Source organism: Suncus etruscus, chromosome 5 (genome assembly GCF_024139225.1).
Source record: "Suncus etruscus isolate mSunEtr1 chromosome 5, mSunEtr1.pri.cur, whole genome shotgun sequence".
In the NCBI taxonomy this organism is placed as follows: domain Eukaryota; kingdom Metazoa; phylum Chordata; class Mammalia; order Eulipotyphla; family Soricidae; genus Suncus; species Suncus etruscus.
The window spans coordinates 1,290,132-1,362,220 of record NC_064852.1 but is presented as its reverse complement, the minus strand read 5'-3'; the positions used below and the strand labels follow the sequence as shown (position 1 = coordinate 1,362,220).

At 45.5% G+C, this 72,089-nt stretch overlaps 1 protein-coding gene across 1 annotated transcript; it reads right to left on the bottom strand.

Moving 5' to 3' along the window:
- Positions 1-27,299: 27,299 nt before the first annotated feature.
- GGTA1 (glycoprotein alpha-galactosyltransferase 1 (inactive)) lies at positions 27,300-66,949 on the bottom strand. The gene is made up of 7 exons (XM_049773088.1): positions 66,887-66,949; positions 51,812-51,900; positions 46,475-46,510; positions 43,521-43,586; positions 42,959-43,045; positions 33,273-33,410; positions 27,300-28,414 (listed from the first exon to the last, which is right to left on the bottom strand). The coding sequence occupies exons 2-7, from the start codon at positions 51,889-51,891 to the stop codon at positions 27,721-27,723; spliced, it is 1,101 nt and encodes a 366-aa protein (XP_049629045.1). The 5' UTR covers positions 51,892-51,900; positions 66,887-66,949; the 3' UTR covers positions 27,300-27,720.
- Positions 66,950-72,089: the final 5,140 nt, after the last annotated feature.

The following is a 72,089-nucleotide window of genomic DNA, read 5'->3' as shown; positions in this document are numbered from 1 at the left end:
TGCTTAGTCGGTCTAGAGATGCTACTAGTGAATTGGAAAACAAAGCGTTCTTATTTCCTGTCTCTCAAGCTAGGAAAAGATTCCAGAATAATAAATGACCTCCAGTAAATTTTTTTTGGGGGGTCACACCCGGCTGCGCTCAGGGGTTACTCCTGGCAGGCTCGGGAAACCATATGGGATGCCAGGATTTGAACCACCGACCTTCTGCACGCAAGGCAAATGCCTTACCTCCATGCTATCTCTCTGGCCCCATCCTCCAGTAAATTTTAAAAAAAGAAAGGGCAAGCCTATGGAGTTCAGCTTCAAATAAGGTCACTAGAAGTCTAAAAATAATGGCTGCACTTTGGTTTCCATTTGGAGAAGCACAACAGATGGGACCAAGAGAAAACCTCCTCGTCTAGAATAGCTCAAATTACTAGGTCAAGTATGAAAACTGGCACTTAGAACATTCTTACAGAGCAGGAAGCAAGCAGCCCTAGACCCAAGAAGTCCAAATGGGTTTTGTTTCCTGTATGGTTAGTGCCTCCAGGTTATGTCTCAGAAGACTGCCTCAATGCAGGACAGCAACATTCTATGTTGTCTTCTAGGAGATGAATTATTTGGTTTTTCCATTTCCAGCCTCTTCCACCGCTTTATTGCATTACTGCGTAGTATCACCCCCATAATCTAATAAAAGTCTTGTCAAAATGCTCACTGAGAAGCCTTTCCTCAGCACAGATGGCTGGCCAAGATTTTGGATAGTGAAGGTGATATTTCTCATGCCTAGTAACATTTATTTGGCCTAAACATGAATCTCCCTTCTGCTGTATAGATTTGAGCTTTTTACTTCCAAATAGAAGGACTTATACTGGCAAATATAGCCTTGATTAAATTTCTCTTTACCTGGAAAACTGAGCACCAAAAAATACTTTAAAACAACTTTATTTCCTTTTTGTCTTTAAAATGTCCCATCTGGGCCGAGAGATAGCACAGAGGTGGAGCATCTGTCTTGCAAGTGACCAACCTGGTAGGGATTCCCGGCATCCCATAGGGTCCCCCAGCCTGCCAGGGGCGATTTCTGAGCAGAGACCCAGGAGGAACCTCTGAGCACCACTGGGTGTGGCCCAAAAACCAATCAATCAATCAATAAAGTTTAAAAAATATGCCCTGCAGAGCCAAAGAAATAGCAGAATGGTAGGACATTTGCCTTACAAGCAGCTGACCCAGGACCAAAGGTGGTTCAAATCCCAGCGTCCCATATGGTCCCTAGTGCCTGCCAGGAATGACTTCTGAGCTCAGAGCCAGGAGTAACCCCTGAGCACCACTAGGTGTGACCCAAAAAACAACAGCAACAAAAATGTCCTAAAATTTTAAACAGAAGAGAATGTTTTGCTTTGGGACTTTGAGTACTTGCTTATCTAATTCTTGCCTCAGAATCAGCATCCAAAGTTTGGCAATAAAATAGCATTGGGCTGTTTAGAAAAACTTTACCAGGTATAGATTCGCATCTCTTTTATATAAGTTTGTCTTTTTTATTGCCCCTTCCCAAAATCAGACCTTGGGATGTTAGTTATTTGTAATAAGCCTTAGATCAAAAGACCTATTCCCTCAGGAAAAGTAAATTTCATAGGAAAAGTTGGCATCTCACTAAATCCCTTAGTCACCATCAGTATTGAAAGCTAGGGCCTGGCCAGAGAGGAAATGCTTTAACATGTTAAAATTTACCTTCTCTTTTTTCCTCTGGACTCTTACTTAAAATGTATCTACTGTCATGATTGCATACCTCTTAGACCCACATGAATTGTTTTGTAGATGAAACTATATATACTGAGAAAATTTCTGTTTACAAGAGAGATATGTTGTACTTGCATAGAAACAAATGTGAGCATTCTTTTCATACCTGTGACTGGCAAAATCCCCCATATTCTTCACATTAAAATCAGGACATTTTTGTTCTCCCACATAACTGTGTGTGGTCCCTCATTTCTCCATATTTCGCCATTTGGACTCTCACTTTCCTAGAGGGAATTCAAAGAAATTCTCTAATGTAATCAGACAAAGCTAGCCGCAGCAGTGTAGGGTATGATGTAAGGCTGGCCTGTGTTGCTCTCAGCCTATTGATAGTGATGTTATTCAACTAGGAATGTCTGGGGACACTTTCCAGGTCTCCTACCACTTAGAGCAGGACCCCCATCTCATGCTTCACCCCAGACATTTCCCCTCCAGGGCCCAGTATTGCAGAGAAAGGTGTTGTGTTCTTTCTTGTGATTGGAAGGTGCATCTCAGCAACACCGTTCAAGGACTTTTGAGGTTTATTAATCACTTTTCTGTTACTTTCTGTGCAGCAAATCTAGGGGCACACAGTGAGGGGGGTATGGGTGAGAGGAAGAGGAAACTTGGGTTCTGCATTTATTGAGCTCAAGAGTTGCATTTCTAGAGTTCACAAGTTCAGTTTTTATTGGGAAATTCAAGAAGTAGGGGTTAACACAGGAGAAAAATGGCGTCCCTCAGGTGGTTGGTTCTGTAAGTCACCCAGGGATTTCCAAAAGAGACATATCAACGGTGGGCAGCCTAAGTCTTTAGAAATGACTCACACAGGGTACAAATTTTGATTCTAGACAGATTGGGTAGCAACACCTGGCTGTGCTCAGGACTTATACCTGGTTCTGTGCTTAAAGATCCCTCTTGGCAGGCCTTGGGAAACCCTATGGAATGCCAAGGATTGAACCCGGCCGGCTGCATGCAAGACAAGTACCTTACCTGCTTTGCTATCTCTCCAGTGCCTTGAGAGTGAAATCTTTAAAATGATTGCCTTGACAATCAAAGTTTAGTGTCAGACTTTTAAAAAGTAAAAAAGATTCCACTATAGTGGCCAGCTTCATTTTTCTCAACTTTTTTTTTTTTTTTGGTTTTTGGGCCACACCCGGCGGTGCTCAGGGGTTACTCCTGGTTGTCTGCTCAGAAATAGCTCCTGGCAGGCACAGGGGACCATATGGGACACCGGGATTCTAACTAACCACCTTTGGTCCTGGATCGGCTGCTTGCAAGGCAAACACCGCTGTGCTATCTCTCCGGGCCCCATTTTTCTCAACTTCTAAAAGACTTTCTATTTTGGAATAATATTAGATTCACAGGAAAGTTGCTGGGGGGGAGTTGCCAGGTTCTACCTACCTTTCCCTAATGTTAATATTTCATATATTTTGTTGTCTAGGTCTATTTGTTGACACTAAAAAGTATTCAGCGAGTGAGACCATGAACAAAACTACAACTATTCTCTGGGTATTCCCCAGAGATTGTCCTACAGGCATCTCCAGGTTGGGGATCTAGTGCAGGAAATGTTTTGCATAGGAACATTGTGTCCCCTTAGTCACTCCAATCTGTGTTAGATTCTCTCCCTGTTCCTCAGGATCCTGAACCATTTAAACAGCCCCAATCAGATATTCTGTAGGGGCTGGAGTGGCGGTGCAAGTGGTAGGGCATTTGCCTTGCCTGCGCTAACCTGGGACGGACCGCGATTCTATCCCCAGCACCCCATATGGTCCCCAAGCCAGGAGCAATTTCTAAGCGCATAGCCAGGAGTAACCCCTGAGGCGTCACCAGGTGTGCCCTCCCCTGAAAAAAAAGATATTCTTCAGAATAACCCTCAATGCAGGTTTGTCTGATAGTCTCACTTACTTACCTGCCTTTTCTTTCAGGATGAATATTTTCTGCTTCCCAAGTATGTTCTTGAGTTCATAGAGATGTGCTGTCGGTTTTCCATTAGCCTTTGGTGTTTAAACAGACATGATTTTGGCAAATGCTGGCAGGTCTGTGCTAGAAGAGAGACAGTCTCTGTGGCCGTGACCTTCCCCAGCATGGTGCATGGACAACCTTTCCCACAGGTCCACACCTTCACAGCTGGAAAATGCATCTAGTGTTTTGCCTAGTGCTTCCATTTTATATTTTGGCTTATTTGTTCTTCTCCAAGCCAGTTATTATAGTGCTTTATACTCCCCCTCCTCTATTTCCAACCTATCTGGATAACGCTTGTAGGGGGACTTGAAGCCATAGATTCCCGAGATTTTTCAGGAATTCTATCACACACAGGCTGAGGTGTGTGTGTGTGTGGATGGGGAGGGTCACAGAGTTTGGTATCAATGCTTCTTCACTGCAGGACCCTCCCTGGCACAGTGTGCTCTGAGGAGGACTGCTGTCTCCAATCCTGTCCCTACAATGGGATCACTCACTGATCCCCCGTTCTGGGGGATTAAATGGGCTTAAAGAAAAGGACAGATGTAGGAAAGATCTTTCACAAGGATTCTTTCTTTTTTTTTCTCTCCATTTCCTTTATCTCTTCCCCCTTGTTTTTCCCCATTCCTCTTTTTATGTTTTTTTATTTTTAGGCCTATACTATGGGGCCACGACTATGGCTCAGCGATAGAACACTTACTTACCTTGCATGTGTGAGCTGCTGGGTTTGACCCCTGGCATCACACACATATACAAAAAGAAATTATGGGGCCAGAGAGATAGCACAGTGGTAGGGCATTTGCCTTGTATGTGGCCAACCCTGATGGACCTGGGTTTGATTCCTGGCCTCCCGTAGGGTCCCCCGAGCCTGCCAGGAGTGATTGCTGAGCACAGAGCCAAGAGAAACCCCCGGGGCACCACTGGGTGTGGCCCAAAAGCAAAAAGCAAAAATTACTATTAATATCTAGAACATATTACTATAAAGCTGATCAATTTTAAAACTTTACTCTTGGAGGCCGGAGAGATAGCATGGAGGTAGGACTTTTGCCTTGCATGCAGAAGGACGATGGTTTGAATCCCAGCATCCCATATGGTCCCCCGAGCCTGCCAGGAGTGATTTCTGAGTGTGGAGCCAGGAGTAGCCCCTGAGCACACAAAAAACAAACAAACAAACAAAAAAACTTTACTCTTAAAGTTTTAAAGATCCTATTGTTCCACATGACTTATGACTTCTGTTTTGTACTTTCTTTTTTTTTTTTTTTTTTTTGGTTTTTCAGGCCACACCCGTTTGACGCTCAGGGGTTACTCCTGGCTAAGCACTCAGAAATTGGGACCATATGGGACGCCGGGGGATCGAACCTCGGTCCTTCCTTGGCTGGCGCTTGCAAGGCAGACACCTTACCTCTAGCGCCACCTCGCCGACCCCTGTTTTGTACTTTCTTTTTTTTTTTTTTTTTTTTTTTTTTTTTTTTTTTTTGGGCCACACCCGGTGACGCTCAGGGGTTACTCCTGGCTATGCGCTCAGAAGTCGCTCCTGGCTTGGGGGACCATATGGGGCGCCGGGGGATCGAACCGCGGTCCGTCTCCTAGGCTAGCGCAGGTAAGGCAGGCACCTTACCTCGAGCGCCACCGCCCGGCCCCTGTTTTGTACTTTCTTGATGTGATTTTTTTTTTTTGGTTTTTGGGCCACACCCGGTAACACTCAGGGGTTACTCCTGGTTATGTGCTCAGAAGTTGCTCCTGGCTCGGGGGACCATATGGGACACCGGGGGATCGAACCGCGGTCCATCCAAGGCTAGCGCAGGCAAGGCAGGCACCTTACCTTTAGCGCCACCGCCCGGCCCCCTTGATGTGATTTTTGTATCAGGAAAGCACTAAACTTATAAAGTGAATTAGGAAGCATTTTCTTTTTTTCTTTTTTCTTTTTTCCAATGCAGGCCCACAGCAAAAGCATTTATTTCAGCAAGTAACAGTCATGACAAATGTGCCACCCTGACATCATTGCTTCTGGTCCCTGGAAATGCTGGCTGAGCATCAACCCAGAGCCCGATTCCCACAGGTCTCTTGCCAAATTATTTGAATAAGTCCAGGCAAGTTTATAATTTTTGCTTTGGCTGAAAAATCTCCATTTCCCTTGACAGCCTAAATACACTTCAGACCTTGCAAGGGTGAGCTCTCACTTCCTATGCCTAAAATGTACCTTTGAGTCTTAAAAAGAATATCTTTATTGAAATAAAAGTCTCAGATCACACAATTCTTTAGCATATTCGGTATGAAGTCCATTTCAGAGCCTCTGAGGAGGCATTTTCTATACATCCTTTTTTCTGGAATAGATTGAATAGAATCGGTGTTCATTTAGAAGTAGAGTGTTTTGCAGGGGTCAGAGAGAGAGTAGAGGAGGTAGGATACTAACCTTCTTGCATCTAGTCCTGTGTCAAATCACCGCACGAGCCTTTACTCCAATCCCAAGTGAACCAATCTGAATCAGAATCACACATGCAATCATCCAAACCAGGCTGAGGGTGAAACATGTATATTCCGGCCGTCTTCTACCTAATGTGGAGTGCAAGCTGCCTGCCAACACTGCTGGGTTTTTGTTGTTAGTGTTTTGGTTTTGGTTTTTGGGTCCCACCCGGCAGCACTCAGGCGTTCCTCCTGGCTCTACACTCGGAAATCGCTCCTGGCAGGCTCGGGGGACCCTATGGATTGCCGGGATTCGAACCACTATCCTTCTGCATGCAAGGCAAACGCCTTACCTTCATGCTGTCTCTCCGGCCCCCAGAACTGCTGTTTTTAATTGAGTCAGAGACCACCCTTGGATGGAGCAGTAAGGACAGATAGCTCAGGCCATCCTGAGTCAGTCCCTCCCACCCAGGTGGACAAGTAAGGCCATCTCTGTTTTGGGGTAAATCCAAATTGTGAACAAACATGCAAAGGAACCAGGGCCGACCTTCGTTTTAGGTAAAATAAGGCATAACCTAACAGTCCTGTCTACTGGGATCCTGGTTCATTGTGCTTTTTCCTTATTTTTCTTCAGAGAACCAAATACTTTTATTGCCTTTCCTCTATTGATTTTCTGTTGTCAACTTCATGAAGTTCTCTATTATTTCCTTCCTTCTGCTTGTCTCGGCTTTAATGTACTCTACACTTTTGGGGTCTGAGAGTTGAATATCAATACCCACCCATTTTCTACCACAGAAACCCTGAATCTAAAGTAGATTTGGCGTTACCTACCTTCTCACCACAAACACAGTCAACCTCACAGTTACTTTATGATTTGCATAATAATTTTCTAATACATCTTTATTATCATCAATCATTCCACACACCAGCACTGACCTATTGTTCATCCAGTTTAAGACTGTTTTATAGGGCCCGGAGAGATAGCACAGCGGTGTTTGCCTTGCAAGCAGCTGATCCAGAACCTAAGGTGGTTGGTTCGAATCCCGGTGTCCCATATGGTCCCCCGTGCCTGCCAGGAGCTATTTCTGAGCAGACAGCCAGGAGTAACCCCTGAGCACCACCAGGTGTGACCCAAAAACTAAAAAAAAAAAAAAAAAAAAAGACTTTTATAGCAGGATGAATGGGACTAGAGCGAGAAATAGGACAGCCTGTAGGGTGGTTGGCTACAACCTGGGTTTGATTCTTAGCACTATGTATGGTCCCTGGGCCAGTGTGATTCCATGAGCACTGCCAAGTACAGTTCAAGAACCCCCCAAAATATTAATAGAGGCCAGAGAGACCATTGAGAGTTAAGATGCTTGCTGGTTGGATTTCCCCAAATCACACATGGGATCACCTGCCCGGGATCACATCTTAACACAGAACCAGCGAGAGCAGCTGAGCATCACGGAGCATGCCCCATCCCAAGAGAAAAGAGAAAAAAGAAAACGCCTTCTAAGAAAAACTGTGGTGGGTATTACTATTGTATCTGAGTGTGGCATTTCCTTATGTGTCTCTCCATGCTGATAATTTAAAGAAAGATCTTATAAAATATATAATAAAAAATGTATCAGAAGTGTACAAAATGATGGCTTCATTATATTGGGACCCCAAGACCTCTGAGCACACAGAGTTGAAACACAGGCCCAAGTGAAAAGCAATATGTTTTTCTTATATTTGGACAAAATACCTTGCTAGTGGATTTTTTTTTTACAGTGATTTTCCTCAGAGGCCTTCTTTTGGAAAAATAACTTGCCCAGATTTCATATCTGAAATGCTGCCAGTGCCAGTATTACTGTGCCCTGTTTGAATTAATTGTGCCAGGACTCTGGAGAAGAGCCACAGGTTTAAAACAACCAAGCCAAGGCTAAACTGAGCAAAACATGGCTCCGCTTTGAAGGAGCCAAAAAGCTCCTTGGTGTTCTGACTTAACCATGGACCAACTCCCTCCCAAGGGGGACAGCGTGCTCTGTTCTCCAAGGGGTACCCACTTCTAGGAGAAAAGGAGGTCTATCCCCCAAAGAACCACAGTATTCTGTTTGGGCTTGAGTTCCCCAAAGGACACAGTCCTGTGCTTTTTTGTGTGTTTTACTGACATCAGAAAGAGAAAATAGCTAAGTACTCCTTAAAAGCACTTTATTACTTTTATTTACTTAACTTTGGGCCCTCTGCTTTCTCCTTGAAAAAAAATATTTTTGTTTTTATTTTTTGTTGTTGTTTTGTGTGTGTATGTGTTGCACACCTGGCAGTGCTCAGGGTTTACTCCTGACTCTGTGCTAAGGATCACTCTTAGTGGAACAAAAGGGACCTCATGGAGTGCTGGGCATTGAACCCAGGCCAGACACATTGAAGGCAAATGCCCTGTGTGCTGTATTGTCTCTCCTACCCCTTGAAAACACTGGAAAGCAGAATAAGTCTTTGCTTTATCACTTTTTTTGTTCTTGCAAAATATGGAAGTTTAAGTCGCAAAAGATAAAGTCAGAGAGGAAACTCCTGGAAGAAAATCCTTTGGACAATCAGGGCTTGACCAGGATCCTGTGTATAATGAGAATTTGAGGGGACCCATGCCCATGTTCAGGGTCAGCTGCAAGCTGAGGAAAGAGCAGTGAAGGAAGAGCCTAGAGTCCTAGACTTTTAACTCTGACTGACAGTTCGCCCCAGCTCAAGCAGAAAGTGGAGACCAAGACAGAGTTGTGAATGCTTGAGCTATGCCGAAGGCGCAGCCTCCCCCCACCACACACACAGTCATCCGTCAATAATTGAAAGTTTCTTTTTCACTTATAACTCTGGTGGGGCACATCTAGCAGTGCTTGGGAGCTACCCAGGATTGGTGGTCAGGGATTCACTTCTGGAACACAGCTGTCTGGTTAAGTGCTTGGAAAAATTGTGGTACCAGGATTCAAACTTAGCAAAGCAGGTGCTCTGCCACTGGGCCATATTGCTGGTTCCTTCGAGAATTTCTTTTCTTTCCTTTCTTCTCCTTTTGTTTTTCTTTGGGGGTGGAGGGAATTGTGGGGCATATATATATATCTATATATCTATATATCTATATATATCTATATATATATATATATATATATATATATATATGCTCAGGCATTACTCCTGGCTCTGTGTCCAAGGATTACTCCTGGCAGTGTTTGAAGACCATATACAATGCCATATATCAAACCCCAGCTGGCCTTATGCAAGCTCTGTACTATCTCTCTGACCCCACATCCTTTAACTTCTCTTCTTTTTCTCTCTCCTCCCTTCCTTTCACTTTACTCCCCTTTCCTCCCCTTCCTGCTTTTCCCTTCCCACCATTTCCCCTCTTTTTTTGGTATTCTTTCTACTCTCCCTGCCTCCCTCACTCCAGCTATTTAAGGCAATCTCTGTCAAAACACTAGCTGACCACAAGCTAAAGGAATGAGACCAAACAGGACAAAAAATGCAATCTTTAAAAGTGGCATAGAAGGGGCTGGAGAGATAGCATGGAGGTAAGGCGTTTGCCTTTCATGCAGGAGGTCATCGGTTTGAATCCCAGCGTCCCATATGGTCCCCCGTGCCTGCCAGGAGCAATTTCTGAGCCTGGAGCCAGGAATAACCCCTGAGCACTGCCGGGTGTGACCCAAAAACCACAAAAAAAAAAAAAAAAAGCGGCATAGAAAAGTTACTTAACAAACCACTAAGCCTATAGAAGGCAAGAAAAAAGTTCAAAGAAACCAGAGAAGATGATTTCTAGAGTGACCTAGTTAAGAAATTCAAAATATCTAGTTTTTAAGAATCAGGAAGAAGGACTGACATATGTGAGACCCTGAATCCCATCTCCAGCCCCGAAAGACATTAGCATAATATTTCTCAAAATATTCCAAGGAATCAAAGAGGAGGGAACACTTTCTAGGTCATTCTATGATGTCAGTATTACTCTACTCCCAAAGCCAGACAAAAGCATTTCAAGAAAACAGTAGACCACTGTCCATTATGTACATAGATACAGAAAAACTCAACAAAATATCAACCAGTTCAGTCCATCAGCAGATTGACATCCCGCCATGACCAAGTGGGATATATTCCAGAAATACGAGGCCGGCTCCAGATATCAATATCAATGTAAAATAACATATTGGCAAAAAACAAAAGGAAAAGCTCAGTTTTTTCAAATGCAGAAGAGGCATTTGATGATATGCCACACTTATTTCGTGATCAAAATACCCAACAAACTGGGAATGAAAGAGAACTTTCTTGTTATGATAGAGTGTCTACGTAAAACCCATGATTAGTATCATACTTACTATCAAGAGACTAGAAACTTCCCCTCACCTGAAATCAAGAAATAAGATGTCGATTCTATTTGCTTTCATCCAGTGTTGGGCAGAAGTTTAGTCTAAGAAAAGAGGCAACTTGCGAAGAGCAAAGTCAAAGCATTCTATTCAAAGTATTCTAATATTAGCTGAGAAAAAATACTAACAAATATAGAAATAAGTCTATTTGAGCTAAGATTTACAACTTGGGCCGGAGAGATAGCACAGCGGCGTTTGCCTTGCAAGCAGCAGACCCAGGACCTAAGGTGGTTGGTTCGAATCCCGGCATCCCATGTGGTCCCCTGTGCCTGCCAGGAGCTATTTCTGAGCAGATAGCCAGGAGTAATCCCTGAGTACTGTCGTGTGTGGCCCCAAAAAACAAAAACAACAACAACAACAAAAAGATTTACAACTTGCAGAATACAAGAAATGAACAACTGAAAAATGAAAACTTTATTTATAACCAAAGTTAGTAAAATAGGGCCGGAGCAATAGCATAACAGTAGGGTGTTTGCCTTGCATGCGGCCAACCAAGGACAAACATAGGTTCGATCCCCAGCACCCCAAATGGTTCTCTGAACCTGGCAGGAGCGATTTCTGAGTACAGAGTCAGGAGTAACCAATGAGCGCCAACAGGTGTGGCCCCAAAACCAAAATAATAATAATAATGATGGACTGAAAGACAACAGTTACAATGGCAAACACCCCCATTCATTACCTACAAGGTCAATGAGAGGCTCCGCCTATCTCGGACTGAACAGTGTCCTGCCCAATCCACATCCACCTGCAACTCCAGCAGGTTTCCTTCAATGTTTTTTTTTTTGGTTATTTTTTTTTTTTTTTTGTGGTTTTTGGGTCACACCCGGCAGTGCTCAGGGGTTATTCCTGGCTCCAGGCTCAGAAATTGCTCCTGGCAGGCACAGGGGACCATATGGGGTGCCGGGATTTGAATCGATGACCTCCTGCATGAAAGGCAAACGCCCTACCTCCATGCTATCTCTCCGGCCTTTTTTTTTTTTTTTTTTTTTTTTTACAGTTTTTTAATATCAAACCCCGAAATCTCAGGCAAGCAAGGCAAGTGTTCTTCTGCATCAGCTCCATCCCCGACTTGAGTTTTACTCTGTTTGGAAGTCTCATCTTGGCAGACATACTGTATTTTTCCTACCATAAGATGCACTTTTTCTCCCCCAAAAGACGGAGGGAAATGTCTGTGTGTCTTATGGAGCGAATGCCTCCTAGAGCTGAAAACTGAGTGCAGGAGACTTTTCTTTTTTTTATATTAACAAAAAAAGTATTTAATTTTTAATTTTCTGATATAAAAGAAAGGTTAGGTAAATGTGTTTAACCAGCTGTGGACCTGCATATTGTAAATCTAATTTGCCCTCCCAGGCTGGTTGCTCTCAGCTGCCGTCTTCTGAGGTCTCTAGTTTTCCTCATCTAAAACCTATGTGTATCTGGAGCCGGAGAGATAGTACAGGGGTAGGGTGTTTGCCTTGCACGTGGTGGAACCAAAACGAACCTGGCTTTGATTTCCACCATCAAGTATGGTCCCTGAGCCTGTCAGGAGCGATTTCTGAGTGCAGAATCAGGAGTAATCCCTGAGTGCCAACGGGCATGGCCCAAAAGTAAAATAAAATAAAACAAAAACTATGTGCCTCTTATGGTCAGATGCGTCTTATGGAACAAAAAAATACTGTAATTGATTACGTGGAGGTCACTGGGAATGAGATTACACCCACAATGCAATACCAGGTTTCCTCTAGCTGAAAGGCTAGCATGCTAACAAATCATTGATGTCTGCATAGGGGCCAGGGCTCCCAACCCACAAACGCCACAGGGCTGGACTTCTTTCAGTGCCTGTTTGGAATCTTTTTAAGTAAACATGTGGCTTTTGCCTTTGCTCAGTCGTTGGGATGACTCATCCCCTAGAGGACCAGGGTGTGCCCACTCGGATTGTTAGTGGGATGTGGTGGCCGTGTGTGGGCTATTTTCACCTGACCAAACCCTCCAAACGGCCCTGTTTCCTTACCCTGGGCTGGACCTCTGTAAATCTGCACTTATTCTTGGCTCTGCTCTGTTGTTAAGAGAGCTCAGGACCAAAGTTGCCAGGTGATGGGAAGGAAGAGCTTGCAGATTCCTCTTTCCGGTGAACTCCTTGCTCACTCCTTTATTTTTATTTTTATTTTTTACTGTCTTGAATTATTTATTTATTTATTTATTTATTTATTTATTTATTTTGGTTTTTGGGCCACACCCGTTTGATGCTCAGGGGTTACTCCTGGCTAAGCGCTCAGAAATCGCCCCTGGCTTGGGGGGACCATATTGGACGCTGGGGGATCGAACCGTGGTCCTTCCTTGGCTAGCGCTATCTCTCCGGACCCTTTTTTATTTAAAGGAAATGCATCACATAGTTGACATAACTGATCATAATACATTTGCTTCAAGATAAGGGAAAGCAAAGTTATTGAAAAAAATAGAAAGAAAAACTAAAATGAAAGAGAAGAAAAAGTTCAGTAGCAAGTATATTTGTGAAATTATTTTATCTCCAATAAAATCATTAAGACAAAAGCAGAAGGTTTAGTTTTTTTTTAAGATAAGAGATTTAAAAAATACAAAAAAAGTGTGTGTGTGTGTGTGTGTGTCTGTGTGTGTGTGTGGCAGTTGTTGTTTGCATAGGCACGGCAAAGTATGAGGGAAATAAAAAGGAAAAACCGTTGTCCCAAAAACAAGGAGGCCTTTCCCATGAAGCATTCTGCCATAAGACTAACTCCAGGCTCCAGGCACGCTGAGTTGTCCAACCCCAAAGTCTTTCTCTGTGGTCCCAGCAACAGCTCCTCACCATCACGGTTGTTGCTCACTTCTTCTTTCTACCATCTGACAGTGCAGCAGGAATTCCTGGCCAGAGCTGCTGATAAATGCGACCTTCTGCCCCAACACTTCCCAGACCAGGCACGATGAGCTCCTGCTCAGAGACCAACCTGACTCTCGGTCCCAAGCTGGTGTCAGGGAGTCTGGCACTCTCAGTGGCCCTGGGGCTTATGCTCTGTGAGCTGCAAGAATTCTTTCCTTCTAAAGCTTAGTTGTTCCAGCCTCTCTCTCTCCGTTTTTTGGCCCTACAAGATAATTCCTTCTGGGAACCTGGAACACAAGCACAGATGGATCTAAAGCCCAGAGAGGGGCCGGAGCAATAGCACTGCGGTAGGGCGTTTGCCTTGCACATAGCCTACCCAGGACGAACCTGGATTCAATTCCCGGCATCCCAGATGGTCTCCCAGCCTGCCAGGGGCAATTCCTGAGCACAGAGTCGGGAGTTACCCCTGAGTGCCGCTAGGTGTGGCCCCAAAACCAATAAATAAATGAATAAATTAATAAAATATGCAATAAAATATCTATCAGCTCTTCAATATTTGGTTTGCTCACAGAACCCAGTATTGCCATTTCTTAGCTTCTGAGGAGGAAGCTGCAGACTTCTCAGTTTGCACTCAGAAGGGTGTGGCCTTCTCAGTTTGGTCTCTACCAGCTTGACAGTTGTAATTCTTCCAGAGTTTTATTCACAGACCTTTGAGGAAAATCATGCAAGGAATAAAATTCTTCTAGATTAGAAATTATCAAGTGTCTATCAAATCACAGACTAGCACAGACTATGTTTTATAATAAGACAAAAAGTGACAAATAAGTGTGAAGAAAAACAGTGGTTCACTTTGGCGGTAGCATGAAAAAAGATGGTTCCCAACTGGAACGCTAGGGGTCACCCCGAAACCTTTATTAGTTCCATAGTTCTGCTTCCAGAATTCTAACTCACAGAAAAGAGCAGAGCTTGGAGGAACACACTCCAACTTTGGCCCCCTTACCATAGCACTGGATCATTTCTCTACCTTGAGCACAATAGATCACAAATAGATTCCTGACTTTTGGGGAGAAGGTTTGCTTTTTTAGGGCATTCCCAGTGGTCCTCAGTGCTGACTTCTTGGCTCTGTGCTGAGAAATCACTCTTGGTAGGATCTAGGGGACTGCCTGAGTGACCAGAGTCAGTCTTGTGCAAAGCAAATTCCCTCCCAGCTCTACTATCTCTGTCCGTAGGCCCCTTACTTCGTGTCTAGCCTCAAATATTCTCTCTGCCCAGTAGCCTTCATTGGATCCTCATTCCCAGGGGAATTCTCTTGAGTTTTCTAACACTGGCTACTCCTGTGACGTCAATTCCTCTATGCAACTTAGTACCTCAACCATGCACGCATGACTCATGTATGGCCATGTATGGCCACCGGTGTTCAGATATCTAACACTGACATTTTCCTGTGACATCAATTCCTCTATGCAACTTAGTACCTCAACCATGCACGCATGACTCATGCATGGCCACCGGTGTTCAGATATCTTCTCCACTAGAAGTCTGACGTCCTACCCTGAGTAATGTTAAATGTTAAACTCAGATGCTTATCTCCAAAGTTTTCTTCTCCTATTGCCTTGATGTCATTGATTCACTTGGGTGGCCCATGCAGTAATAGTCATTTAGATTGGAGCATCCTTAAAATACAGCATCCTACCTACTTTTAAACTCTGAAATGCCTCCCCCCACTCTCGTTTCCCTGCCAGCACAGATCAGCAGATACATCATGTCTCCTGCAAGCTACTGCAGTGTCTTCAAATTGAAATCACTGCTTGTTTGCCTTTTTTTTTTTTTTTTGCTTGTTTTGTTTTGTTTTTGAGTCACACCTGGCAACACTCAGGAATTACTCCTGGCTCTACGCTCAGAAATCGTTCCTGGCAGGCTGGGGGACCATATGGGATTCTAGGATTTGAACCACCGTCCTTCTGCATGCAAGACAAACGTCTTACCTCCATGCTATCTCTCTGACCTCGAAATCACTGCTTGTAATTTTTACATAAAAGACTTTATCAAGTGAACTCATTCTAAGGTCAACAGACTTCCCTGCTATCTAGACATAATATTCTGTAGGCTCTATCTCTGGTCTTCCTAGCTGTAGTTCTGCCTGGCTCCAAACACAGAGGACCCTTGGTAGTACTATAGACAAAATATTTGCCTTGCACAGAAATGACCCGAGTTTGATCCCAGGCAACCCATGCCCCTCCCCTAAGCGCTGCTAGGAGTGAGCGTTGAGGCAGGAGGAAGCCCTGACACTGCTGGGTATGTCCCTAAACCCAACCAAAAATGAAAGAACAAATTAAATCTAAGTCTTTTAGATCTGATCTTTCCCCCCTGTATATGATGTAAGATAATCATCAGGTTTCATCTCATAGGAAACAAACCAAAGGATTGGTTCTTTGGTTTTAAGACAACATTCTCTCTGTGGTTGGTTTCCATTGGTTCAATCTGCTCTTGACATTCATTTCAATCAGCTTCCTTTTCCTGCCCTTTGAATTTCTTTACATTTCTTAGCAAAATCTTCCACCCCTTTTCAGGTAGTCTGAGTTCTCTTAGCCAGATCCACTTAACAGTTCTCTACTACTTTCCAGCAATGGTTTATTCCTGTAAGAAAAAAATCAGTGTGTTTTGTTGCATATTTACCTGCACTGATATAGCTGCTGTAGCTTCTTTGGGCTTAGGATAAATGAAAAGCACACGATCACTTTGAAGCTGAAGCGAGGAGTCCCAGATTTAAGATGACTCATCATACTCCATCAATTTGTCCATTTATTACCTACTATTACCAGGTATCTCATGAACACATAATGCTATTTTTGTCCCTCTCAAATTCATATGCTCCCAGATTACAGTTGTATAAGAGGTAGGGCCTTTGGGTGACTAGATCATGAGGGGGATAAGCTCCCTATAATATTGATCTTCCCAGGGCTGGAGTGATAGTACAGTAGGTAGGATATTTGCCTGGCATGTGACCAACCTGGGTTCTGTGTCCGGCATCCCATATGGCCTCCCTGAGCACAACCAGGAGTGATTCCTGAGTGCAGAGCCAGGAGTAACCCCTGAGCATAGCCGGGTGTGGTCCCCAAACAAAATGAAACAAAAAGAGTAATTTTTCCAAGGAAGCTCCTGGCTCTCTTTCCACGATGTGCCAAACTCTATGAAACAGACTATACTTCATTAGACACCAAAATTTCCCTATCCTGCTCTCAGCTCCAAGTTTACTTTCATCCCATCTGAAACAAAGATTTTGACGCTACAGGTTGTGATTGTACTGCTATCATTTAGATATATTTGTGTGCTGATCCACTAAAGGAGGGACCTATCATCTTTCCGCCATACCAGATACTTATCAAACACCAAAATAACATACCGTTTTCATTGTTAATTATTTAAGTTACCTAAAATATACTTTTATGCAAGGTCCATAGAAGTAGTACCAATAAAATGTTCTTTTGCGTTTCATCCTTCTCTGAGAGGAGAAATAAATAGATGAGTAGATTGAAGCATGCTGTGTAGACGGAGGGGGCAGCACTGAGTCCTGCTTCTTGATGACTAATCCTGATGGGTTGAGAGATTTGACAAGAGGTTTCTCAATATGAAAATGGAATTGTGTCAGTGGAGACTATTCCACTAATTTCTCCAAATCTTAGGATATTAACTAGTCTTGTCTTTTGTAAAGTACACATGATTTTTCCTACACAGAAGAAAAACATGAATGTTTTTCCAAACCAAGTCAGGGTAGAGAGAAGAGGAAGAGGAGGAAATGATGGTGAAAGGAGGAAGAAAGGGAAAGAAAGAGAAAGACACAGAGAGAGAGAGGAAGAGAGAGGGAGAGAGAAAGGGAAGGAGAGGGAGGGAGAGAGAATGAATTGAGAAAAGTGTCTTGAATTCTAAAAAGATATATCTCTATGAAGGAATGTGTTATTTTTAAGTTATATAATATGCTAATCATTTTTAAGAAAAGTGATGGGATCAATAGCAGCACAAATGAATTGCCCCTTCTTAAAGTTACTTGAATGAATTCAGAGAACTGGCTAGAGGCTAAACTGTCCATTGTAAATTATTTGTACATTTACATTGGGATTTTAGCTGAGAAGTTTAATAAAATACCTTTGTGATTCTTCTTCTAGGCCTTAGGTAATTGTGCAAAAAAGGAGCTTGGTGTGGGCCAATTTTGTTGACATAGGAATTTTACCGTGTCTTTCTTGGGGATGTGATATTCATAGCATGGTGACTTTGGAGGCCAGGGGAAGAATTTCAAGGGGATATAGGACTTTCAAGAGTGGCATGCAGGGACTTTGAAACTTGGGAGTCTGATATCAGGTACTCCTCCTGTGGCACTCCCCCATTTGTATGTTTATGGTTTTAGTCCTCTGGATTGCTGATGCCAGCAGATTCTCTTTTGATAATGACAGAGCTCCATCTTTGCAATCATAACAATTCAGTGGCTTGGCTGGCATTACCAGGAGACCAGATTCTGTTTGATTCTGAGCACCACCAGGAGTGCTCCTTGAGTGAAAGCCTGGAGTAAGTGTTGAGCAGTACCAGGTGTGCTCTTCCCTTAAAAAGAATTCTAGGGGCCGGAGAAGTAGCATGGAGGTGGGACATTTGTCTTGCATGCAGAAGGATGATGGTTCGAATTCCAGTGTCCCATATGGTCCCCCAAGCCTATCGGGAGTGATTTCTGAGCATAGAGCCAGGAGTAATCCCTGAGCACTGCCGGATGTAACAAAAAACCTGCCAAGAAAGAAAGAAAGAAAGAAAGAAAGAAAGAAAGAAAGAAGAAAGAAAGAAAGAAAGAAAGAAAGAAAGAAAGAAAGAAAGAAAGAAAGAGAAAGAAAGAAAGAAAGAAAGAAAGAAAGAAAGAAAGAAAGAAGAAAGAAAGAAAGAAAAGAAAGAAAGAAAGAAAGAAAGAAGAAAGAATAGAAAGAAAGAAGAAAAGAAAGAAAGAAAGAAAGAAAGAAAGAAAGAAGAAAGAGAAAGAAAGAAAGAGAGAGAAAGAAAAGAAAGAGAGAAAGAAAGAAAGAAGAAAGAAAGAAAGAAGAATTCTAGACACAAAGGTAACTAAAGCTTCCATATTTTGGTCTTTATAATGTGGGTCTTATGGATAACAAAAGCAAAAGTTTTAAAATTATGAGTTTTCAAAATAAGGAGGAAAGAAAAGGAAAGGAGAGGAGAGGGGTGGGGGAGGGAGGAAGGAAGGAAAAAGGAAGGAATGAGGAAAGAAGAAGAAAGAAAGGGATTGGGGATTGGGAATTGGGGCAGGAGCATAGCCAGTAGGGCAAGACCAATTTGAGTTCAATCCCCTACATCCATATAGTCCCCAAGCCTGCCAGAAGTGATTTCTGAGTACAGAGCTGGGAATAACCCCTGAGTGCTATCAGGTAGGACCCCAAAACAGAAAAAAATTAAATAAAATAAAAAGAAGAAATAATTGAATAGGTGAGTGATTACTATACACCAGTTTATGGTTGCCTCAAAATCTATTGTAGCAGCCATGCAGTAGAGGGGAATCTTATTCATGTTGGGAGCCCAGGATAACTCAGTGGTAGAGGGCCTGCTTTCCATGCAAAGGCCCTGAATTTGATCCTCAGCTCCACCCCGCAGAAACGAATGCCGTTCTTGGCACTGTCAATGTGATCCCTCTTGCCACAGAAGCATGATCTCCAGTGAATTCCAACCAAACGTATGTGAGCACCACCACCAAGAGCGAAACTCCCAGTGTGTACCAATCACAGGTGACCCATGGACATTCCAACAGCAAGAAAGGGAAGGGGAATTTTATATTCTGTTCATTTTTATTATTCCTAGAAGAAAAGAAGGTGATGAGGAAGAGAACTAAATCAGTGATAGCACACTAATGCTGAATGACAATCATGAATACTCATGAAATTTCTTTGAAAAAGTTAAATAAGTATCTAGAGTGATACCTGGAGTTAATGCTTTGCATGTAGAAGATTCAGGTTTGTTCCCCTAAACGTCACATATGTTGAGGAACACTAGAGGGAATAGAGAGTGAGCATTGACTTGTCTTAGCCCCTGAACACTGCTAAGTGTGGTCCTTTAACAAACATATGATTATAATAATAATGTTAAATAAAGCTATTTGAAGGTGAAGGAGAAGGACCAGCTAATCCTTGGAAGGAGGAAAGAATACCAGGTAAAAATTCTAATTTGGGGGCCGGAAAGATAGCATGGAGGCATGGCGTTTGCCGTGCATGCAGAAGGTCAGTGGTTCAAATCCCGGCATCCCAAATGGTCCCCCGAGCTTGCCAGGAGCAATTTCTGAGCATAGAGCCAGGAGGAACTCCTGAACGCTGCCAGGTGTGACCCAAAAACCAAAAACCAAAAAAAGTTCTAATTTTGCTGATAATTTTGTACTGCTTTTCACATCCTAATCTACACAGTACAAGGTTGCTCAGACTCTCAGAGAAAAACTTGAGAAGCCAGAAGACAGAGCTGGTAGATATAAAAAAACATTGCCAAGTATAGAGAAAATCCCAGAAAGAGAGATATAGAATGGAGTTCCCCCAGATCTGCAGAGGAATAAAACTTTCTCTGACCCATTCATTAGATAATAATCTTACCTGTGGTTGCATAGAAAAACTGAAGTTTCTCTGAGAATAGCAATATTATTTGGAGGGGGGGTGTTTGGCCACACCGGTGATGCTCAGGGGTTACTCCTGGCTATGCAGTCAGAAATCGCTCTTGGCTTGGAGGATCATATGGGACTCCGGGGGATCGAACTGCAGTCTGTCCTAAGTCAGCGGCATGCAAGGCAAATGCCCTACGGCTGTGCCATTGCTCCAGCCCCAGAATAACAATATTTGAAAGGAAAATTCCTCTATAATAGATGTACCTTCAGGAGAATTGAGATTTGCAATTTTAGTCAACTCCACTTTTGCTCAAACAGCACCCAATCCCATAGGAACAGCATGTATGTTATCCACATTGCCACGTGTGTATTTTTTAAGTAATTATACATGTATTAAAGCAGAAATATGTGACCCACAGTGAAGAAAAAGGGGCCCCCAATATAACTCAGACGCCGGAAATGGTAAGTGAGGGCTCGAAACTCACCACTATAAAAAACTTTGATGATGTAATGGAAAATTTGGACAAAATAAACAGATAGGAATCCTTAGCAAAGAAATGGAATCAACCTTAAAAATTACACGTTGAGGGGGCCGGAGAGATAGCATGGAGGTAAGGCGTTTGCCTTACATGCAGGAGGTCATCAGTTCAAATCCCGGTGCCCCATATGGTCCCCCGTGCTTGCCAGGAGCAATTTCTGAGCCTGGAGCCAGGAATAACCCCTGAGCACTGCTGGGTGTGACCCAAAAACCACAAAAAAAAAAAAAAAAAATTACACGTTGGAAACAGAGATAAATAAATTTTCATTTATTTGAAATGAAAATGCTAATATAGATAGAATATTGGAGAAGGAAAGGTCAGTGAAATAAAAGCAATATCAGCGGTAATCATTCTGTGTGAGAAAAAGAAATGAAAAATTTATTGACATTTAAACTCCTAGAAATAACTATGCAAAAGTTTTCATATTCTAATTATGATAGTGTCTTCAAGTTTGGGGGGGGGCAAGACACAAAATGACAAGATGCAACACCCTTTGGACAAATAAAGTATGAAGGCAGGAGCAGGGACACTAATATTAAAAAAGAAACTACTTTCAATAGTGTTCAAGACAACTTACAACTTAAAACGTGTGGTTACTATAAACAGAAAAGCAAGAGAGTTTTTTGGTTTTATTTTCCCCTGGGGTCCCACTTAGCAACTCTCGGGGCTTGCTCCTGGCTTTGAGCTCAAGGATCAGTCCTGGAGGTGTTCATGGCACCCTATGGGGTTCCAGGGACAGAACTTGGGACTTGCCTGCCCTGTGTAAGGCAAATGGTCCACCCGCTGTATTGCTGCTCACGATTTTTGTATTTTATTTTTGATTGATTGATTGAGTTTTGTATTTTTGAAGGAAACAGAAAGAGGAATATTTGGTTAGTCATTCAGGTAAAGCCTTTTTTCTCGCAACCTTGGTCATCCGTCCACTTAGTGAGAAATTTTTGCCTTCATTTTCATTTCCATCAAGTATGATGACTGAGAATTTACTGTTATTTTCTATATAACTTAGAGGGGGTTTTAGAGGGTTTTTTTTTGGGGGGGGGATGTTGCCTTATTTCCTGTACTACTATCTTTCTGCTTAGTTGAATTTTTGGTTTTGAACTCATGATGTCATGTTCTCATTTCTTTTTTAATAAATTTTTATAGCTATTTTGTGTGTGTGGTAACCATGGGGGGAATATTTATCATCCTGACGTTTTAACACTCAAAACAGAATATCTGAAGCCAGTTTGGGAGGAGTAATAGCAGTGCTCAGGGGAACACTCCTGCCTTAGTGCCCCAGGTCTCTCGTGGTAGTGAATGGGGAATCATGCTGTGCTGGGGATTGAACTCAGGCCTTCCCTCCTGTATGTAGCTCATGTACTCCAGTTCCTTGAACTCTCTATCAGGATCCTCAGAAATTGACCAGCAAAACTTGGTTCTTTTTTATCGCACCATCGCCACCCCATTTAATTTTCATTCTTGATGTCAAAAATTACATTTTTATACACTATTTGCCCCCAGACATAAGCTAACTGTCCTTTACATTTTATTAGCTCCTAGATGACAAAATCTCAGCCTTCACATTAGTAATTTAAAAATGTATTTATTTTGGGGCCGGAGAGGTAGCATGGAAGTAAGGCATTTGCCTTTCATGCAAAAGGTCATCGGTTTGAATCCCAGTGTCCCATAGGGTCCCCCGTGCCTGCCAGGAGCAATTTCTGAGCCTGGAGCCAGGAATAACTCCTGAGCACTGCCGGGTGTGACCCAAAAACCAAAAAAAAAAAAAAAAAAATGTATTTATTTTGAGAAATAATACAGTGGGCCTTTGGCTTGCACACAACTGGCACCCCATATGGCCCCCCCAAACCTATCAGGAGTGATCCCTTAGCCCAGAGCCAAGAGAAGCCCTGAGCACCACTGGGTGGATGGGGCCCCAAATAAATAAAAATGTGTTTGTCTCTTAAATAATGTGGGAAAACAAAAGTGGAGTACAAACTATTGTTACATGACTAGCTCCCCCCACCCCATTTCCTTTCCTTCCCTTTGTCATTGTTGTTTTGGTGTCAGGAAGTTGTCGATTTACTCGTAGTAGGCCAGGAGTCATATACTCCCAGTTGCGTCTTTGCACACTAACAGTGTACCAGGGTTCGCGCACTTGGCTATGGCACTCATGTACTGGACTGCGGTGCTTGCACACCATTGTGATGTGCCTGCGATTGTTGCACATATACTGGAGACCACACCTGCTCTGCTAGAGATGGCACTTGGTGACATGGGCGCGAGCCAGGGATTGAGTTTGCAGCCTTGTTCATGTGAGGTGTTCATACTTCCATTAGGCACATACTTGGGCCCAAGTGCATACTTAAAGATACCAATATATTTCATTTTGGGAGTTATTTCTTATTCTATTGAACTTCAAATTACTGGCCAGCAGCCTCATTGCTTCCTTCAGTCCTCTGTAGCTTTTGATGAGAAATCCGCCTATGAGTAGCGCCAGAGATCAAACCTGGGCCAGCCAGGCTGACCTATGCATATGTTATTTCTCCAGTTCCCAATATTTATAATTTTTTAAATATTAATTCTGGCACAAATGTTCTTTCGTAAATTTCTGCTAGCGTTGCAATTATCTGGATAGAAACCAGGACTCTTCATATATTTATGGTGTCACAGCTTATTAGCGGAATTGTTTAAATTTCAGAACTTCTACCCATCTCTAAAATCAAAATATTGAGAAAAATGGCCCAGCTCCTCCACCTAGCTGCCGACTCTTCCCAGGGAGTCAAGTTAAGGCTAAGCCGTCAGTTGCATTCTCAGAATGAATAGGACAGATTTTTCCTTTCTGCATGAAGTCACAGAGCCCACGACCACACCCTTCACCCTCCATCAGAAACAGTTAAGATCCACAACTTAACTATGAACTGCCCAGCCACCAAATTTGTTTCTGCTCTGTAGATCCTGAATCTTACACTGACGTCTCGAAATTTCATAGCACATTAATCACGTCCCAAGCCCCATGATCCTACACAGTAACATAGAAGGCTCCATTAGCACCATGATCCTACACAGTAACATAGAAGGCTCCATTAGCACCAACCATAGCCCAGTAAATCCTTAGACACTGACTTTAGCAACTCCATGCAGATTAAACCATTATCTTAAATTGATCCTTGTTGATCTAAGTTTTGATAACACCATTGGCTTTTGTGTTGCAATAAACAGTACGAAGTAAATTTGTTTGTGACAGCAAGTGGGCAGGCCAGGGTGGTGAGTGGGGGAAATTAGGGAACTAGAAAAGGGAAGGGCTACGGCCTCAAATACTATATTTCCATCCAGGGAAAGTAGGTCTGGGTGAGATTAATCAGATCACATCCCACTCAGTGCATGCCTTGTTACTCATCGGTTGGAAATATCTTTGAATGTAGCGCCTTGGATTGGTGTTTAGACCACCTAATCCCACCTCTGGGCGTGGTCTGTTCCTTCTTAAGAAATATTTGGATTTTTAGGAAAATGCTCTCTTGCATTTCTGGACTTGCTCAGGCTTTCGTCTTGGAATTCCTGAATTCGTTTCTCCCTCCGTGTGTGTGTGTGTGTGTGTGTGTGTGTGTGTGTGTGTGTGTGTGTGTGTGTGTGTGTGTGTGTGTATTCTTTCCCAGATCAACCTTTGCTTCCAGACCCACATCTCTCCAATGTACCGGCTTTAGACCCTGAGGCCTAATTCTGGAATTTGGAGCAATGGTTGACACAGGAAATAATCCAAACAAAACTGAGTGAAATACATGTGGCTAAGTAGCAATCCTTCGCCTCAAGCCACGAGAGAGAGCTGCCTACCAGAACTGCAGTTTTTATTGAGTAGAGACCACCACTGGGCTAGAAGTAAGGACAGAGTAAGGACAGATAACTCAGGCTATCCTGAGCCAGTCCCTCCCAGGTTTTTTTGAGACATGTAAAATATGATAATGAGGAAAATCTGTTTTGGGTAAAACCAACTTGTAAACAAACAGATTCAAAAAAATGAGGAATTATCTTTGTTTTGGGTGAAACCAAGTTGTGAACAAACAGATACAAAAAAAAAAAAAAAAACCCTAGGTATTATCTATTTTTTTCTTTGTTGGTTTTTGGATCACACCTGGCAGCACTCAGGGGTTACAGAAATCAATCGCTCCTGGCAGGTTCGGGGGACCACATGGGATGCCAGGATTTGAACCACCGTCCTTCTGCATGTAAGGCAAATGCCTTACCACCATGCTATCTCTCTGGCCCCCCTATCTTTGTTTTGATCAAAACCAAGATGTAAACTGTAAGCAACAGGGAAGGTCAGATTAGTAATGGGATTTGAATATTTTATTTATTAATTTAATTTTGTTTCCGGGCCACACCCAGTGATGCTCAGGGGTTACTCCTGACTATGTACTCAGAAATCACTCCTGGCCTGGGGGATCATATGGGACGCTGGGGGATCAAACTGAGGCCCGTCCTGGATCAGCCACAAGAAAGGCAAACACCTTACCACTGCGCTATCGCTCCAGCCCTGAGTATTTGAATATTTAATGTCTGAAACTATTAAGAACTAGGCAAATCACACTGTTATAATAAAAATTGTAAAACTAAATAAAAAGAGAATGCTGGACAAGGCGATAGTATAATGGGTGTTCCCTTAGCATGCAGCTGGCCCAGGTTCGATCAATCCCCTAATACTCTATGGTCCTCCCAGCTCCTTGAGGAGTGATCCCTGAGCCCAGAGCCAGTAATAAGCCTTGAGCACAGCCCAATATTGCCCAAAAGTCAAAAGAAAAGTCAATAAAATGAGAATGCCTCTTTACTACAAAGAACTTGTGTCCTATTGTATTCGCAGTGCTCCTCAGCCTACTTACCTTTAATCACTGCTTATGACATACCTACTCTGACTTGCTGAAGATACAGGCTTTACCCAGCTCCCGGCCCCAATCCCCCGGGACAGATCTACGCATGGGAGGGTAGCATCAATAACCCTCAAATAAGGAAATGGCCTTGCATTGTGTCCTGGACCCACCCTGGCTTCGGGAACAAGCCTTTCCCTATTGGTTTTTTCCACCAGCAGTTAATTACTTGGACATAACACTGTGCAAAGCCCTGTGCAAGCAGAGATTGCCCGACAAGTTGGGAATCTCCATTACATTCTTTTTTTCTAACAGCAGAGACAACGTTCATAAGAGCATGCTGAATTTTTGTAGCTTAGGTATTTCAAGATCTATCACTGACCGTTAGGGGCATCTTGAGAGAACTTGTACATCCATGACAAGACCAGAGTATACTGAGAAAATAATTTATTTGATTGTAAATTAAGATTTATTTGAATGTCGAAGAATAATTATGAATGATGCCTTGAATTTTCTGAATTTGGAATTTAAATGTAAATGATTTTTATTTTTTTTTAAAAAGCAAGATTCCCCTAATCTTTGAGGATTGATCCTTTGGTTCTGGAATAGTCTCTCTAGTCATAAATGGACTCTAGACAAGTTGGATTTTAGAGAAGCAAGACTCCTACCGTGTGGTTGGTTTCCTGGTTCTTTTCCAAAGCTCACTCTTTCAGGATGTGTGTTGGTTGTGTTTTGTTGGCCAATAGGGTGGGTTCCCTCAGCCCTTTTTCTATGGCCATGACTATGACTGGTGCTTGCACACACTTGGTGGTGGTGCTCACACACATTGGTTGTGTTGTCCAAAGACTGCATACTTTGGTTGTGGTGCCAGGGTTCCAAATGGCAATGCTGCAGGGATCCCACTTGGCACGAGATCCCAATTGCACCCCACCGCTGAATTATCCTTGGGCCCTGGAGCTGGGAAATTGGGGGAGGGGGGCAAGGAGTGAAAAATTGAAGGCACAGGCACTAGGAAGGGAAACATAGGTCTCATTTGATCAAAGTCCATGGTGTTGAACACCGAGCCAGCACAATGCTTATTCTAATAAATTAGTTGGAAAGAAAAACCTGGAACGCACTGTGCACATGGAAGTGTCGCCTCCCAATTGCCTTTACACTGAGTGGATGAACTTTAAATGTTATTTAAAGCTTTTCTTAAAGAAGGGACTGAGTATTAAGCTATTCTATCATCAAGACTTGAGCCTCTGCCACCTTCTCTGCTTTTGTAATGAAATTAATGAACCATTTCATAAAAGGTTTCTGATCAGAACACGTCAGCAGTGCAGATGGGGTGATGAAAAACAAGACAAGAGGGCTTCTCTAGTCCATTTCTTGATGCCGATCCTACAGCTGATCGGTTAGAGCAGCTGCTGGTAAGTCCCACTCATGACTGGCCATGAAATCCAGTCCTAATAATTGACTTCTGGAGACCATGCCAGAGAAATGCCACTCTGAGCAAGCTTCTTCTGTTCACTGTAGGCACTTGTCTTCTCCAGTGCCCTCTGGTCAAAGACCTGAAGACACAAGTTACAGAGTCTGACGTACTGATTACAACTCGGGCCAAGAAATCTCTTTCATCCAGATTTCTCCAATATTCTCTGAGCATTTTGGGGGTCAGGAAAGCTAAAGATCACCGTCTCTGTTTCTCATTGAGGATAGGGGTGGCTTTAAACACAAACCCCACATCCCATGCCTCTCCAACCTGGCATTTTCCCACAGTTATGAGCCCTTCTCTCTCCACTCTTCTTTGCCATTTTAAGGCAAACTTGCTCTTTTTCCACTTTGTCCTGAAGACCCACCACCCATTCAGAGTCTCTGTGACCCCAAACATGTACCACCACGACAGCTGTTGGGAATCTCAACTCCACTTTTCTTATAGAAGCCAAACAACACCCTGATAAGAAAAAAACAATGTGGACTCCATGAGGTCTGAAGCCATATGCTACAGACACCGTCCAGGATTGCCATTGTGTCCTCATTGACAGTTCTTCTGCTGCAGAGCAACTCTATGTTGCCTGAGATTCAGCAAAGACAGGAAGATGGTGAGAGCAGTGAGAGCAGAACCCACAATCAAACTTTCTTGTGAAACATCTGTGGTAGCATCCATTTGCCTGGTGGCATCTGTCGCATATTTCCGGTGTTCATTGGTCTTTAGTTCAGCTGATTGCATTTCCCCCTGCAAGCCCAGAATCGCCACAAAAATCACTGGAAATTAATCTCCGATCACTGCAAATTCACTGTCCCATATTATAGTACTCAAGGAAGAAATAGGTTGCACTTGCCCTGTTGGTACTTTGGAGTTAAGACGATGTGACTTTTCTGATTCAGTAGCCAGAATACTCTCGACTTCAGAGTATTGAAATCAAATTGAATTGAACTGCGGCACAATTTCAAGTCAGATGTTATTTCTAACCAAATTATATTCTTTGGTCTGCCAAGATATCTTGACCAGTTTAATATCAGGAGTCAGGCCTATATGATAATCCCAGCAATATTCCGGGGATAAGATCTTAGTGGGTTTGTGGAGGAGGAAATACTTGTTTAAGTGGCTCTCGTCATGCCACGTGGCTTCAATGTCATTTCTCTTGTCCTGGAGGATTCCCTGGTAGCACGCTTGGGTGATGTTGAGGACCTGCAGAGGTGTCCCCCCAAAGATGGCTGCGTGGTAATAAAAATCTCCCTGGTCGTAGGGGATATAGGCCGCGGACTCCTTCCTCCTTTCGTATGTGAAATTGATCGGGTCGGCCTTGTACCACCAGGCCTGCAGCTGGGCCACCGACTGGCCCAGGGTCTCCAGCCCAAAATTGTCTTGGAAGACCTGGTCAACATCCATGCAGAAGAGGAAGTCCACCTCGTGCTGGATGTGGGCAATGATGTGATCGCTGATGGTCTTCATGCGCATCATGCTAATATCCTGCCACCGTTTCTCGGACTTGACTTGGAAGATTTTGAAGGAGCGCAGGGGACTCAGCTCGATCAAAGGCATTTGGGAGACGTCGTCCATCATGATGTAGAAGATGACTCTGTGGCCCACCATGAAGTACTGGTTGGCAGATATCAAGAATTCCTCCAAGTAATGCTCGATGTACCTGAAACAAAGCATAGGATGTTGGTGAGTGCCCGGAATCTGGGCAAGGAGACCAGGGGCAGAGATTATAACACCTCTTCACCAGAGTTTGACAGCAGAGGACAAATGAGGGCTCCCCCCCCCCACACACACACACAGGTAGCTTTCACCTGCAAGGGCCTCAGCTAGGTCTATTATTCCTACCAGTTGCTCAACCCCAAGGGGGCTGACCATGAGCCCGAGTGAACTGAAAGGAAGATGCAATTCACTGCTCACTTCACTTTCATGCTCTGGCATATCAGTTGGTTCAAATGCTAAGTACAGAGAGTAGAATTCTCTGCCCAAAGTTTTATTGAGGAAGAACTGACACTTAACATGGGTTATGTTGAAGTGTATGACCTATTGATTTGATGTTCAATGACTAATCATAATATTGCAAAAACACTTAGCACAATGCCAGCCAACACAACCACCCTATCAGATCATTTTGTTGTGGGAATGAGACATTCACGAGCTACTAACCTAATAACTGTGGGCACTCATAGACTCCTGTTAATGGAATCACAACTCTACACTTCAGAGCCTGAGAGAGAGAGAGAGAGAGAGAGAGAGAGAGAGAGAGAGAGAGAGAGAGAGAGAGAGAGAGAGAGAGAGAGAATAGCAAGTAGGGTACAGTCAGACTGGGTTTAAGCCTGGGCATCTCATGTTCCCCCAAGCACTGCTGAGTAAGTCCTGTGTACAGAGCCATGAGTAACCCTAAGCATCTAAGCATTGCTGAATGTAGCACCCTAGTAAAAAACAAACAAACAAAATAACTTATTTAGTCTTAAAAGTTGAATCTTGTGGGGCAGGAACGGTGGTGTAAGCAGTAGGGTGTTTGCCTTGCACACGCGCTAACCTAGGACAGACCATGGTTCAATCCCCAGGCATCCCATATGGTCCCCCAAGCCAGGAGCAATTTCTGAGTGCATAACCAGGAGTGACCCCTGAGTGTCATTGGGTGTGGCCCAAAAATAAACAAAAAAGTAGAAGCTTGTATCCTTGGACCTTCACTTGGAGGTTCCTCTTAAGCTTCTCTCCAAAAACCCAACCTCCACCCCATGTTGCCAAAGGTCCTCTGACCTTCTCAGATGCACTTGGACCAATTATTGCACTTGACTCTCTCCTTCTATGGGAATGGTAAGGGGTACGAAAGTCCTTCCATAGTATACAGTCAGGTAGAGTTAGTATCTGGCTGGTCACCCAAAGCACTAACCCACAGCCAGATACCATCCTTAAAAACCTCTCTAAATGCCAGAGAAAGTGTCCTCTGATTTTATCTGAGTATCGCGGATTTTTTCCCCTATTTTTCAAAAACATTAACTTATTTTTAGAGTACTTTTAGGTTCACACAAAAGTGAGACAGAAGCAGAGTTTTTCCCCTACCCTCCCCTTCTTTTCCATATATCCTTCACTATCAACATCTTATAATGAAGCCGTATATGTCTCACAATGGACAAGCTCTGGCACATTCTTGCACCATAAAATCATAGAAGACATTAGGATTCACTTTCAGACAAATGTGTAGTGAGCATCTATCAATATGCCCTATTTTACAGACCATTTTACTACCTTCTAAACTCTCTGTGTTCTCCCTATTCACTTGTTTTCCTCCTTCCAATCTTTAGCAACTGCTGGTTTTCTTCCACTATCTTCATAATTAAGCTTTTCCCAGAAAACCAGAGAGAATCAATCAGACATGATGTGGACATTTCACATTGTTTTTTTTCACTAGGTCAAAGGCAGCCAAGTTGTCACCAGGTCTTTGCAGGACTGAATAGCATCCGTTTCAGTGCCCAGAATACTCATTCTCTTACTTATGACCCATTCACTTCCTGAAGGATAGTGTGGTCGTTTCCAAAGGAAATCAAACCCTTGGAAACATCTGCTGCAAGTTTTTGTGTGGTCGAAGTTGTCAATTCCTTAGAATAGAAGAGCAGCTACGACAGCCATCAACTCCTGATGGCTGGATTGTAGGACAGAGCAGCTGTAGTTCTTGTAAGAATCTGTCGCACTTCTTCCAAAGAGGTTGTAGCCTTCTACATACCTTCTACATACCTGGGAGAGTTCCCAGGGCTTCACACTTTTGTCAGAATTTTCTCTTGCTGGTGTTTATATGTGTTGTGTAGGAAGTATTGACCTAGGGACACTTACCCCATTCATCTATTCAAAAGTTGTCATACCAATATATTAGTAACATTTCTCTTACTGCATGCTGCCTCGTGAAGGCCAACAGACATCAAAGAAGAGGAAGATGTGATCACATGGCATAACCCAATGCTTGCCAGCCCCTGCCACAAGCTCAGTAAACATGGATGTGCTTGATTTACTGGGTCACATTTCTGGCCTAACACTAGGCATCAAGAATGAGTCATTGGCACTTTTTCTTATTTTCAGTTTGGGAGGTTACATCCAGTTAGTGTGTGAGGTAGGGGAGGCGACTCCAAGACTCCAACCTCTGCTTAGGTTGCTCCCAGCAGCTGTCAGGGAATCTAATCAAACTTTTGCCTTTGACATCAAAACATGTACACTCAGTCCATTGCATTATCAGTAAGAAGGAATAAGGAATAATAAGGAATAAACCCTCAGTAATAAACATTTCTCTCTGCTTTTTGTGTTTCTGCTTGGATTCCCTTCCTTTACTTCCAAAATTAAGTATGCTTTTAATGTTGGCCGCTACAAAACCAAGGATTTACCTTATTGATTCTTGGAACGGAGAGACCGTATCTGGGCAAAGTAAGGGGAGACTTTAATATGGCTCTGTGGCTGGTGGCCAGGAACTGGAAGTATCTGCTTAGAGATGAAAGCCCTGCAGTTTGGCTCTGAGCAATTATCTGAAAATGAACTGAGCATTGTACCTCCTGAAAGTCAAAATAGACTCCGGAGATGATTGCTTTATTGCCAAGCATGATCCGTCCTCTTTTGCCTCTGAGCTTGAAATCGCAAAGCTTTTCCCAGGACTCACTTGCAATCTAGTTTAACAGAGGGACAACCATATCATTGGGCACTGGGGCGGGTCTGTTCTGATTAGAAACACGAGGCTCAAATTAATCTGTAATGTGGCAGGTTTGTCCCCTCTTGGATCAAAGGGTTAGGTGAGCTTACCTAACTGTTTCCAACCCCTAAAAGTAAGACTGGCAAAGCTTCCACATCATCTTTCTCTATTGAGAAAACTACAAACAATCCCAGAATAGCACTTCTTGACCTAAGGACAAAAGGAAAGACTTTGGTCTTGCCTGATCAAAGACTCAGGCTTTGGTCCCTGTTTGGAGGGCACCTTAGGAAGACCATGAGATCTCTCCAGAGCTTTCTCCCAGTCCCTATGATAGAACTCATCTCAAGTCTATCAGGGCCTTCAACTCTCATTTTCAAGGCAAAGTTCTCTCTGAGACTTTTAAATCATACAGAAAGAATGAGCTTTGGGGGGTAGATCAGAGTACTATACTTACTTTTCTTAGGGGAGTGTATATTTTTAGATCTCCAAGAGAGCCTGATGAGAAATTGAATTGTTTCTAAATGACCACGACAGCTATTACTTTCAAGTAAGAATGATTGCAGTCTAGGGAGAAATGTTCCGAACAAGGTAATAGAAGATGAAACAGGAATCCATGGAACTTATGGAAGTTCAGCCAGAAAGCCAAGTCTTTCAGGCGAGAGGGGATGGAAGAGAATGGGGCAGGGGGTGTTAGAGAGATACTCTGAGGAATAAGGCACTTGCTTTGAATTCAGTTGGCCCATCTTTGATAGACAGACACTGTGCTCTGGGTCACTGCCAAGAATGACTTCCAAGTACAGAGCAGACTAAGCCTTAAGCATAACTGTGTGTGCCTAAAAACCAAACCCGAGGGAGAGGAGGGAATAAGGAAAGAAGGAAAGATCAGCCCTCCCCCATGTGGTACACGCCTGGAGCTAGGTTACTCTGTCCAGATCTTGTCCAGAAAGTGTAGGACACGTAGGAGTGATCTAATAGCTGGTATATCTGGAGGATGGCAGGGAGGGGCAGCCACCCAGAGAAGTCAGAGTGACAAGGAAGTGGGCCATTGAGTCATGAGAGAACTCTGAACTTGCTAAATACAGCTGGATTTTTTTTGGGGGGAGGGTCACTTTAAGGACATAACTGGCAATGGTCAGGAGTTATTCCTGGCTCTACACTCAGAAATTACTCCTGGCAGGCTCCAGGGACCATATGGTCAGCATTGTGCAAGGCAAACACCCTACCTGCTGTGCTATTTGCTCCAGCCCCACAGCTGGCATCTTTACCTGTAACCCAAGACCCTCGACTTGGAAGTGAAATGGAGTCCTTTTGTTCTCACCCTTTTGTCTCTGTAGAGATGAGATTTGCGATGATCCATTTTAAGCATCCACCTCTGTTAAGTTGCACCTTATTTTACTTAAAACAAAGACCATCCCTGGTTCTGTTCATATCATCCCCTGGTTGTCTGTTTACAACTTGGATTTACCCCCAAAATAGAGATTGTCTTCCTTGGAAACCTGGGTGGGACTGGCTCAGGAGAGCCTGAGCTATTTGCCCTTACTCTGTTCTTACTGCCCCACCCTGGGGTGGTCTCTGGACTCAATAAAAATGACAGTTCTGGCAGGCAGCTGGGTGAAGATATGAGGTAGGAATGCGTGTTTTACCCTCAGCCTAGATTGGATTATTTCATACGTGACCGTTGATTCAGACGCGTTCACCTAGGCTTGGAGATACGAAGCGTGAGATGATTTTACACCCCTCTAAGAATGGATGACCCAGCTCCCTTAGACCCAGGGTCTCCTTCCAAACAAGGCACCCATCGAAAGAGAAAAGGCCAAACTCCCTTTGATGACTAACGTCTACCTACTTTCCGATGGCAAACACCGTCAACCCCACAGTGACTTTCTGTCTGGTATAGTAGCTGTCCAAGATGTCTCTGTCAAAAGTGCCTTCCCACACAATGGGCGCCTTCCATTCGGTGATCGTCATCACTTCGGGGCGCTTCCTGGGGACAAAGCAGAAAGCCCTGTGAGTTGGTGCTGTCTTGAGAAGGTGGGGCCAGGACTGGCTCAGAAAGAAAACAGGTGTTATCTGTGATTGTCCACAACGGCCTTTAAATCCCAATTAGAACTCAATCCCGTGCAGCCAGGCAGCCAAGACGACATTCACGATGTTCTTTGTTTGTTTTTGTTTTTGTTTTTTGGGCCACACCCGGTGATGCTCAGGGGTTCCTCCTGGCTGTCTGCTCAGAAATAGCTCCTGGCAGGCACGGGGGACCCTATGGGACACCGGGATTCGAACCAACCACCTTGGGTCCTGGATTGGCTGCTTGCAAGGCAAACGCCGCTGTGCTATCTCTCCAGGCCCATTCACGCTGTTCTTGTGAAACCATAGTTAAATAAATCCTTGATAAGAATGTCCCAAATAGTTTGTCCTAGTTCTTGAAACTAAAGTGTGTGACCATTCTTACTGTATTTCTTTAACTCTTCTCCTTGAAAAGCAGAAGAAGAAGAAGAAGAAGAAGAAGAAGAAGAAGAAGAAGAAGAAGAAGAAGAAGAAGAAGAAGAAGAAGAAGAAGAAGAAGAAGAAGAAGAAGAAGAAGAAGAAGAAGAAGAAGAAGAGCTTACGAAACCTGTAGCTAGGACTTAAATGAGTTCATAGGTGATTCAATAATTTTCAAATATACACTTGCTACTGAACTTTTTCTTATTTCCTTTCTCTTTCATCTCTTTAGTTTTTCTTTCTATTTTTTTAATAACTTTGCCTTTGTTCTTGTATCATGATCAATTGTGTCAACTATATCTCTTTTCTTTAAAAAATGAAAGAACAAACAAACAAAACTAAAGTTTGAGTATTGGGAACAGGGAACCAGTTTCCATATACCATGGAACAGTTCCACAGTACCAACTGGGTGTGCTATAACTCAAGTCAGTTCCCACAGTGATTCAGAGCTAGCATGTGACCCTCGCTCAGCCCTGCAGCACAACTGCCTTCCCATGCCTTCCCCACCTCAGACACCATTAAGCAAGTCCAATGAGTTTGAAGACCAACTGGCGATAGTTCCAAACACCCATCATGCCCATCTCCGGTTGGATAATTTTCTGGAGTGACTCACAGATCTTAAAGATACATACTAGTCACTAGAGAAACTGGGACAAGATATATAGAGTATGGTGTGGGGAAGAGCTCAGGAGCACCCAGGCCTCTCTTGCCACCTTTCATCCTTAACCACCATGTGACCTCCAAGACCCCAGAACTCCATCTTTTTTTTTTTTTGGATTTTAATGGCAGCTTCAGGATCTAGAATGGTGGGTGAAATCATCATCCATTGGCAACCGATAAAACCTCAGCTGCTCTCCTGTCCCTAGAGGTAAAGGAAGTGACAGAAAGCTCCAAGCCCAGATGACCAGGTTGGCTCTGCTGACAAGCAGCTATAATTATTGGGAGAATGAGCTGAAGGTCTAAAATCGCACTTTAAAAGAGCCCATTGAGGGGAAACTCTAAAGGGTTTTAAGAGTACTGGATCAGGACCTTCTGCTTGCTGTTGTGACATCCCTAGGTGTTGCCTCTGGCTGACAACAACTGGCCCCATTCCAGACAGAAGGCAGAGCCTCTCCCTACTGATTGAGTCCCAGCAGCCTCCACACCTGACCTGAGCCATATGAAGGCCCCATACTACAGCTTCTGAAGCATGGAGTTATTTATGCAGTCATGCAACAGAGCTACTCAACAAATTAATGCTCATAGTTACTCTTCTTGTCATTCTGTGAAGACAGGCAGAGAAGACAGAGAGAAACCTCTATCTTGGGTTTTTGTCCTAAGATGCTTAGGTCCCTCGGTATTATCCAGAAGGTCTATGTCCAAAGACTTAACCCAGCACAGCAAGAAAACTAAAAAATAGTGGAGGGAAACATGTTGAAGCCAAGCTCGATGAGCAAAATTAACATAACCCAAGACATAAACAGCATCAGTAAATCCTCATTGTCTTTAATGACAGACACTGTGATGAAGATGGCCAGTGAGTTTAAAGAAACAATAGCACACAGGTAGACAGAGAAAAGTATGAGAATCAAAATGAGAAGAAAAAAAAAAAACTATGAGTCACAAATGATAAAAATGAAGAGCACAATAGGTGATAATAAAAAAGTCAATAGAAACTCAGAACAGCAGAATAACAGAAATTGAGTTCAAGAAACTCCAAGATGAGAAGGATGAAACTGCTGGGAAATAGCAGAAGATAGAAAATACTCTGGAAAAAAATGAACAGCATATCAGAGGACTATGGGATGAGTTCAAGAGGAATAATATAAAACTATCAGAGTCCCCAAAGAACAGAAAGCAAATGTCATAATGGAACCATAGTTAAATAAATCCTCAATAAGAATGTCCCAAAGTTGAAGATAATAGGCAGTAAAATCCAAGAGGTCTTAAGGATGGATCTAGTGAAAATAGACCTAATTAGGAAAACTCCAGGACACAATTATTTTCAAAAGGACAAAATCCAGACATAGAGACAGAATTTCGGAAGCAGCAACATGAAAGAAGGAACTTACATACAAGTCCATAAGATGTCCAGCAGATCTATCAAATGACTCTATGAGCTACGAAGGGATATAGTGCCAAAACTCAACAAAATGAACAACTCACTAAGGATACATTATCCAACTAGTTTATCATTCAGATTTGAAGAACTCTACAGAGCGTCAGGGACAGACAGGCAACATCTTAGAAAATTCATAGCCTTGAAGCCAGTTTTGCAGCAAGTGTTAAAAGAGTTTTCTAGAGGGACCGAGAGGTAGCATGGAGGTAGTGCATTTGCCTTGCATGCAGAAGGACAGTGGTTCGAATTCCGGCATCCCATATGGTCCCCAGAACCTGCCAGGAGCGATTTCTGAGCATAAGAGTCAGGAGGAACCCCTGAGTGCTGCCGGGTGTGATCCGAAAACCAAAACCCCCCCCCAAAATTTTTTTCTAGGGGCTGGAGCAATAGCACAATAGTAGAACATTTGCCTTACACGTTCGGTTGAACTGGGACAGACCCGGGTTTGATTCCTGGCATTTTATATGGTCCCTGGAGCCTACTGGGGCGATTTCTGAGTGCAGAGCCAGGAGTTACCCCTGAGCGCTGCCAGGAATGGTCCAAAAATTAATTAAATAAATAAAAGAGTTCTCTAAAAAAAGGACAAACTTCCCAACATGTGGCATTTGAGTATGGAACTCACTCATGGTGCATATAGGTGTCCTCTACTAGATTTAGTTTGAAATATAGTGAGTAATCATCATAAATTGACTTTTATTGATTTATTTCCTGGTAATTCTATTTGCTATTTCTTTAAGTTTTATTAGACCAATTACCGTATTTTCCGGAGTATAAGACGACTTTTGAAACAAAAAAAGTCACCGAAAATCAGGGGTCATCTTATACGTGGAGTATATCCCGAAAAATGTTTCAATATGCCGCTAAACAAAAATTGTCTGAATATTGCCACAAAACAAATTTTCCAACTCAATCCTGCTGCTCGGGCCGCCTCTCTAACTCAGCCAATCCAAGCAGGCTTTTTATGCATGCAAATTAGACAATGTTCTGGACCCGAATCTACACTGTCAAAAGCCTGCTCAGATCGGCCAGAGTCAGAGAGGACATCTATGACAGTAGAACCTTTGGACCTTTGCTTGCTGTGATTGGCTCACTGTGGTACATGAGCACAGGAACACATGCAGCACAGGAACGTTCTGTCTAATACAGCGAATATAGGCCTAAAGCTATAACTGCAAAATTAGGGGATCGTCTTATATGCCGGAAAATACGGTTCTAGGATATAAGTTTGTTAGATGCTTGCCAAGGGGGTAGGCTGGTGGGGTGGGAAGGCATCTGGGGATATCGGTGGAGGGAAGGGGACATTGGTAGACATCGGTGAAGGGTGTTGGATCATTATATGCCTGAAACAACTACAATTATGAACAACTTTGTAAATCACGGTGTCTTAATAAACATTCCTTAAAAAAAAATACTGAAACAGAAATGCGGACCAAGACCAAATACAAGCTCTGCTCTCGAAGTCTGGAGCAGCCTGTAACTTCCAGACTTGGGTCCTCTTCCTATTCAGACTCACAGATTCTCTCAGCATCCCACCAGGTGCTGAAGTTTCTGTCCACAATATCCCAGATGTGCATAGAAGATGCTGATCTGTTCCTTCAACCAGGAGAGTCATTACTGTGTTTTTTGCTCTATGAGACGCACATAGTTTTTAGACAAGGAAAAAAATATTCTAAAGCAAATGGTGCAATAACCACCTGCAAGGCTAAACTATATTTATGATATGCCAGTCCACAGCTGGTTAAATACATTTACCTAACTTTTTTTTACATCAAAAAATAAAAAAAAATTTAAATACTTTTTTGTTAATATAAAAATAAAAGTCACAGCAGCGATCAAATAGTCTTCAACAAAAGCTCTCTATGGGACGGTGAAAGTGGGTTGACCTGAGTGCTCATCCTATGTGGTCTGTCTGTACAATAAAGGGGGCATCACACTGCAGGTGTCAAGTGGTTAGTGTCTGCTCTCCTCCCCTACTCTCAGGTTTGATCTCCAGGCAGCATTCGCTCTATAAGACACACAGACATTTCCTCCCATCATTTTTTGGGGGAAAAGTGCATCTTGTGGTACAAAGAAATATGGTATTCTGGACTCTGCATTCATCAGTCCCTTCATATCTGCATCTTCCGTAGACCCTGCCACAGGGAAGATGCCCAAGATTCAGAAAAGATCTTCACTCTGACTCTGCACAGCTGTTGTTGAGGAGGGTAAATTGCTCATAGCACCAAACCAAGCACTTCCTGGACAAGTAGGACCCAAGCTGAAGGCTTTACCCTTCAGAGGTTGGTGTCTTCTGAACCTTCACTTGATCAAGGAGGAAACCAGAACCTGAGAGGTTAAACCATGGGCTTGAGGTCACACAGGTAGCAAGGGACACATGTGGACTTAAACCTTCTTGGTCTGACCACATGGCTTTGCCCTGTGCCCCATCCCCTCTTGCCAGGCTCAGCTTCCTGTTCTAGTTCTCTGTATTTTCATAAGAGCAGACTAAGAAATGATTGAGTGATCATCAGCTTTTTGATTCATATGTGAATTTTATAATTCATATGTGAAGTTTTGCCTCGCCTAACTCCCTGCATCCAGTTTTGTTGGGTGACATGATTTCCAACCCAAGCACACCGGACTTCCACTTGTCTCCCCAAAGTTTCTGTCAGAAAATGCTCCTGTCTTATGTCCTGCCCTATTACAGTCTCTCTTCTGGGCCTCCAAGAGGCTGTGACTCAGCACACTGCCAGCTCTGGCCTCAGTGTGGGATCTGCACATTGATATGTGATAACAGGTAATACAGGTGTTTGTTTGTTTGTTGTGTTTCGGGACTACACCCAGCAGTTGCTGGGAGTAACTCCTGGCTTTGAACTTAGGAATCATTCCTAAGAGGCTCAGAGAACCATATGATATGGCTAGGGTTGAAATCCAGGTCAGCCACGCACGTTCCAGACCAGGGCCCTACCCACTGCACATTTCCGATCAATACTGGCTGTTTTTAAAGAAAGTGAAAGAAGAGAAAGGAAAGGAAAGGAAAAGTATATGGACTCACTATGATACTATACAGAAATGAATTCTTATGGTCCTTAGCACTAAGCCTTGACTTCCCTTCTCTCATTTAATCCTCAAAGATGGGCGGGCTCTCCCCTCTTGCCCTGTTTTAGAAAGACGAAAAGGAACAGGGGAAGGAGAAGTACATTGTTTATTGGTGTGTTCTTTGTTTTCCTTTAGGGAGTGCTTAGGACTGCTCCCAGTATTACTGAGGAGACATGGAGACCAAACTAGCAGTCCTCCTTCAACCAGCCTCACAGTTTAAGACTTAGATCATTGAAACGGTGTTATCCTGGCCCAGTAGTGCAGGGGGTCACCAGAACCATGACCAATGGTAGTCAGGGGTCTCCAGGGTGATTTTACTCTATGATGCCATGAGGATCATGAATTGTGCCAGGGTTTGAACTCATATGTGAGTTCTAAGTTCGAAGTTATTCAAGCTTGGCTTATGCCACTGACCCTGAGCCCTCTCTTGGCACAGGAATGGCATCTTTGGGCATTTAACTTACAGGAAGGGCCCAATACACTTTTACCAAGTCCCTGCTCCATCCAGCTCTGGCATTGAGCATGAAGATCAGAGAACCAAACCATCGGCCCCAGACATTGCTCAGGTATGGCACAGTCTAAGCTGCACCCCCGGCTCTGGAGCATGACCTCTTGGGCCACCTCTGAAAGATGGAGCTATAAAACCAGTGTCCTGCTTGATCATTCGGCCAAAGAGTCCTTTAGGCAGGAACATAAAAGCAGAGATATTAAATATGTATGTCTCATTAAAAATTAAAATGTTCTATTTCCCAGCTGTTAATTATTCAAAACTACTGGCCATCCTGACATGGGAGTGACCCTCAATAGCAAAGCACAGACTGGAGTGCGGACAAATGTGAGGATGGAGGGCAAAAACAGAGCCTCAGTGAGGACAGCTTCCTGGTTGAACCTTCCTCACCCCAACCGTTTCCCAGCCCAGCTCTGAGCTCCCTCGAGCAAGCAATGTGAGCTGCCAGAGGTGACCCGGGTCACCAAGATTTTGGGTCTCTAACGAAAGGAAAGAAACACCCGAAGGACAGTCCCTCACCCCATTCCCAGCAGGGATTTGGACCCCACAATTAATGCAGGCTACACCTGCCTGGGTCATCGACTTCAGCCATGTTCATTGTCCTCAACTATGGACATTTTATTTGGGGGGGGGTACCCAAGGTTAGAACAGAGGCAGCAGTGAAACTCTGTAAATGGAGCAGAAAATGAAAACCACAGGTCTAGAACACAGACTTTCTGCACACAGGCCTGAGTCTGATCCCCAGCAACACAGAATCCCCTGAGCACCACCATGAATGCACTCCAAACACTTGGCATGGCTTTAAGCACGGAGGAAGGCGATGTGATGTGCTCATTCCAGAAGTCCTTGTACACAGTGGCACACTGCTCACTGATGCAAGTGGAACATAGGACAGGGCATAAACAGGGTCACAAGTCAGGGGGAACATGGGAGGTAAGTGAACAAATATGTCAATGCATTAGACTTTGGGGTTCATAACGGGAAAGGATGAATTGGACCCAGAGCTCCCAGGAATCCAGCTTTGGGTGGACATGAGGAGAAGGGACAGAGGAGTGGGGCAGGTTATCTGGTTATGGCACATGCAGATTTGTCAACCAGGACATCAAACAAAAGCTGAGGTTCAAACCAAATCTTGGGTTAAAAAATGAAAAGGGGATGTCGAAGAGAGTCAAGGAGCCAGAGAGAGGGAGAGAGAGAGAGAGAGGACAAGGGAGAAGGCATTTGTCTTGCATGTAGCCAGGTTCAAATTCCTGGCCCCACACATAGTCCCCTGAGCACTAGCAGGATTGATCCCTGAGCACAGAGTTAGAAGTAAGCCCTGTACTCCACTGGGTTTCCCTTCCTTGATCCTGCCTCCCCCCAAAAAAGAGAAATGAGACTATTGGGGTTCACCCAGGAAACTCTCAAAGTGGATGGCTAGGAAGAGAGGCAGCCCCAGAGAAAGTAGACAGGCTGGGCACAGATAAGCCATCGCAAGGGCTAATAGGAAAGAGGGCACCCACAGGAATGGATTTATTATGTGTCCATCCCAGGTTTCATCTATGCATTAACTGATGAAGACTTGCACTCAGGCTTCTGGGATACTTCAAATTGGTACCACTTTGAACCACTACTGTTGACATTTCAGCTTGCCATTTGTTGGGTTAACAACAAATGCTGCTGTGCCATTGGGTAGGGCAGGTGAGAGGTGATGGCTGGTGACCCAAATCTGTCTCTTCTCCACCTGCTATTTGTTACTCAGCCCATTTCCTAAGTTCTGCCCAGCCAGGTATGGCAGCACCCAACTCTCCTAGAAGGGCCGTGGCCACTTTTGGCTACGCCAGCTGGCCCCTTGGTGGAGGGAATCTCTGTCCACCTATCCATGCTCATCTATGGGGCTTGTCAAAGCAACAGTAGGTCCACATTTATACTCATCCAGCTATGTTCCATGCCTCCCAGTCACCAACCAGGTGACATCTGACAGGCCCTAATTCCCACGCCCCACCCCGTCATGCATACTTTCTTCCTGTAAATTGTCCCAAAATTGCCAGGCCAGAGAGACAGCAAGGAAGCACTTGCTTGCCTTGCATGAAGCCAAGCACACAGTTCCTGGTACACATATTTTTTTCCTGCTATACCCAGTGGTACTCATGAGCTCCTCTTTTATTGGCTCTTGGGAGCTGCTCCCAGCTTGGTACTTAGGATCATGTGTTACCAAGGATCGAACCTAGGTTCTTGCATGCAAAGCCTGCAACTCTAGCCTTTGAGCCATCTTCTCAGCCCTGTCCATGGTTCTTGCTGTAACAACCAGAACAGATGAAGAGAAATAAATACCTAGAGGGCTCTGCACTCAGAAATACCCCTGGCAAGTTCAGGAGACCCTATGGGATGCTGAGGATAGAACCCGAGTTGGTTGCGTGCAAGGCTACCAATTTCAATGTCAAGTATAGAGCTTGAATCACACCTCAAAGAGAAATACATCAAACATCCCAACGGAATAAACACACGCACATGTGGGTACAGAAACAAATTCCACAAAGCAATACTGAGTCTTAACTCGAATGATACCAGCTAGTTTGGGGGTTGTTTTGACCACATGCAAGGCAAACATCCTACCTGCTGAACTATCTCCCTGGCCCCAATTTTTGCTCTTCAGCCCATTTCAATGTTTTTGGGGAGAGTGACTGGTCAAAACTCTCTTGCTGTAAAGCAGGTTCTGAACCCCAGGCTGGGTTCTGACTGTCTACTTAAGTAGGGAAAGTGCCATTTGACTATCATGGCCAGGACAGTCAGTGGGATTTGAAAGATCCAGCAAGCCGCGGAGCTGGCTGCACACTAAGCCCCACCCCAGAATATCTTTGCCATTTTTGAAAGGACTTAACTGATACCAGAGAGATCATTTTTTTTGCCCTGCTCTCTGTTTTATAGCTCACTTGTTTTGATTTGGTTTCGGGATTTGAGCAACACTCAGTAGTCCTTAGGGCTAACTCCAGGTTCTGCACTTCGATCAAACCTGGCCGTGTTTGAGGAACCCTATGGCATGACGGGAACGAACCCCAGTCGGCCACATGCAAGGCAAGCCCTTCCATCCACTGTACTTGGGCTCCAGCCCATGTCCTGACTCTCTGATGTGACTCTGCACACCTGCCTGTGACTTATGACGCCTGTGAACGCCTGCATATTTATATACATAGTGCGATTCCTCTTCCCCACCTTAACCACACTGCCTGCAGCGCTCTGCCTTTGCTCAAGCCTTTGTGTCACATCACCCAACCTGTTTCCCATCTGGTCTGCAGTGACAGACCTTAGAGAGACCCCAATCAGGGACACCCTCAACCCACCCCGGCGGAACTAGGGGTGTCCCCATGGGGGAAGGCTATTTTCTTACTCTGGATTAAACCAGTCCTGAAGGTCCAATTCACCATCTTCTCTGATTTGTTCCCGTTCTTTACTAGTGTCTTCCTCCTGGTGGGTCCTGCATGCCAACGAAAAGCAGAGTAAGGCAATAAGAATGAGCTCTTGCGCACACTCAGCCAGATGGGGAACAGAGGTGTCTGGGAGTGGGAGAGAACCTGGGGGTGCAAGATGCAACAATCAACTTTCTATTGCCCTTCTTGGTCCCACAGGAGCCAAACCCTCCTCAGGAAAGCATGGGGTGGAGGACTAGAGCCCATTTTTAAATGATTATCTTTCCCATAATCTCTCCCTACATCCTGGCCTCCCTCAAACACCCCCCCCCAGTTAAATGAAAACAAAAACAAAAACAAAGCAAACTAACAAAGCTCAAGGTCCTAGCTCCCCCACTACCACCACCACCACCACCACACAGCTTCTTCATCTAAGTCCCAAAAAGCCATAAAGGTCACAGGACAGGGTCTGGCCATGAAGTCATTATTTGGGATAAGCATAGTGTGGGGGCTGGGGGAACAGACAGACAGACACCCACTTACCCATTATTAAACCATTTTGGAAACCACCAGCTCTTCTGGGAATGACTCTCTTCAATGTCTAGGTTTCTGAGAAGTCAAAAGATTTGTAAATACATTTAGAATTGAAGGCCATCCACGATGGGGGCTTTCCAAACTTTTTTTTTGGCAAAAGAAGTCATGAAAACTTGCTAACTTTACAAACTATACTTTACAAACTTCACTGTTTGTAAAACGAACAGAAATAGAAATGCTCAAGCTGACAGAAACCAGGGTTGACTCCAGACAGCACCAGCTCCCAACTTGTCATCCAGGGGGGCTGAGTAGGCCAGGAAAAGAGAAGGATGACAGGGTTGGGGATGGATATATGCACCCCTAACCCTAGCATCATGCCTGCACTTGGACCTTTTTCCCTTCTCTGCATTCTAATTATCCCCTTTGAAAAGTCTAATGAGGAGAATAATAGTGAAGATAAATCTGCTGTGAGGATAACTTAAAAAAAAAAAAAAGTAAAATTGCATCATCCAAAAAAGTATTACCAGAATATTTTTCACTGATTGGAAAAGTTCTGTGACAAGTTGCAGACTTTTTTGTTGGTAATGTGGGTGTTTTTTTGTTTGTTTGTTTTTTTTACCTCTCCTGGCATGCTTGGAAACTACACCTACTCCTGTGTCTGAAAGATACCACTGGTGGTGCTCAGAGGACCATATCCAATGCTGGGTATCAAGTCAAGGTCTGCCACAGACAAGGCTCAACCCTTAGACAAGCTCTTCAGCCCCATAATTTGCAATCTTAAGAACATAAAAGTGGAGAAATGGGAAGTGGTTTGATCTGGGCCAAAGTGCCCTTTGCATGGGGAAATCCCTGGGCTCAACCTATGAGACTGCTAGTACCTCTGATCACCTGACTATGTGACTAAAAAGTAATAATAATAATAATAATAATAATACAACTAAATGGTAAAATATATTCAAAATAGAGTACAGTAGGTATGGTGTATGGGCCTTGCACATGGTTAACCTGGGGTGAATCCTTGGCACCCCCATAGCTTCTTCCCCTGAGTGCGACATAGAATGATCCCTGAGCACAGAGTCAGGTGTAAGATCTAAACACCATCAGGTGAGGCCCACAAACCAAAAAATAAAATAAAAACAGCACATATCCCAGAATGACCTCTCGCTAATGGTCAGTATCAACCAGGTCAGTATTTTTTTTGTTTGTTTGTTTTTGTTTTTGAGTCACACCTGGGGGCCCTCAGGGGTTACTCCTGGCTTTGAGCTCGGAAATCACTCCTGGCAGGGTAGGGGGACCATATAAGATGCTGGAAATTGAATCGAAGTCTGTCCTGGTTGGGCTGCATATAAGGCAAATGCCCTATCACTGTGCTATCCCTGTGGTCCAATCAGGTCAGTATTAACAGCAGCAACTTATAGCAATTTGAGGGTCTTAGACCCAGAAGGTCATGACACAGGCAAGTTTCACACTCTCTTGGGGCCTTACACATTGGGAGAGATTGAGGGGGCACAGGGATGGGGTGCAATGTATGAAACACCTTTTGATGGCACAAAATGGTGGAGGTGGTGTTGGGGGAAATGGGGAGGAACTAGACAAGAATAATGACACCAGGAATCCACTTCTAAGCTCAAGAGTAGGAAATGTCTTGAGATGTCTAAGATGTGGCCCAATAAATTAGAAAACCCAAGGATTGTTTGGTTCTGTTTTATGGGTTTTTTCATTTTTTTTTAAAAGGCAGGATTGGCGGGATGATTGTTTGCGAGCTCTGCCTGGGAGAGGCTCTGGGCTTAAAGCCTGGCACCATAAAAAGGAAGAGGAGAGGAGAGGAGAGAAAGAGAGGGAGAGACAGACAGACAGACAGACAGACAGACAGACAGACAGAGAAACAGAGAGACAGAGAGACAGAGAGAGACAGAGACTTTGTCCCTTAAGTAGGTTTTTCTATATGACCTCGGTCAGCACAGCCACTCTAGAAGAAGATGGTTTACCCCTAATTTTTATTTTCTAGCAGAACAACTGGCCCGGCAAATCTGTGCAAAAAGTGGAGCTCCCTCGCCTTCTGTAAGGCCAAGAGCCAGTTTCACATCAGGGCGAATGGGATTGCAGGAAGGCAAAGAAGGCCACGCCAATGGATGTTTGCCTGGCTCTCAGCTTCCTGCCACCTAACCAAGGAGGGTACCACCGAACCCAAGGCCTTGGAGCCACAGGAAGTATCTGAGCCACCCCAGAGAAAGTTCTAGATCACCTCCCATTGGGTTTTTCACACTTGCGGACCAACGCCAACCCTGCTAAGTGGTCTTTGGGCTGCACTTATAATTAACCAAGGCAGTTGACCAGAAGTTTCCAACCTCTGTGCCTCTAAGGACCAGATAGAAGTTCCATAACCGACCTAAATAATCTACTAATTTAAATATCATTCCATCTAATTTAAATAATGTTTAATTTAAATAGCATTTAAATGTAATTTCATCATTGAACCATGAACAGCCTCTAGTTATCACATATATCTACAGTACATATACTTACAAGTATTACATAGATCTGCTATATATAAATATTTTAGATATATGTTTATATACCACATATTTCTCTGTCATATATTAATAGAATCGAAACAATTAATTATAATTATAATTATTATTATTATATACATGCAGGAGATCACAAAATTTTCCTCGTTCTTTGTCCCCCCAGAACTTCTTTCCAGGCCCCTTTTGAGAGCTATGGGGCAAGATGGCCCTGTCTCCTTCACTGACTGCCCGCCAGGAGCCAGAATCTGTTCCCATGACCTCCCTTCAAGGTTCTTGAGGAGACGGCAGGGCAGATCTCAAGAGATAACTATAAAGCAAGTCTGGAGACGGGAGAAATCCAACCGAGATCCCTAAGTCACTCCCCGCCAGAGAGCAGGAGCTGGGATGGGGGTGTGTGGGGACACAGGGGACGCGAGTCTGGGAAGCACTTACTTGGAGTGGTAGATCCACAACAAAGAGCCTTCTGGGCTAAAAGCAAAGGAGAAATACAAACAGCTCAGGTTACTTCGGGTTCTAAGAAAAAGCTCTTTTGCAGCACTTCCTGTGAAAGCCCGGGACTGAACTGAGAACTGGGCGTTGGGTCTCTCCCAGATTCACACCTTCCTCCCACTTTCAAGCCAGTGACCCCCCCTCCCTCCAACCCAGTCCTGCCACCACTTCAGAATTGTCCAGAACAGGGGCTGGGAAGGAAGTTTCTGGAGAATCTCAAAGTGTGAAAAAAGAAAAAGGAAACAAAGATACCCTCTGGGGTGCCGCCCTGCGCCAGCCAGGCTCAGTGGGATAGGCCTTGGCATCTTTGTTCACTGGGAAAGGCAACTCCTGTCCTTTCCCAACCACACAGGCACCTCCGGGGTTAGAAAATGAACCGCACCCCCTTCTCTCTACTGAGTCCAGTCCACAATAACCAGGTTCTACACTTCCTTGTTTCAATTTGGCGAATATTCTTAATAGTAATTATTTGCTGATTAATGTAATCACTAATTAACCAATATGTTTGTTTAATAGCATTGATTATGGATTGAATTAACTATGAATCCCTGAATATGAATTAACTTAATATGAACACACATGCGCCAGCGTGGGGCAGAACAGTTGACCTTCATGGAGCCATTTCACTTTTCTCTGATTTTCCTATTTCTCTATGATTTTCCTAGTGTTGGAGGCGTCCCCACGGACCATACCAAGCCCTGCCCAGTGGTGCTCATGGGACCCTTTGCAGTGCCAGGAGCAAAGCCCAGGGCCTGGCATCGGAAGCCTGTGCTTTGCTACTTGGGTTCCTATGGAGTCTTGTGTGGGGGATCTTCTCATGGGGTTGCCTGGGGGAAACATACACTGCTGAGGTTCTTTTTTTTTTGGGGGGGGGCGTTTTGTGTCACACCGGCAGTGCTCAGGGTCACTCCTGGCTCTACGCTCAGAAATCGCTCTTGGCAGGCTCAGGGGACCATGTGGGATACCGTCCTTCTGCATGCAAGGCAAACGCCCTACCTCCATGCTATCTCTCCGGCCCAGTGCTGAGGTTCTAAGCTAGGCTCACACACATGCTAGGCGGGACAGGACTGCGGAACCACTTTTGGGTCTGTCGGGTGAGTCAGTGTGGATCGGCCTGACCTCTGCAGCCATTAGAGAGTGCCCCGACACGTTTCCTGAGAGCTGCACAAAGACCGCTGAGCGGGGCCAACAAAAGCAACTGTTTAAACACACTTTTAAGCAAACAATTGTTGGAGAGATTGCCTGGATCACAAGGGCTGATGATTGCAGCCTTTTTCCCAGAGAACAGAATCAGTAACCCATTACAGAGCCAAGAATTCTTTATAACACTGACTAATGCTTTTCTTTAATGCTTCATATCATCTTGCTTCTGTTGAGCCCCATTAAAAAAACAAATCCCCCAAAACTCATGACTTTGTCCCCTTTCTTCAGAATCTGTGTCCCCCCAGATTGTGGTTCTTTGATTTCCAAATGTGTGCTGCCTTTTAGCCCTCCTGAAAATTTCAAGTAAAGTCATTGACAATACTTTTGTGTTCATTAAAATCTTTGGAACACAGAGCTGGGGAGACAATATAATATAACAGGCAAGGCATTTGCCTTCCACATGACTGATCCAGGTTCGATCCCTGGCATCCGTTATGTCCACGGAGCACCATCAGGAGGTCAGAGCCAGTAGTAACCCCTGAGCATGGTTGGGTGGCCCCAAAACCAAAATAATAAAATGCTAATTATAACATCTTTGTAATAATCGATACAAGTTCTTTTCTTTCTCATCTTGCAGATTGGAAACAAAGGCTCAGAGGCATGAAACGATTTGCCCAAAGCCAGACTGCTAATGAGAATTAAAACCAGCCTGCACCTAGGACTCTGGCCATCTGATTCAAGTGTCCTCAAAAGAGGGGAAGGTTTGTGGGATCTGCAGAGATAACACAGTACTCAGACCCCATTCCTGGTAGGTTCAGAGTCACCAAAACTGCCAGGTCTTTTCAACACCTCCTTTCACCCAGATTCCTTCAACATAACGGTCCCAGGAGCCTCCAGTCTCCAGTATTAGGCTTTTAATCCCTACTCTTCTGTTAATAGAGGGATTGGCCCTTCTATTGCCTTCTAAGGCAATGGGTTCCTTTGGTTTTCTTGTTAAAAAGATGTTTCCCCATTGCCTTCTCACCTGGCTTTTTCTCCTCCCCCTGGGGTGTGGTTTTTGTTTTTCCCAATAATACTCAGGCAGCCTGGAGGGGCAGCTGCCATCTTGGCTTGTGGTTTCACATGGTGGAGCAACTGGCTTGCCGGTGAACAGCTTGCAGTGTGAGTTTCTGGCCTGCTGTTCCTTCCCTTCTGTGTGTGGATTATTTCCTGCATCGGAATTGCTGCCGGACCTGTGTTGCTTGTCTTATCCAGAGTTGGAGCATGGGGATCCCTCTCCCTCTCTGGGGATTGTGGAGCGCACAGCCCCCCATTTCACACTCATCCTGAAGACACTGGTCCAATGTCATTTTCTATGCTTTCCTTAATGTGATCCTGGTTACAACCCCTGGCACATATGGTGTTCAAGAAATAATTGTATGTGAATGCAACAAAAAAAAAATTCCCCTTTCAGCCTGATATAATCTTGGTCTTCTTAAACCCATTCCTCTGTCTTTGCACAACATCCTTCTGCTGTGGGTCCTTGGGCTACAAGTTTCTAATGGCCTCACAGCACTCAGGACAGTCAAGAAGCTCAAGAAGGTCTTACTTAGTCCTTCAGGTATGAATTCTAGTCAGAACTTGGATATCAATTCACCACTAATTTACTTCACCTACTTGGTCTCTGTGTTTAAAAACCCGACTGTGAGGTGCTAGGTTTGATTTCCAACATAAGGCAGGGGAAAAGAAAAATGGAAAATGTTCTTAGGGTATACCCTAGGGACACAAAAAAAAATATAAAAATGCCTCTGCACACCTATATTCATTGCAGCGCTATTCACAATAGCCAGAATCTGGAAACAACCCAGATTCCCGATAACAGATGAGTGTGGTACATCTACACAAAGGAATACTATGCAGCCGTCAGGAGATGAAGTCATGAAATTTTCCTATACAAGGATGGGCATGGAAACTATTATGCTGAGTAAAATGAGTCAGAGGGAGAGAGACAGACACAGAATAGTCTCACTCATCTGTGAGATTTAAGAAAAATAAAAGACATGATTATTATTGTAACACCCAGAGACAATAGAGATGAAAGGACCGACCTTCCATATGAAGCTTACTACAAAGAGTGATGATTTCAGTTGGAGAAACTATCATGACAATGGTAGTGAGTGAAAGAAATAGAATGCCTGTCTGGAAAACAGGCAGGGGGTGGGGAGGAGGGAGACGGGGACATTGGTGGTGTGAAGGTTGCATTGGTGAACTGAAACCCAACTACAAACATGTTTGTAATATGGTGCTTAAATAAAGATATTATTTTAAAAAATAAAATAAAATGTAAATGGGGGTCCTCAGCAAAGGAAGGCTGTGAGTTGTAGGAAAATGGGCAGCAGGCAGACAGCTGAAGGGTTAAAGAAACAGGATAGGGTTAAAGTGCTTCCCTTGCACTCAGTTGGCCCTTATTCAACCTTTGAGTACCACCAGGCACCCCCAATTCTTGCCCACCCCCAAATATTTGGCTGCAAATATAACCTTGAACGTAATATGAAGCTTCTGCATTGCTCAAAGCGAAGTAGTGGCATAGAACCAATCCTTGGCAGCCTCGTGCCCTACTCCAGGGAAGGCATTTCCTCAACCCCCAGGACCTAGGAGAGGCCAGGATCCCTGAATCCAATGCTAAGTCTTTGTGCCTTTGGTATAAGTATCGCCAGCTTCCTCCCTGTGAAAGATCTGATTTCCAAATCCTTTGAATTTTGTCACATTCCAGCTTCTTTGTTTTCCTTAAATGAGTGGCTGCAAAGGAGCCAGAGTGACTGTTTCTTTCAGGTGTGGTCCCTCCGCTGGCAGCCACAAACGTCCTCCTGGCTCTTCCCAACTCAAGTCAAATGCTGATCTGGGCTGTCACTTTGAACTTGGTTGGAGACTACTGAAAAAATTCACTGGGAAAAACGTTGGTGCCTTTTACCTAACTGCATAGAAGGTGAGGTTTGGGGCTAGAGCCATAGCACAGTGGGAGGGATTTGCCTTGCAAGGGGACCACTGGTGTTGGCCCAGATTTGATGCCTGGCAGCCCATATGATCCCCTGAGCATGCCAGGAGTGATTTCTGAACACAGAGCCAGAAGTAACCCCTGAGCACCACTGAGTGTGGCCCAAAAGCAAAAACGAAGAACAACAACAACAACACAACAAAACTCACAGAAGATGAGGTTAAGTGGCCCCAGCACCTGTGGAGTCAAAAGCATCGTGTACTTTGGGAGCAGCTAGCAGACAATCCCTTCCAAAAATCTCTCCAGCTGGAACCTCGGAGGCCTTGTTGGTTCCAAAAGCACAAAGTGACACATTTGAGGTGAATCCATGGATGCGTATAAAAACTCAGAAATGTTCCATCCAGCTTGCTTTTCTGAATTTCAAAAACCCACACCAAGCAACACCCAGATGTTTTGGAGAGGCACAAATGAATCACCAGGGACAAGGTCTATTTTATTGCAGAAGTCAACAACATGAATTGCAATTTTTAAAGTCTGAAGATATTTCAAGCTTGCAAAATCAGGGTAGAGTTCTCATAGAATTTCTCTCTGAAATTTCTTAAGGCAAGTTCCCTCTTTCATCACACAATAGTTGAAAGTGAGATTCAGAACTTGAATTGGACTGGCCCATTTCTGGAGCCCAGTTCAAGGTGCCATATATAGGATGCTGGAGATTGAATCCAGGTTGGCCATAGGCAAGGCAAGCATCTTCCCTGCTGTATTATCTCTCTGGCCCAAGACCGAATGATTTTTATTTTTATTTTGTTTTTGTTTGGGGGCCACATCTGGTGATGCTCAGGGATTACTCCTGACTCTGCACTCAGAAATCACTCCTGGCAGGCTTGGGGGACCATATGGGATGCCGAAGATTGAACCCATGTTCATCCTGGGTAGGCTGTGTGCAAGGCAGACCCCCTACCCCTGTGCTATCACTCCAGCCTCAAGACCAAATAATTTGTAAAGATCATCCAGGACCTTAAAGACTATCCAGAAATGGTGGGATCTCTTCTTGATGGTTTAATTTAGTCCTAATTTAATTCTACCTGTTGATTTGGCTGATTTGAGCTGTTAGTTTTGTCGGGGATTTCATCCACCCACATCATATCCTCCCATCCCATAATTACCTGTTGATATATTCCCAAAACACAACCAGTACAGTGGAAGCCAACAGCATAGAAAGAATCACTTTTCCTTTGATATTCATTATTTTTTCCTGCAGGGAAAGACGGCAAGAAAAAAAAGGGGGGGGGAATAGATTAAATAAAGTCAGAATAAATCACGAATATTTTTTGTTTTGTTTTTGTTTCTTTTGTTTGTTTGTTTTTGGTCACAGCTGGTGACGCCCAGGGGTTACTCCTGGCTCTGCACTCAGAAATTACTCCCAGTAGGCTCAGAGGACCACATGGGATGCTAGGAATTAAACCCAGAATGAATACGTGCAAGGCAAACTCTCTACCCACTGTGCTACCACTCTGGTCCTAAACCATAATTTAACACTGCTTCTCCCCACATGCTCTCTAAAAGAATATGTTTAGGGATACTTAGCCAGAGCTGAGGAGAGCATTCTTCCTTTCATCACAGTCTTTATAAGGATGAGTGAGGCCACCAAAGAAACGGAGAGGGTGGCCATGTTGGGAAGGACACAAAGCCACTCAGGGACTCAAGGGACCAATTCTGACATATCAGGTCTCCTGATGGATGGATATGGGAGGGTTTGAGGACCCAAGGACTTGATCCCCCTGCAGGTGACTGCAGACACCCAGACCATTCTTCGTTATGCTCTCTTGATAATAAAGACCCTTCACCCCATCTAGATCCACCCACCTCCCAGGCCCCCACCCCCATCCACTGCTGTCTCCCACCAGACCACAAACAGCCACTGGCAAACTCTGGTGCTTTTACTGGCAAGGGGGGTGGGCAATAAATAGAGTTCAGGGGAACCAGAAGCCACTCCTGGAATAGTTCACAAAGCTGAACGATTTGAGGTGATGAGGTGCTGCTCTGGTCCCATGCGGTCAGGGACCCCCATGATTACACCCAACAGTTCTTGGGAGGTTCTAAGGCTGCACCTAGTGGAACTTGGGGAGAATGTGTATGGTGTTGGGGTCAAACTTGGGTCTTTGTACATGCAGAGAATGCTTCCCTGAGCCAGATCTCTGGCACATACAGAGTTGGGGGCCCAGCAGCTATTCTTGGCTATTCTTGGCTCTGTGATCAGATGTGACCACTAGCAAATCCCAGGGACCATATATTTTGCCCAGGAATCGAATCAGAGTCAGCAGGATGAAAGGCAAGTGCCTTAGTCCCTGATTCATCTTTGTGGTTCAGCACAAATATTTTTACTTTAATTGAGGTGGAAGGGAGGTGGAAGGGTGCTGCGTGGGAAACAGCAGGTAAGGAAATATTTAGATTCCAGTGTAGAGGAAGACATAGGAAGGGAGTGACTTGAAAGATTCCATGCAGGGGATAAGGACAGGGTGGACAAAAATAAGGTCACTCAAAGAACAGCCTCTATCTTCAGTGACAGGTAACAAATCTGCTTGACCTTGATAAAAAGCAAAAGCCAAAAAAATTAAAAAAAAAAAAAAAAAAAAGGAACATGGGAATAGTTTGTACAGTGGCCAGAACACTTGCCTTGTACATGGCCAATCCTGGTTTGAGCCTTGGCATTACATGTGGTTCCTCAAATACTAACAGGAGTAAGCCTTGAGCACCAAGCCAGGAGTTAGCCCTGAGCACCACTGGGTGTGACCCAAATCCCCTATCCTCCTCAAAAGACATGATAAATTTCTCTTTCCCCAAAGTAGCTGCTCCAAGGGAAGGATGAACAGGGAGTGGGGCCTGAGCAGAAGAACGCAGAAGGAGTGAGGAAAGCAGGTGGTGAGCCATAGGTAGGAACTTGTAACCTGGAGATGCATCCATGTGCATGATCCTATCACTCCAGTCCTGTGGAAAGACCAACTATTGCAGGGTACAGAGCACAGATAAGGGGAAGGATTAGCAGATCATGGCAGTGGCTCAAGAACAGGGTGGCCCAAACTCAAAAGGCAGCAGAGAAAGTGCAATTAAGACCAAGAGGGGACTCTTTCCGCCATCTTGGACTCCCATGGAGGCCTGGACTAATTAAAAGACAGAAATGGCTGGAAGGCTGTGCAGTCTAAAGCCATTTTTGCTGGCTATAAACGGGGTCTCCGAAACCAAAGGGAGCACACAGCTCTTCTTTTTTTTTTTTTTTTTTTTTTTTTGTGGTTTTTGGGTCACACCCGGCAGTGCTCAGGGGTTTTTCCTGGCTTCGTGCTCAGAAATTGCTCCTGGCAGGCACGGGGGACCATATGGGACGCCGGGATTCGAACCAATGACCTTCTGCATGAAAGGTAAATGCCTTACCTCCATGCTATCTCTCCGGCCCCATGCTCTTCTTAAAATTGAAGGTGTTTATGCTCAGGATGAAACCAAATTCTGTCTGGGCAAGATGTACTTATGTGTACAAAGCAAAGAACAACACTGTGACTTCTGGTACAAACCTAACAAAACTAGAGTGATCTGGGGAAAGGTAATCCGTGCCCATGGAAACAATGGCATGGTCCGAGCCAAATTCCGAACCAACCTTCCTGCTAAGGCAATCGGCCATAGAATCCGTGTGGTGCTGTACCCCTCGAGGATTTAAGATTACTGAAAAGCAAATAAATAAAATGTAGATACTTTAAAAAACAAAAAGACCAAGAGGGGACCACTGACTACAAGAGTTGGAAATGACCACTCTGGGCAAGAACTAGGAACCGAAAGGAAGTAAAGTGATAAGCATGATATGTCTTCTGTGACAGTATCACAAACCACGATGACTAAAAGGGGAAAAGGGAAGAGAGAAAGAGGGAGTGCCAGAGAAGCAGACTGGGGTGGATGTGGGGGATAAGAGGAAAACTAGGGAAATTGGTGGCAGGGAATGAAGAATGATGGAGGGATGGATCTTAGAATATTGTGTGACCACAATTTAATTATTAACAACTTTTTCACTCTATCTCACAGTGATTTAAAAAAAATGTTCTAGGGTGGCAGAGGAGAGGGAGAGGCTCCTTCAAAACACTGCAGAGATGGATTGAAGTCATTGATAGTAGTACAGGGGGTAGGACATTTGCTTTGCATGCAGCAGAACTGGATTTAATCCCCAGCACCAAGTATGGTACCTGAGCACTGCCAGGAGTGATCCCTGAGTGTAGGACTGGTGTATATCTGAAATAAAGAAAAAAAAAAATGCTGCAGAGAGATGGCAATAAAATTCAAAAATTCAATTAAAATTGAATTTACCTAAGTCAGGGGTCTCAAACTCGTGGCCAGCAGGCTGTTTGCGGCCCTCCGTACAACATTTTGTGGCCCTGCCCTAGAGGAATCTTTTTTTGTTTTGTTTTGTTTTAGTTGTTTGGGTCACACCCCCCAATGCTCAAGGCTTACTACTGACTTTGCACTCAAGGATCACCCCGACTTTGCCTCCTGCAGCCCCCAGGTCAATTGAGTTTGAGACCCCTGACTAAGTGATAGTATGGTGGTAGGGCATTTGCCTTGCATGTGGCCAACCCGGGATGGATCCAGGTTTGATCCTTGGCATCCCATATGGTCCTCAGGATTTCTGAGCTGGATTTCTGAGCACAGGGCATGGACTAATCCCTGAGTACCACCAGGTGTGGCCCCCAAACTAACTAACTAAATAAATAGAAATTAAAGTTCATGTTAGAAATGAGAGAAGGAAGAAGGCAGGCTGCAGGTGTGGCAGCTGGTCACCTGAGGGACAAATTTTGCTTGGGGTTAAGAATTTAATTTCTGGGTGTAGTAGGATATCTGCCTTGCAGGAGCCCAATGCAGGATCAATGGTGATTTGATTCCTGGCATCCCATGTGGTCCCCAGAGCTTGCCAGAATCGATTTCTGAGCATAGAGCCAGGAGTAACCCTGAGTGCCATAGGGTGTAGCCCCAAAACAAAAACAAAACAAACAAGAAGAATTTAATTTCTTAATCAGAATGTTCTCTGGATGCGCTAACACCAGAGAGTAAGAACACGCAGGGATCCCATTCACATTAGTGTCACACAAACTCAAATATCTTGAGTCAGCTTAACTAAAGATGTGAAGGTCCTGTACAAAGAAAACTACAAAAGCCTGCTTTAAGAAATAAAAGAGGACACAAGGAAATGGAGACACAGACCCTGCTCATGGATTGGCAGAATTAACATCATTAAAATGGCAATACTCCCCAAAGCATTGTACAGATGTAATGCGATCCCTCTAAAGATACCCATGACATTCTTCAAAGAAGTAGATCAAACACTCCTGAAATTCATTTGGAACAATAAACTAGAGAAAAACTTAAAAAAAAGTTTTATGTGTATGGGCATCATATTTCCTCAACTTTAAATTGTACCACAAAGCAATAGTTATTAAAACAACATGGTATTGGAATAAAGACAGATCCTCAGATCAGTGGAATAGACTTGAGTATTCAGAGACTGTTCCCCAGACATACAATTATTTAATTTTTGATAAAGGGGCAAGAAATCCAAAGTGGAGCAAGGAAAGCCTCTCCAACAAGTGGTGTTGGCACAACTGGTCAGCCACTTGCAAAAAAGCAAACTCAGACCTTCGTCTAACACCATGCACAAAGATCAAGTCCAACTGGGTTAAAGACCTTGACATCAGACCCCAAACCATAAGGTATATAGAACAACATGTAGGTAAAACATGAGTTTGAGACTAAAGGCATCTTCAAGGAGGAAACTGCACTCTCCAAACAAGCAGAAGCAGAGATAAACAGATTGGATTACATTAAGCTGAGAAGCTTCTGTACATCAAAGTAAATAGTCCCTAGGATACAAAACCCACCCACAGAATGGAAGAAACTATTCACCCAATACCCATCAGACAAGGGGCTAATATCAAAAATATACAAGGTACTGACAGAACTTAACAAGAAAAGAAAATCTAACCCCATCAAAAAATGGGGAGAATGAGATGTGGGATGCATGCTAGAAACAGGGTGGAGGGAGGACAACCCTGGTGGTGGGAATGCTCCTCATTCATTATCACTATGTGCCTTAAATATTACTGTGAAAGATTTGTAATTCACTTTGACCATAATAAAAATTTTTTAAAAGGGCCCGGAGAGATAGCACAGCGGTGTTTGCCTCGCAAGCAGCCGATCCAGGACCAAAGGTGGTTGGTTCGAATCCCGGTGTCCCATATGGTCCCCTGTGCCTGCCAGGAGCTATTTCTGAGCAGACAGCCAGGAGTAACCCCTGAGCACTGCTGGGTGTGACCCAAAAACTAAAAAAAAAAAAAAATTTTTTTAAATGGGGAAAAGAAATGAACGGATACTTCCTCAAAGAAGAAATGCAGGTGGCCAAAAGGCACATGAAAAAAATGTGCCATGGGGCCGGAGAGATAGCATGGAGGTAAGGCGTTTGCCTTTCATGCAGAAGGTCATCGGTTCAAATCCCGGCATCCCATATGGTCCCCCGTGCCTGCCAGGAGCAATTTCTGAGCATGAAGCCAGGAGTAACCCCTGAGCACTGCCGGGTGTGACCCAAAAACCACAAAAAAAAAAAAAAAATGTGCCACATCACTAATCATCGGGGAGATGCAAATCAAAACAACTGTGAGGTACCATCTTATGCCACAGAGATTGGCGCACATCACAGAGAATGAGAACAAGCAGTGCTGGTGAGGATGTGGAGAGAAAGGAACTCTTATTCACTACTGGAGGAATGCCATCTAGTCCAACCTTTATAGAAAGCAATATGGAGATTCCTCCAAAAACTGAAAATTTAGTTCTCATATGATCCAGCTATACCACTCCTAGGGATATACCCTAGAAAAAAAAAACAAAAACAAAAACAAAACAAAAATGCATTCCTCAGACCTATATTCATTGCAGTGCTATTTACACTAGTCAGACTCTGGAAACAACCAAGATGCCTTTCAACAGATGAATGGATAAAGAAGCTGTGGTACATCTACACAATGGAATATTATGCAGCCATCAGGAGAGATGAAGTCATGAAATTTTCTTATACATGGATGCACATAGAATCTATTATTCTGAGTAAAGTAAGTCAGAGGGAGAAAGATAGACACTGAATAGTCTCACTCATCTATGGGCTTTAAGCAAATAAAAAACATTATTGTCAGAATCCCCAGAGATGAGGGCCAGAAAGACCAAATCACCATATAAAGCTTACCACAAAGAGTGGTGAGGGCACTTAAAAAAAATAACTACACTAACAACTACCATAACAATGTTAATGAGTAGAAGAAGTAGAATGCCTGTCTCAAGTATAGGCAAGGGGTGGGGAGGAGGAGATGAGGGGCATTGGTGGTGGGAAGCCTGCACTGGTGATGGGGGGTTGGGGGGGGAGTGTCCTTTGTATGACTGAAACCAAATTAATATCATGTTTGTTATCATGGTGTTTAAAAAAAAAAGAAAAGTAAATAAAAGAACATGCAGAGAAAACTGCTAAGCAGGCAGGTGGACATAAGGGAGTGAGGCTGAGAGATGTGGGTGGGGTGTGGGTGAGTGTTACTGGTCAGTGATCTGGGCTGGACAGAACATTTCCTGCCCAGAAAGGAAAAGAGGAGAAGGGCACCCAGGGAAGGAGAGGGAACAGCAAAATGCAACCCTGGACTGCTGGAAGCATTTGAGGAAGACTTCCTGCTCTGCACATAGGAACCCTGGGCTCAACCCCCAACCCCCCATGGCCCCTGTGCTGAGGCCAAAAGGATGAAGGAGGAATGAAGAATAGACACCCAGAAGTCGAGAGGGAATTGCCAGCCACATGGCTCTCTCGTCAACTGTCACCATCTCTGAAGTGACACTCCACCAGGACTGCTTAGGGACGCCCTATGTTTGGGTTTCCCCAGCCGTGTGTCTGCCATACACCACTCAGGAAGGCAGCGCCTCAGGGAATCCCTGCACAGGGCTTTGGTCCTTCTAGCAAGCAGGCTGGAGTGTCCCAAGAGGCAAGGGGGATCGCTGAGCCCCATATCCAAGTGGCTTGTACTGAGCTGACCTCAGGAGGCCATTCAGGTCACTTGGTAAGCGATGATGACCCTGGATGTGGGGCAAGTTCCACATGCAGTGAACTGGTTCCTTTCCAATTCTTTCTCTGGTTTTGGGGTCACATAGTGACAGTGCTCAAGGGTCTGCACTCAGGAATTACCGTATTGCTTGTAACATAAGACACACACTCCCAAAAGATGGGGGAAAATGTCTGTACATCTTATGGTGTAAATGCTGACTCCAGTGATGAGTTCTTGGGGTTCCCAGAAAACTAGAAGAAAACTCGAAACTTAAACTCTCTCCATTTGCTAATGACAGTCATAATGACTCTTGATGTCACGTTGACTGCTATTCACTTAACACGGTTGAAATATTATTCTGTTATAGTTTATTAGATAATTTAGTACACCATTGGCTTCAGGATGTTTTTTTCTTGTTTTCCTCATCTAAAAACTGTGTGCATAAGTCTTATGGTCAGGAGCGTCTTATAACACAAAAAATAAGGTACTACTCCTAGTGGCACTCAAGGGACCGTCTGGGATGCCCGTTCTAGAAACCAGGTTGGCACCTTATCCACTGCTCTATCCCTCAGCTCCTACTTTCTGGGCACACAGTGAGGTCAGTGGCCTAGTCCTGTGCCACGCCCACTTCATTACTGAGTCCAGCTAATGTCTCAATAAGGACACTCCAGTCACTCTGCCTTAAGAGGATGAGCTGTATGGAGAGAGAGAGGCCGGAGCTAAGCTGGGCAGCGGAGGACACTCTCCACCCACTCTCCACTCTTCCACCAGGCGCCATCCTGCAGGGGAGCCTCACTCTGGAAGGCTTGTCCAGGGAGGACGCAGCACAGATGGCCCAGGGTCTGGCCCTGCACATGGGAGGCTGCCAGCGGCTTAGCAGCTGTGCTGGGAAATCTGTGCATCTCTGCACTCCGTCATGAGGTCTGAGTGAGGTCTGAGTATGAAAGCAAACAACTCTGGGGTGAGTTTGTGGCTGCCCTTAGCATGAGCTACACACAGATACACACACACAAACACACACACCTCACATGCCCAGAGATTGGAATGACTTTGTGACTGTCGCTAGGATGAGCTACAGACAGACAGACACACACACACATACACACACACACCACGCCCAGAGATTGGAATGAGTTTGTGGCTGCCCTAGGATAAGCTGCACACACACACACACACACACACACACACACACACACACACAGTGCAGGCTAGTAAACTGTGTGGGCTCTGGAATGAGGTGTAGACATTCGGGTCCCAACGTGACTGCACATGAGACTGGGTAACCCCGAACTTGTGGCAACACCAGGCCAGCAGCCCACGCCCACAACTGTGCTGCCACCCACTGCCCTGCTAGGCTTGAAAACTGGGATCCCTGCTGCCAGCCCTCCAGTGGGCATCCGAGCGCCAGCTGCCTGAGATGTGTTTATGATCAGACTCCACCATCACCACCACCACCACCCCAACCCCAGCGAGACTGTTTAAACTTTGCATAAATATTGATGTTGTATTCATGGGCGCTGCCACACTGTGGGTGTTACATAATAGATGACTCAGAATTCACATTCTCCCTCCTCCGTTCTGCGTTTTCACAACTCTGGGGGTCCAAAACCAAGACTGGGAGCCTGTCATGAAGACCATGGAGTGAGTTTCCTCATCTGTTAAGATGAGGGGACTAGGGTGGGGACCTAGGGGTTGAGAGGGCAAGAGAAACAGTGTAGCAGTGGCATCTGCCTCGATGCCAGTGACCCTGCTTTGATGCCCAGAACCGGTCTGGCTCCCCCCACCATTCTGATGCAGCCTTGAAGGCCTTCAGACACCATGGGGGGTGACCTGGGTAATCCCCAGCACTGCAGGATTTGAGCAGCTCTTCACGGAGCTGCCCCCTGGTTGGCAGCAGATATCTGAGAGGAATTCTTGGGGCCTCCAGAATGCCACTCGGTGCTGCAAGTACATTGATAAACTAAAATGAGGGCAAGAATGACGATTGATTGGGGGAGATAATGTCCCCCCAATACTATTAGGGCTTCTTGCACTGTATAAATTCACCTCCAGATGCTAGATTTTCTTAAGACTGGATCCATGAAGCAGGCAATTGTTCAGAGGACCCCGGGAGCTAGCCCAGAGCCCTCCAGTACCTAGCAAAAGGCCTCACTCACAGCATCTTTGCAGGGCAAGGAAGGAGGGTTTTAGGGTAAGACCGTGTTGTACAATGCATTGTGGGTAGATGCAAGTGAGAAAATGGGACCATCTGTCCTATATCTCTTGCCTGATTCAAAGACTGGAGGTAGATGAGGGGGGCAGAAGGAGGAGGAAGAGGATGGAGAGGAAATGGAGGAAAAGAAAGAGAAGGATAATAAGGAGGAGGAGGAAGAGGAGAAGGAAAAAGAAGAAAAGGGATAAGGAGAAGAGGAGGAGAAAGAGGAAAAGAAGAAAAATGAGAAGGAAGAAGAGGAGGAATAGAAAAAGGAGAAGGAGGAAGAGGGGTGAAGAAGGAAGAGGGGGAGGAGAAGGATCTTGCATCCTCTTCTCTCAGTGTGTTCGGGTGCAGGGGGCCCTGCCTGCCAGACACAGATGGATGTGAGGTCCCAGCCCCCAGACTTTGTCAGCACCCCCGCTGGGGTCCAAACGCAAGTGTCCCCCGAGTAAGGAGGGCAACCACAGAACCAAAGATTCCCCTGGTCGAGAACGAGGCTTCTTAGACTGGGGCACCCCAGCTAACGGGACTCACCACCTCACTCCCTCTCCGACAGGCAGGCGTGTGCCGCTGTCATGCAAGAATGAGCAGCAGCCCCGGAGCCCTTTTCTCTCGGGCCCTCAGGATCTGGGCTTACGCCTTCCCTGGACTGTCTCACTCGGGTGAAACTTATACTTGGGAATTGTCCTTTAGCAAAACTCTAGAAGCGTCTAAGATGCTTCTTTTTTTTTTTTCCGGACAAAAGGAAGCGCTGGGCCACCAGTCGGGCCTAAAAGCCCTTCTCTGATGCGTTTGGCTCTCAGAACCTCTAAACACACTGTGCCCTTGGAAAGAGTCGACTCTTAGCCACCAGCCCGGAATGGGGCTTTAGCTTCTCGGTCCCCCTCTCTCGACCCCGGGAACTGCAGAAACCCGTGGCAGTAGTGGCAGGAGAAGCCACGGACCCACAGCTGCTCTGCCAAGGGACCACCTGCACCCACTCCTTTCCCTCAGTATCATCACTGGCTTATGGTGTCTCAGAACCACTCACTCCTAGAACCGCCCCCGCATGGCCACCCCCGCAAAGCTAGTTGGGGCTCCTGGAACACAAACACAGATGGATCTAAAGCCCAGAGAGGGGCCGAAGCAGTAGCACAGTGGTAGGGCGTTTGCCTTGCACACGGCTGACCCAGGAAGGACCCAGGTTCAATTTCTGGCATCCCATATGGTTCCCTGAGCCTGCCAGAAGTGATTTCTGAGTGCAGAGCCAGGAGTAACCCCTGTGCGTCGCCAGGTGTGACCCCCCCCAAAAAAACAAAAGAAATAAATAAAATAAAAATAAAGTCTAGAGAGGGAGCAGCTATAAAGGAACCACAGGACAGTTCTGGTCATTTCCCCACTCCCTCTCCTCCTTTTCCAATTTCCCTTCACAGGAGTGTCAGGGTGGCCTGTGGCCCCATGGGCCTGACCCGAAAACCCTCCCCAGACGATCACTTCCCAAACACGCATGCTGGTACACACACACACACACACACACACACACACACACACACACACGCACGCACACACATTCTCAGCGTGTCTTCCAGCTCCACCCTCGCTGGCCCAAGCCATCCCTTCCGATAGAATTCCTCCGGAAAGGAGTTCCAATGGCCCTGTTTTCAGGGGCAGGTGCCACGCAGCCCAGTAACAGTCCTCAGAGCTCTGGAAAAGCCATTATGTGCAGAAGCTGGGATGGCGGAAAACAAGGACTGTGGACAGATGTCAAACCTCCCTCGTTCCTGTGAGCCAAGTTCCTCTCGCTGTGGGCTCTGCCTGACCAGCCCCACACTTGTGAGCCCAGCTGTCCGGGGTGGCCAGGGGGTTTGGGGGCAGCGCAGAAGGATGTAGGTGGGTGCATGTAGGATCTAGGTAGGTATAGGAGGATCTAGGTGGGTGCTGCCAAGGGAAACTAAAGGGGTGTCACTGTGTTGGATTTGCACAAGACGCTCTTGAACCTCCAAAAGCCCAAAGCAAACAGGAGTGTGGGGAGACCCAGAGCTCAGGGCAGAAATTAGATCAACCCCCCTTTGCCTGCACAAGAAGAACAGAGTTTTCTGGCCAAGCTAGTCTCTATTCACAGCACCCTGGCCAGGACTCTGAAAGGACAAGGGCCCCAGAGCAAGTGCATTGTGCCCGGGGTCAGGGAAGGGCGCTAATGAGGAGGGTGGGGGGTGCGCCATAATGCAGGGGGTCAGGAAAGGCATGTGGGGTCTCCAGCTAGACTGTGCGGGCGGTGCAGGGCGGGCGGTGCAGGGCGGCAGCCTCCCTCCCAAAGCTGGCTGCAGCCCGAGTCTCTCCGGCCCTGAAACTATTCTTGGGTCTTGGCATCCAGGACAGAGGTGAGAAGCCCCCCACTCACACACCCCCATCACAGATAGGGGTAGGCATCTGAGAATAAAGGACTGCTGCCCCTTACCATCAGGAGCTCCTCTCCTTGTCTTCAACGGCATGTCTGAAGTCCTTTCCCTCCACACCCCTTCCCTCTTACCCTCTCCCCTCTCCTCACTCCTTTCCCTCTCCGTTTCCCGTCTTTCCACCTTCCTTTTCCCACCTTCCTTCTCCTACCCTCCTGTTCCCTCCCTTCTCTTTATTTATTCCTTCCCTTTCCCTTTATTTCTCTCTCATTGCTTTATCTCACCCCTTCTCATCTCTCTGTCTCTCTGTCTCTCTCTCATCTCTCTCTGTCTCTCTGTCTCTCTCCTCTGTCTCTCTCTGTCTCTCTCTCTGTCTCTCTGTCTCTGTCTCTGTCTCTCTCTCTCTCTCTCTCTCTCTCTCTCTCTCTCTCTCACACAGTCACAGGGCTCTGCTTTCTATTGAGCTGGTCTAGACCTGGAATTCTGATGCCCAAAAGTACATGGGGATGCGAGGGCCCCCACACTCCAATGGATAAAAGAAGAGCTTGTTTAGGGGAACAAGCCCAAGTTTCAAGACACAGGAGCCTCGCTTTTCCTTTGATTTGATTTATCTTACTCCACTTTTAAAAATAACCAGAGGAGCTGGAGTGAGAGCACAGTGGTTAGGGTGCTTGCCTTGAAGGCGGCCAACCCAAGTTCGATCCCCGGCACCCCTTAAGGTTTCCTGGGCCAGCCAGGAGTGATTTCTGAGCACTGAACCAGGAGCAAAGTAACCCCTAAGCACCATCAGATATGGCCCAAACGCCAAAAATAAATAAAATAAAATAAAATGGGGCCGGAGAGATAGCATGGAGGTAAGACATTTGCCTTTCATGCAGGAGGTCATCGGTTCGAATCCCGGCGCCCCATATGGTCCCCTGTGCCTGCCAGGAGCAATTTCTGAGCCTGGAGCCAGGAATAACCCCTGAGCACTGACAGTGTGACCCAAAAACCAAAAAAATAAAAAATAAAAAATAAAATAAAATAAAATAACCAGAATGCAGACCCTAGTGTGAAAACACAGCAAAGAAACATAGTTTGTCACAGCCAGCCCCATGGGAAACACCAATTGAGAAGCCAACATGCATCAGAAACCACCTACAGTCCAGAAACAAAAGAAGTAAAGGAAAGACTGCTGGAAACCAGAGCTGAATAATCCTCTGACTCCGGCCGGCCTGACGTAAGAGCCTCCTTTCGAGGACTAAGCCCTCACTCCCAAGGGGTGGGGAGAAGAGGGGCCAAGGGGGCACCTGTGTCTGGGGCTCAGGTACAGCCGAGCTAGAGGCTTTCCTACCTGACAGCCTCCCCTTGTTGAACACTCCAGGCCTCCCCTTTGATGTCCACTAGGAGCTACACCAGACCCGACAAGGCTCCCTGCTCAGGGTCATGGGCATCCAGCCTCAGAGCTCCCACATCACCCAGGAAGAGCCCAGCTGCACCCCAAGACCCAGAGAGAGTCCAGACACCAAGTGGATTCTCTGTACTCTGGTCAGATACCCCTGGGCAAAAAAAACTAAAACTAAAACTATAGATTCTTGGATATGGTGTCAGTATGAATCTGTAAAGGTGGAAGGAAGTTCTAAACTCCCAGCAAGACCAAGCAGCCATAGAGGCAGCCAGGCAGACGAGCCTCCCCCACTGTGGAAATGACCCCTTAAAATCACAGGGGGAAGACCATGCAAGAAGCAGGCACAGCAGGTGGTCCAGAGAATGACCCATACTAGGGGCCTTTTCATCACTGTATTAGAGTAGATATTTGTCTTTTTAGCTGGCATGTGTCTTCCTCAGAGAATTTGCCACTTTTGTGCTTCTGTTGTGCTCTCTCCTTTTACAATCTAAATATACCCTCCCTGGCGCCAGAGCAATAGCACAGGGGTAGGGCGTTTGCCTTGCACACAGCCAATCCAGGACAGACAGTGATTCGAATCCCGGCATCCCATATGGTCCCCCGTGCCTACTAGGAGTGATTTCTGAGCACAGAGCCAGGAGTAACCCCTGAGCGTCACCGGGTATGGCCCAAAAACAAAATAAATAAATATACCCTCCCTGATAGGTTGAAGAGATAGTGCAGAGGTAAAGGTGCTCTGGACAGCCAGCCCAAGTCCATTCCAGGCACCCCTAAAGGTCTCCCAAGCACTGCCAAGAGTGAGCCTTGAGCACAGACTATCAATAAGCCCTGAGCACAGCCAAATGTGCCCCCCCCCAAGAAAAACCCAAAAAATAAATATATATGCATCTATAACTTCCAACAAAAATACTGGATTTGCAAATTTACCTTCATTCTCTGAAGGGCAAGGGAAACAGCTGGAAGAACTAGAGAGCATGGCTACAGATGTGTAGGAGACCCAGGTTAAGCCCCAGCACCAGCTGGTTCCCCAAGTATAGCAGAATCAGTCCCCAAGCACCAGAGTGTGATCCAGAAAAACCAAAACCAACCAGAAGAACTTTGAGTACATTTGGGGCTCTTGGATCCTTACAGTAGAACCAGGGCAGGCCCCAGATGAAAGTTCGGACCAGCTAGGAAGTTTCACTGCATCTCAGACCACCTCAGTTTTACAGATGTGAAAACAGAGGTTTGCCCAAGGTCACACAGCACCAAGGAAGTTCAGGACTCAGAACTAGGGAGCTGGCCCCTTCACCACTCCAGGAACCAAGAACAGGGACTTGGGGTGAGGGGTCAAATCTGTCCTTAGAGTGGCTGGGGTTATGGGGAGTCCTGGCCTCTTCTCCCTCACCTCCTCTGGGCCTGGCTCCTCCTTAGCCTCTTCCTCATTGCTGAAACCTGGGTTCTCTGCACTCCGACAGGAAAGGGGGTACATGGCTTCAAAAGTGGACCTGCTACTTTCTGAGGCACCGAGACAAGCACCAAACCATCTCCAAGCATCTGGATGGGCATGACAGGGAAAGGCTCCCTGGGCAAAAACAAGGCAGGAGGGTGGGAACACTCAAGGTGGGCTGTTTCCAGAACCTTCTTCCTTTAGATCAACTGGAGTCAGCCCAAGCGGAAGAAAGGAAACTCAGACTAAATACAGGATGAGCCCATCACAAAAGAAATAGTCTGAGATCCTCTGTCTGGCTCGTGCTTTTTCTTCTGGGAAGCGAAAGCTTGGCCCCTGCCAGCCCTTCCTGGCTGCCAGTGCCAGAGTTTTTCCAAAAGGAATACAGCAACGCCAATGAGAAGCTCTGGTCCTGCAGCGTGCCACCCCCACTTCCACCCCAGGCCCCGAATCTCATCCTCCTGCCCTTGCTTTGCACTTAGAAGTCTGCAGAGAAAACCCCAGGCCATGGAAGTCTGGAGCATTCTGCCAGGCAGTCAAAGAGCAGAAACTTCTAAAGATTTCGCCCCGCAGCCAACATTTCACCGGCTCCCACTTCCTTCCTCCACATCAGCTGGGACCTGAGCTGGGGACTTTGTCTCCTTGCAGAACCACTTGAAGAGACTGGCAGGAGGGGAAGGGAAGCTGTTCCCCTGGGCCACCCTCCACCACCCAGGTAGAAGTAAATCACTTCTGGCATTTGCACACATACCTCATCGTTGCTCGTCTCCCCAGAGAGTGGAAAGCGGACCCTAAGGCCCCACTGGAAAGTCAGATCTGGATTCCGCCACGGAAGGAGGCCGGGCTGGAGGGGAGGTACCGAGTCTCGGCTCCTGTCAAAAGAATAAACAGCTGTTTCAGGAAGAGGGGGAGCAGGTGGACCCCGCTGCAATCAGGGGAAATGGGCTGTTGATTCAGGCTGTTGACTCAGAGCGACAAGCCACAGCAGAACAGCGGAGAAGGGCTGAGGGAGAGTTTCGCCTGCCTGGCACCAACACCACCACCACCCCACCAGCAGCAGCAGCAGCAGCCCAGCCTCCTGCGCGGAGCAGAGGTGCAGGTCCAAACGAGGCCCGTCAGAGGGGAGATGTGCGCACACATGTCACCGACTCCTTGGCAAACGTGGGAACTGCAAAGCCTAACTGCTCCAAGTGAGTGGTAGCAGCCCAGAGAAGTGGGGGGAAAGCACGCACACAACAACAGGAGGAGGAAGGGGCGGGGTGTGAAGGAGCCTGGATCTTTCCAAAGCTGTCCCAGTGTTCCCCAGTTCGCCTCTCCTTCACAGGGTGTGCCGCCCAAGCTGCTCTGTTCCAGCACCTTCTCTAGAGAATGCCAAACAGGTCCCCAATGGCTCTGACTACTTGGGAAGGTCAGAGGAACCCAGCCCTTGCTCTTTGGCTGGATAACACTTAACCCTTCCCACACCCACTTCTGTTCCCTAAAATAGAATTTTCCAGCCTGCTGGAACCCTCCAGAGAGCAGATTTTCAAAATAGCAAAAGCGCTAAAACTTTAAAACAAAACAAAACAAACAGATGAAGTCATTCTTAGAACCCACCAAGTCAAACAGAAGACACAGAGAAAGTTTGGCCCAGCAAGGAAATGAAGCACAAAGCTCTCATCTCTCTCTCTCTCTCTCTCACACACACACACACACACACACACACACACACACACACCACTCAACAGCTCTCCCAGAGGCCCTCAAAGCACTATGTGGAAACCCCATGCTAGGAGAGGAGATTCCTAGCCCAGGCAGGAAGGAGGCAAGTCTAGCCCCATCCCTCGCTCCAGCCTAATCTCGCCTTGCTTTGCACTGAGAGGTCTGCAGAGAAAACCCCAGGCCATGCATAGTTCTGGAACATTCTCTAGGCAGAACTTGTAAAGATTCCCTTCCTCCCCTTCCCTGCTTCCCACTTTCATCCCCTATTTGTGGCCCACCTCCTGAACCCCCTGCCTGGAAGCACTTCCAACAACCTACCTAAGTCTTTCCAGCTCCTACTCAGATTGAATCAGCACTTCCCTTACCACCCAGGGCTGCAGCCCCAAGAAAACGAACCGACGGCTACAGACACAGGGACTGGAAAATGCGTCCATCCACACACTGACACCAACCCCGAATGTCATCATTAGAACACACAGGTGGAGGGTCTGAAGGAAGAGAGCAGGGACCCACCCTTCACCAGCACGTGGCCAGGAGTCCGGATCCCAGAAACCCATGTACGTGCACCAAGAGGTAGTCTGCTGTCTGCACCCTTTCACCCCAAAACGATTTTCAGGCACATCCCAGTCAGGAGTGTGAGCAGCACCAGAAATGTGTGGGATCCCTGCAAGCAGGACAACGGAAAAAGCTGTGTGGGCACCACAGTCAGGGCGAGTGTCCCTCCACCCTCATCCCATGTGTGAATGCCGCAGCCGAGTGTGCTCCCTCTTCGTTAGCACACCGTTAGAAAATGTGGGGGTCCAATGCCAGGTATACCTGCAACCCCATCCTCAGTCATTCCAACATCAACGCCATCGGCAACACAGGGGAAGGGGGAGAAGGGTTCAAAAGCGACGTTGCCTCAGAGACTGGCATCCATCAAAAAAGAACAAAACAGCCAGTGCAAAGGTACAGGGAAAAAAGGAACTCTGATTCACCGCTGCTTGTTGGCTGGTTCTGGTTTTCTGGAAAATAACATGGACATTTCTGAACAATGTAGGAACTAGCCCAGTGCTGTATTTCTTGGAATACAGCCTATGGACCCAAAATCAAAATGGAAAAAAGACATTCGCACCCCTCTGTTGTTTGCAGCACTATCCACACCACAGTAGCCAACATCTGGAAACAGGGCTGGACCGAAAGCACAGTGGTAGGGCATTTGCCTTGCACGTGGCTGTCCTGGGATGGACCCAAGTTTAATTCCTGGTATTTCATATTCATACGGTCCCCAAACCTGCCAGGAGTGATTTCTGAGTGCAGAACCAGGAGTAACCCATGAGCGCCGCTTAGTGTGGATCAAATACCAAAACAAAAATCTGGAAACAACACAAGCACCCAAGAAGAGATGACTAGAGAAAGAAACTGTGGTAATTCTACACACTGGAATATTACTCAGCTATAGAAAAAATCAAGTCATGCAATTTGCTGCTCCATAAAGAGACCTGGAGAGGATCATGCCGAGTGAAGTTAGAGAGAGAAAAAGACAACATAGCATGATCTCTCTCATATGTGGGACACAAAGAATCAGAATATTGAAATAGCGAATGCCCAAAGACGATAGAAACAAAGTCCAGGGGAACTAACCTGCAGTAGGAAGTGGTGCCACGTATGACCATGGACAGGGAGAGGACGACTATGGTGGAAGGACTCTTTCAACTGGGAGGAGGAAGTGGAGGTGGAGGTGGAGGAGGAGGAAGAGGAGGAGCAGAGAAGTGGTCAAGGGCTAGGAAGGAAACCCTGTCAGCAACAGCATTGTAAACCATGTGTAAACATAGGAGCCGGAGCAATGGGGCAGCAGGAGGCCTTTGCCTTGCACACGGCTGACCTAGGGCGAACCGTGGTTTGATCCCCCAGCGTCCCATATGGTTCCCCAAGCCAGGAGCGATTTCTGAGAGCAGAGCCAGGAGTAACCCCTGAGCGTCACTGGGTGTGGCCTAAAAATAAAAAACAAATAAATAATGAATAAATAGATGAATAAAATAAAATAAGAGTTTGAGGGCTGGAGCAACAGCATAGCAATAGGGCATTTGCCTTACACAGCCAACACAGGACAGGCCCAGGTTCAAATCCCTACATCCCATATGGTCCCCCGAGCCAGGAGCAATTTCTGAGTGCAGAGCCAGGAGTAACCCCTGAATGCTGCTGGGTGTGGCTCAAAACCAGTCAATCAATAATTAAAGTTTAAAAAAAAATGAAAGTCATTTAAGGGGCCGGAGAGATAGCATTGAGGTAAGGCATTGGCCTTGCATCTGGAAGGATGGTGGTTCCAATTTAGGCACTCCATATGGTCCCCTGAGCCTGCCAGGATCCATTTCTGAGCGTAGAGCCAGGAGGAACCCCTGAGCGCTGCTGGGTGTGACTCAAAAACCAAAAAAAATTAAAATTTAAAAAAAAGTTAAAAAAGAAAAAAAGAAGTCATTTAAAACAGCACAGGCAACGTCAAAGCCATGAGGATGCAAGAGAATCTGTCAGTCTAGAACTGAGCAGGAACTGTTCTGAACTGTTTCAGGTTCCAAAATAGCTATAAATAAATACATAAATAAAAAGAAATAGCTAAGACCAGCCTTCAGGGTCACCTAAATGGCTGCCGGAGAAGGTAGAAGAACTTGGTTGGGGAACTCAGGGGACTTCCAATGGGGAGACGACTGGCCTGAGTCATGCTGGAACTGGGGGAGCAGGGGAAGCACAAATGTGTCTGCTTTGTACAAACTCATCACGAACGTGACTTTTCCAGGTGTAGGTTAAGAAGCAAAAGGAGCACATAGCCAGCATTTGGTTGAGGTCCTGGACGCCCTCCCAGGCACCCCACACTCACACAGCCAGACCCCTTCCTGCTGGGAGCTTTCCCTGGGCAAGGCCACTGTGAGCCTACCCTTCCCTTGGGCTCTCCACCCCAATGCCAAGCACTGCAGTTTTCCAGGGTCTCCAGGATACATCCCTCTTAAAAACCCAGGAAGCCAGGAAGGAAAGAGTCAGTTTATTTTCGTTTGTTTGGATTGGTGGGGGAGGGTGGACACACATTGGCTGTACTCAGAAGTTATTCCAGGCTCTGAATTCAGGAATCACTTCTGGTGGCGTTCAGGGGACCATAAGAGATGCGGGGGATCAGGCCTGTGTTTGGGGACCAGAGAGATAGCACAGCAGTAGGGTGTTTGCCTTGCATGCAGAAGGACGGTGGTTCGAATCCCAGCATCCCATAGGGTACCCTGAGCCTGCCAGGGGCGATTTCTGAGCTTAGAGCCAGGAGGAACCTCTAAGCGCTGGCGGGTGTGACCCAAAAACCAATAAATAAATAAATAAAGTTTAAAAACAAAACAAAAAACTTGATCGGCTGTGTGCAAGGCAAGCACCCTAACCATTGTGTTATCACTCTGGCCCTGGAAAACAGACTTTGGGGATGAACTAACACTCATCCTGCTGGCTAGTACACAACGTTCGAGGCTTCATGCGTGGGTCTCCACTCCAGAGTGGTTTACAGAGCTGCTTTCCCTGAATCTCATGGGTCCCAGAGATCACCCACAAAATATCAGGGAAGGGAGAAATACACCAGGGCTGACCCTTCTCTTGGGCCACCTTGGGTCAGCAGAGCAGAGCTGGGTGGGTTAACCAGAGTCTGACCAAGCCAGAATCCGTGAAGGAAGAAAACTCAAGTCGACGAGGTACCACACGCTTTTCTTCCCTTCCCAGGAGAGATTGAGCTCCGAGACTCACTCTCAGCCATGGGGCACATGCCTGCTGGGGGGTCGCCTACCTGGGGAGGCAGCCTCCAGAGTGGCTGAGCCTCAGGCGTGTGGAGCTGCCCAGCACACGGGTCAGTGGCTGCCCAGGGAAGGGTTTGATCTGGGCCCAAGCCAAGAACATGCAAGGGCCAAGGTGGCCGCAAGTGGGTGGGATGGCCCTGGCTGCAGGTCCCAGGTCACTTCCTGCATTGGAACACGCAGCGTCACACCCCATCTGCTTCTCAGGGGTGTGTATGTGGGTGGGTAAAATGTTCTTGGCAGAGAAAGCCGGACACAAAAGCCAGCCAGGGTTTGGCTCCTCTTTACTCCTAAATATGTCGAAATATATATACATATACACACACAAACACCACATATATATTTTTCCCCCCCAGTTCCAGGTTTGAAACTAGCAACTCACATACACAAGGCCTGTGCCCTACTACTGAGCCATTTCCCAAGCCCATAAAAGACATTCCTTTTTTTTTTAAATAA

Coding starts and splice junctions, on each gene's coding strand:
- GGTA1 (XM_049773088.1), bottom strand. CDS start 51,891: ATGAATATCAAAGGAAAAGTGATTCTTTCTATGCTGTTGGCTTCCACT. Junction 43,587..46,474: donor TTGTGGATCTACCACTCCAA/GTAAGTGCTTCC, acceptor TTGACTTCTCAG/AAACCTAGACATTGAAGAGA. Junction 28,415..33,272: donor ACGGTGTTTGCCATCGGAAA/GTAGGTAGACGT, acceptor GCTTTGTTTCAG/GTACATCGAGCATTACTTGG.